General features: G+C 44.5%; 1 protein-coding gene across 1 annotated transcript; it reads right to left on the bottom strand.

The window, feature by feature from the left end:
* Positions 1–13722: 13722 nt before the first annotated feature.
* On the bottom strand, positions 13723–39360 carry SLC1A4 (solute carrier family 1 member 4). The gene is made up of 8 exons (XM_025867660.2): positions 38507–39360; positions 28892–28934; positions 26473–26535; positions 24959–25125; positions 21071–21304; positions 19699–19893; positions 19257–19391; positions 13723–17152 (listed from the first exon to the last, which is right to left on the bottom strand). Exons 1-8 carry the CDS (start codon positions 39031–39033, stop codon positions 16918–16920), a joined length of 1599 nt encoding a protein of 532 aa, XP_025723445.1. The 5' UTR covers positions 39034–39360; the 3' UTR covers positions 13723–16917.
* Positions 39361–72089: the final 32729 nt, after the last annotated feature.

Raw genomic sequence — 72089 nt, forward strand, 5'->3', positions numbered from 1 at the left:
TAGAGCCCGCGGAGTTCTGACAAGGATCAAATACATACTGGTTGCTACATTCTTAAGGGGTTTCATGACTGCCTGTACATCTTACTGATAGTTAATATCAAGCTGGTTCATAAGCACCAGAGAAATCTTGCGAAAGTAGTTTTATAAGTAGAAGTTCGAAGAACACATCTATGATCTAGTACTCGCTGCACATCCCATCCCCCTAGAGCACTAAGCATAGAACCACCAGCTTTATACAGCAAAGGTGCAGCTCTTTGTGCCCACGGGTCCGGTACCCGAGCTACGGAAATAAACTTACTCAGTTGCCCGGGACATCTCAAGGATTCTTTCTTGCCCGTCGTGCTCAACGATCCCATAACAGTTTGAGGCAAATTTTGTTTAAGATGTCTGCATGAGATTCCTCACAGTAGCCTTTATTTTGGTCTACTTTTCTTTTTTAAGAGACCTTGAGGTACGAAAAGGACGAGGGAAGAGGGGACGGTGATCCAGTTGCCCGGAGGGCAGTGGTGCAGTTCTCAAGTATGATCACAAGGTGGAGTCCGTTTTGTCCCAAAGAGTTGCACAGACCCTGGACTGACTGGGCACGACCGCAGTATTCGTAGGCAAAACAGCTGCAGAGCGTCTTCTCTGTGCTGGAGCTGCCTTCCCCAGAAGCTCCCTGACATGTACGGTGAGGGCTGCAGCTTGACGGGAGACAGGCAGTTTCTGTTTGCACCCTTGGCCTGATCAGGAAAGCTTTCCCTCCAGGATGGCCACTGCTGTGTTTGACCAGGTTCAGACTCAACTGCAAAACTTAGTTCCGTAAGAGCTAAGACTTTTTGTTTCTGAAAATGCACTTAGGAAAAAAGGGAACATTAAACAGAACTCAAGAGATTTCCTGGGGCTTTTTACTAAAGCTCATCCCCACTCCCCTTTTTTACCAAACACACACACACACACACACACACACACACACACAAAAACAAAAAACAAAAAACAAGGACAATGACACATTTGAACAGGGCAAATCTGACTGAAGGCAACATCTTTCCTGAGAGAGCGCTGGGGGACAACGAACCTCTGCTATCTGATAGAGAAAACAAGATGCCGTATTAATGGGAATTACACTGTTACCAGCATTATTCATCTAACTGTATGTCGAAAAAGTTGGAGGTATGACTTATAATCCCAACAGCAACTTCAGTTTTATTTATTTTATTATTTTTAAAATATTTTATTTATTTGAGAGAGAGAGAGGGAGCATGAACGGGGGGGCGGACAGAGGGAGAAGCCGACTCCCCGCTGAGCTTCACGTGAGTTCTCTTGACCTAGAAATGCAGCAGTTTCTTTGCTCCTCCAGACAGTCCCTAAAAATCTACTTCAACCTTCTCCTTTGCTCCTCCATTGTTCCTCTAGATGGGCCTTTTGGTGGTTGTGTAAGACAACCCCACTGGCTCATCTCTCTCGTTCAGCTACCATCATGTCCATGAAACATACTCTCGTGCTCCATGCCCTGAGAAACTGGGCAGGCAGGGCCATCCATCCTCCTTCCAAAGCAGCTCATCAGCCCACCTCTGGTCTGTAGATTTCCTGAGTCAGGGGGAGACACTCATCCACTTGCCTCCATAGCTGCAGGGGACACACACCCAGCCCTCCAAGAACTAAGTGATGCCCCTCTCACTTAGCCTGGGTGAGGGCAGGCGCCACCCCACCCCATTAGTCAGGGTCCAGTCAGGAGACAGAAACCACATCAATTAATTTAACTGAGAAAAGTTAACATAAGAGTTGTTAACTAGGCAGAACTGAAAGCCAAAAGAACAGTAAGGTTTTGTGGAGATAGCATCTATCTATCTTGAGGGCTGGGAGCACAAAGACAAGCAGTTGGAATTATTTAACGTGGAAGTTTGTCGAGGGGCCTGCTGAGTTAAAACTCAGACCTCTGAGGAGGGGGTGCCAGCCAGCTGGCGCTGGATGCCTAAGGGGGTGTGATGAGCTACATCAGAGAGAGGTGGGAAACTAAACTAAAGTCAGCTGACGCCACTGGCGTGAACTGTTGCTGCCAAGCTGAAGAAGCATTGCTAGGGTGGTGGAGACAGGAAGAGTACCCGGGCTGGCAGGAAAAAGCCCTTCTCCGGCCAGCCTTGTGATCTCCTCTGCTGCCCCCTACTGGCAGAGCCTAAAGACAGCCGCGGGCCAGGGAGAGACCCCACCTAGAATCGTGAAGCCTAGTGCAGAGGATGGGTTTGAAGCTGAGGGGCCACAGCTCAATGACTGCCAACCCCCTTCTTTATTACTCTAAAGAAATGCTCCAGAAATTCTTCTCTCCTCATTTCCAACCACCAGTACTCTTTGACAGTCTCAGTCCGGGCAATTTGTCTAATCTCAGCTCTCTGTTTTGAAAATCCAACAAATTAGTCTAACTCACGACTTACATTAGTATCCCAATCTATTTTATGTTGGTGTCTCCACTGAAACTTCTAAGGTAATATCCATTACAATAATAATAGCTAACACTGGGCATTTACTATGTATCAGGCAGCATAAGAAATTCACATATTAATAATTCTCATTTAATTTCACCAAGAGTTTTATTATCAAATACTATTAGTATTCATGTACTTTTTAAATCCCCATTTTATAGATGAGGAAACTGAGATACATAGAGTTAACTTCCTAAGGCCATACAACTAGTAGGTGATGGAGCTAAAAGTTGAACCCAAATAGTCTGGTTCTACAACTGGCATTCTTTTTTTCCATGTCTTCTTTTTGCCTCTTCATATCTTTCTATTCTTCTGCATGCTGTTCAGTGACCTTGGAGGCTAACCTGGATTACACTGGTGCACTCGCCTGCTCTCTGCCTTCCACTTGGGTTTGGCCAGTGTGGAGCACCAGGAGAGCTCACAGGATGGCTGGGGTATTTATTAAACTTCGGTCTCTTTTGGGGTTCCCAACAGATTGCTTTCAGCCCTCACCTGTGAGGTGACCCTCTCCATACAGCTCTTGCTGTCTCCGCATTCTGGTCAACAACCTCCCGGTTAGGTCTAGAGTGGTAATGGCCCCAAGATACTTCACTATTCTTGAGTTTTCCCTACACCTTGCACTATCTGTGGACAGTCCATATATATATTTATATATATTAATTGCTTCTCAAATTGCCCAATTTGGCAGCTGTTTCCGGTTGGGACCTTGATGGGCTTTCCCCTTGCACGGTAGCAAAATGGTTGGTAGCGGTCCCAAATCATACATCTTCACACCACACTGCTCAAGGGAAGGGACAAGTTCTCATTTAGTGGTTTGAAAGTTTTAAAGGGCAAGGGGGGGTAGGTGGTGTGGGGAACATATGCGCTAAGACATACCAATCAATTGCAGTGTGGACCTGAAACAGATCCTAATTCAAATAAACCTTTTAAAAGTTACAACTTGTTTGGGGAGGCACGTTAATGATCAGAGACTGAGTAGGACTTTGCCAGCAATTTACAGTTGACCCTTCAACACCACGGGGGCTAGGGGCACCAACCCCCCCATGCAGTCAAAAATTCACATATAACTTTGACTCCCCAAAACTCAACTACTAATAGCCTACTGTTGACTGGAAGCCTTCGCAATAACAGTCGATTAATATGTATTTTGTATGTTATATATATTACATACTGTATTCTTACAATAAGCTAAAGAAAATATTAAGGAAGAGAAAATATATTTACAGTACTGTACTGTAAAGAAAAAAATCTGCAGAGAAGTGGACCCATGCTGCTCAAACCCATGTTGTTCAAGGGTCAGCAGTGTTTAACACAGGTTCACTGTGGGAATTTTACAAGCCAATAGCATACAGAATAATGTTGCAAGTCAGTAAATAACACATTCCAAACCAATGATAGATTAATCACGTAATTGTTCCAGGCGAGGAAAGACGAAAGGAGTAAAGTCTAAATTTAATTGAAGTATATGATTATACTCAGTTGGTACTCAGGAGAGATGGTTTAACCAACCCAGAGCTGATGTCCTGCTGCCAGTGCAAAAGTGAAAATCCCCAGTTGCTAGGGCACGTTGCTGGGGACGCGGGCTCAAGGATCTCCTTTATGGTTGCTGCTCAGCTTTCACGACTGGAGGAAAGAGTCACCTTTACGGCAGCCTTTATCAAGACAGGAGCTAATTGCCCCAAGGTCTTCACAGAGCTACTTAGATCAGCAAAGTATAGTTGAGCCCAGACAGACACTCTCTGATAGTCCTCACAAACTCTCGGTATTTATAGCCTAACTTGCCGTAGTTGCTTCTTATGTCTTTATTGATAAGCCCCAGCAGGAGCCCCCTGCACTGAGCTCCTGAGCTCTTCTCAGTGAGAACAGATGATACCATCCTGACACAACTTACCTCATTCTTATAACAAAACAACTTTACTTCTAAGAGATTTTTTTTTTTTGGTCTTTGTCATAAGCAAGTGGATTAAAACAACTTCACTTAAGTCATAAACAAGTGGATTTGAAATCATATCAAACTAATACATATTGTAACTTTACAAAGCAAATGAAATTCGAACTGACCAGTTTGAATTTATTAAATAATTACTGTTTATTTTTTTTAGATATGATAATGGAATTTTGGGGATTTCTTTAAAGAGTCCTTACCTGGGGGCGGCTGGGTGGCTCAGTGGGTTAAGCATCCACCTTCCGCTCAGGTCATGATCCCAGGGTCCTGGGATCAAGCACCGCATTAGGCTGGGCTGAGCGCCCCTGATCAGTGGGGAGTGTGCTTTTCCCCGCCCCACCCCTGAGCACGCGCACTCTCTCTCTTGCTCTCAAAAATCTTAAAAAAAAAAAACTTAAGAAAAAAGAGTCCTTACCTGTTAGATATATACTGGAATATTCATGGAGAAAATTATATGATGTCTGGGATTTGCTTCAAAATAATATAGGAGGGGGATGTGAGTGGATATAGATGAAAGGAGATTAATCAATGGGTGATGAACATATGGAGGTTCTTTATGCTATTCTATTACTTTTGCGTGTATTTAAAAAAAAATTTTTACTGTGGGAAATTTTAAAGAAAGGAAAGAACCCAAGGTAACAAGTTAGCAATTATTCCCCAGTCCCAGTCCCCCTAGCCTGTAGCCCATTGATGTGAAAAGATCCAAATTAGCAGTCTATTTGGCCAATCAAGATTCAGTTTTCAAATTCTTTCTTAATAGAACTTTTCAGGTACATTTACAATACATTTACACTTAATTAACATCCTATTAATTCTAATGGAAATGAGATAGTCCAAATTTAATTAATCACTTATGACAACCGGAGAAGGCCCTTTAAGTTAAAATTACTTTGGTTAAACGTTTTCTAAAATGTCTGTATCATTTCCCAGTAAGAAATTAAGTTACCAACAATTTTTTTTTAAGATCTTATTTATTTATTTGACAGAGAGAGACACAGCGAGAGAGGGAACACAAGCAGGGGGAGTGGGAGAGGGAGAAGCAGGCTTCCCGCGGAGCAGGGAGCCTGATGCAGGGCTCGATCCCAGGACCCTGAGATCATGACCGGAGCCGAAGGCAGTTGCCTAACCAACTGAGCCACCCAGGCACCCCCAGTTGTTTTCCTTTTTTAATTTTATAACTCATTGTCGTTAGGAAAGCTCAGGCACTGAGCTTGCTGTAATTTAGCCTAGGTTAAATTAATTAATTAATTATCTGGTGTTATTAGTGCTGATTCAAAAGCTCTGAGACTTCTTTTGTAGGTGGTGGTTTTCGGTGTTCTCTCTCCTCCTTGTGTCAGCCAGCCGGTCTGCTCCCCCACCCCCATGTGATTGTAATCTGCTCTCTGCTGTCCCTTCTCCACTCCTCATGGCAGCCTAACAGGGTGCCCTGTTCACAGTAGGCACTCAATAATCACTTATTGAATTGGATTAAACTTGGGAAGAATGGAAGGTTGCCAGAGGAATTCAAATAATTAAGCTCATTAAACCATTACCCTTAATTTTAGACACATCACTTAAGCTGCTGAGTATAGTTTGGGAATTCATACCTGAGTTCCAGATTGTTGAGGTTGCCAGGTATCTGGCTGCTAAGTTAAATGGGGGAGGGTATGGCTCTATTAGATATTAAAATGTATGTCTGCAGGCATGCATAATTGCTGCTAATTTGTACCGCAGAACAAAAGTAGCAAATTGGTAAAGGAGTTCTATTTCTACTTCTAAAATGAAGAATAACCGTTGATTACCTTAAGTACAACCTCTACGTTCTTTGTAGATACCAGTGCATGAAAGTATGGTTTGTGAAATTCCACCAAGTTACTTACTGAAATTAAAACATTTTTATAAAAGATGAAATATATTGACTAAAACAAAGAATTAAGTAAATTATGTGGAAAGAAAAACACATAATCTTCATTTAATTGGTCTTGCCTACTAAAACATTTGATCTTTAGGCAATACATTTTAAGTATATCTTTAGTAGGCACTTAATTATTTCTCACTAAATATGTTTTGCTCAGGCACAATACCCTGGAGTCCACCTAGATTCCCTTCGGTCTCATCTCACATCCAATCCATCCGTAAATCCTACTGACTCTACTTTCAAAATCCATCTAGAACCAGCCATCAACATGTCTGCATTTCTAATAAGTTCCTAAGTGATGCTGATGATGCTGGGTTAGGCACATGCTTGGCCTAAATATTCTAACTTGGAAAGCCAATTGAACATTCTGAACAGAAACTTAACAAATGTTGTCCTGGTGTTCCTGTCTACTCTTTGGATGAAAATATTAATTGCAAGAAATGTAGGGGGAAATCTTGGACCTCGTTTTTTGACACTTAGCCACAGGGTGGCCCCCTAGCTCCAGTAATGACTCCATTGGTCCCCAACTAAGATGGTTTGGGTTATTTGGTGAAGTGCCAAACCATGTTTTTACAAAGAAAGAGAAGAAGGAAAAAAAGAAGAGAATTCAGTTGTAGGACCAGTAGTTTGCTGTTCACAAAAGAATGCCTCCGGAGCAGGCTGGTGGCTTCTTCAGGAACGAGCAGTTCTGGGCTCTGTTGGAAGACACCAGCATCCCTCAGGTGGAAATGACACAGGTGAAAGTATGTTTGTAAGTGGGAGAAGACATTAGTCAGAAGGTGAGATTTCATTGTAGCCAACAAGGAAGCAGCACACACAGGACAAATGTTGAGCTCTGTGTAGCCCATGGCGCCCTGCCCATGACAGGTACTGCATAGACTGATCAGCCCCTGACACCCCTTCAAACCCCTTGCTGCTGTGGTGAGGAGGGCACCTTCCCCTCAGCTGCCCTTCCCTCATGTCTTCACTTCACTCTCAGCCAGATAAGCGGCTTACCTAATGATACTTTGTCTGTCAGACATATTTTTCAATGATAGAGTTTTAGCGGGGGCGCCTGGCTGGCCCAGTCAGTAGAGTGTGTGACTGTTGATCTCAGGGTTGTGAGTTCAAGCCCCATGTTGGGTGTAGAGATTACTTAAAAAGAAAATCTTAAAATATATATATATATAGTGTTAAAAGTTAAAATGTGTTCTGTACATATGAATAGGCAACTGATCTTTTTTTCCTCAATAAGGGTCTCATTGAGGTTATAGGTTGACTGCTTTGGGTACTCCTGGTAATCTTTACTTCAGTTTTATTAAATTTATGAGACCTATGCTTAATAGCACAAACATCATCACTCTCAATTCTGTTTTTCTACTCATTTGAGAAGTGCAAATTCACGTAGCTGTAAAACGAATACTGCTGAACAAAGATGGTGACACCCCAGACGGAGATCCACTGGCTGGCGGGCAGCAGCACCACGAGGTTTGAAGTGTTCATTCACTCATATGAAAGTCTGCGTTGTCATAATAGGCATTTAGGGAACTCCTGACCTTGTCTGGAACAGGGGCACGGGTCCTGTAAGTGGGGGCTGTGGCGGACCCATTGGCTCAAGGCCCATGCTAACCTCCCTCAGGTGTAGCTTCCTGAATTGTGAGGTCTAAGAAGCTAGAGACCGCTTTCGTGGATTTCCTCAAAGCTCTGCCAAGCAGAGGCACCTGTGTGAAACTCAGAAGGTGAGCCTGGGAAGGTGGAAGTGAGGAATACAGGGTAGAGATACACTGGGAGGTTGCAGTAGCTGATGGGGGGGCGAGGTGGAGGGGTGCGTGTCTTTCCCATTAGGTGGTTCCTAATGTCCCAGGTGTGGGGTGGTGGGCAGTGGCAGTGACACAACTTCTGTTAGATTCTTCTAGAACTCCGAACTCTTAGCTGCATTTTTCCTGGCTACTAGCAACCTGCCTGTTTCCCTATCCTCAGAAATTCTGTACACTCCTCATTAATACTGTGTAGTCAATGCTTTTTTTGCTTTTCGTCACCACAGGGAATGCTGTTGCCTGCAACTTGGAATCCTTACTAGTAGAGGGCTCTATCCAAATCAAAGCTATTCAGCCTGGGCTCAAGGAGATGCATTGGGATATCATGCTCTTCAAATGCCCTGAAGTTGTGACACGTCTCCTGTTACCCTTTCTTCTAGTTACTGCTCACAGTTTCCATCTCTACCTCTCATGTGCTCTGATGTTTATTAGAGGGGTTCTAGCTGTCCATACCTGACTGCTGATTTTTGTCTTGTTTCTTCATCCGGTTCCTCGAAGGTGTTCATCTGGACATCCAGCTGGACTCTCTTCCTTGGTGCTTCTTTGGCACCTCCTGCCCTGTCACTTGGATGTCTTTTGAGAGCTATTGCCATGAGAACAAAAACACCATGGGGAAGTACACACTCTGACTTATATGACACAAAATGAACCCAAGTGCTCCTTGATCCAGAGCTTACAATAGAGCATGCCACGAGATTTCTCACTGGCTAGGGACACAGGATAATTCTCCAAATACTGGATAACGGCTATTATTTAAAAAAAGAAAATCTGTGTTAACTCTTCTTCAATACTGTATGTAATTCCTCATGTGAACGGCACTATCAGCTTTGCATGGAACAATACTAAATGTAGTATACTTACTGTACAAAAAGGCAGATGGCAGGAAGGTTGAATATAGGTACTAATAGCTGCCTAGAGAGGCTTTGTGTCAATAGCACTAACTAGATAGTGAAAGAAGGCACGTGTGCTAAGACACGAAGTGACTAACTCTGATTCTAAGACCAAATACCAGCATGTGTGTGTGTATGTGTGTGTGCAGCGGGGGGGTTCCCCACACCACCAAGCACTTCCCTGTGTTTACCAGCCTGAAAGCTGAAAGCTCTCAGCTCTCTGAATCTTGCCCTTCTGGGCTTTTATGCAGGCTTCATTACATAGGCATGACTAATTAAATCTCTGTCTATTGGCGATCAATTCAACCCCCAGCCTCTCCTTCCCAGATATCAGGGGATGGGACTGAAAGTTCCAACACTTGATTCATGATTGCTTCCCCTGGCAACCAGCCCCCATCCTTGGGCACTTTCCAAAAGTCACCTCGTCAACATGAACTCAATTGTGGTGGAAAAGGGCTTATTATGAATAACAAGATGCCCGTTTTACCTCTATGGCTCTGAAGTTATTTCAGGACCTGAGGACAAGAGACCAAATATTAAGATAAAAGATGCTCCCATTGCTCTTACTGCTCAGGAAATTCCAAGGTTGTGGGGAATTGTGAGCCAGGAACTGTGGACAAAGACCAAATATATATTTCTTATGAATCACCATGTTACACTAACCCAGTGGTTTGCAGGCTTGGCTGCACATTAGGATCATCTGGGACTTAAAAAAAAAAAGTAAACGATCCGGTCCAGGTCCAAACCTAGACCAAATGAATCAGAACCCCAGTGGGTGGAGCTGAGGCTTTTTTTAAGCTCAGGTGATTCTAATAAGCCCTCAAGGTTGAGAACCACTGGGTAGGGCTTGCTACTTTGCCACATTTATCCTTGTGAACGTGGCTTTTTCTCCTCTCTCGGCAGGTGTCTGAGGATTTTAAGATGAAGTAATCACATAGGTTTTTCTAATAAGTCATATTTTTGAGTAGGGGCCAGCTTCCTATTCAAAGACTGCCTATCTTACACAGATCAGGCCTGCTTGGTGTGGATGGGACCTAGACACTGGTGGAGGGAGCCACTCAAGCATGGTCTCCATGGTGCACAGTGCTGGTCTGCTGGAGCAGTGTCTGAGGGCTGAACAAAAACAAGCAGTGGGCTGGATTTAACCTGTGGGTCACGGTTAGCTGACCTTTGCTCTAGATGGCCAAGATGCAGTTGGCTGAGAGAACTTCCGATGGGCTCTAGGACACCTAAGAAAAGACATGATCATCCAAAGTGACTGGTGGCCACTGCAGTTAGGTCTCCTACCAGGTCCTGCCCCCCACCCCCATTTATTTTCCTAATGAAGTATGACTCACGTATAGAAACGTGCATGAAACCTATGTGTACAACTGAGTTATGGCAAAGCAGACACCCATCCAGTCAAGACACAGGATATTGTCAGCATTTCTAGAGGCCCCTCTTTCCCCTCTTCCAAACACCAACCCCTCTTTCCGCCTGCAGAAGGCTTCTAAACTGACTTCTAACTCTATACATTAGTTTTGTTGTTATAAATGTAGTAGTACCATATACACCATTTCACTCCTTGGTCTGTCCTTTTTCAGTACTGGCCACTGTTGCTCTTGTGTTTCTGGAAGGACTGAATGTAGTGGATCACCACTCAGGAGCTCGTGGGGTCACCCTTTTGTCATGAGATCGGTTCTCTTAGAGGGGTTTGGCTAGAAATAAGTGGGGAGCGGGGGGCTATGAATAATCCAGCCAGCCTGCCCAGGGTGCTCTGCAGACTAGAGAGACAAAAGGTACATTGATGCTACAAAATGCCTAGCAACAGACCCAGATGCCTTGTGACAGGCATGCTAGCAATTGGGAAAACCAGCCTGACTGGTAAAGTTGATGAAGCAGGTCCCTCTTGACCTATTGCCTCTGAGATTCATTAGCCTCCACTTATTAAAAATAATTTTTTAAGAGATTGATTTACTTATTTGAGAGAGAGAGCCTGATTGGGAGGGCACAGGGGGAAAGGTAACAAGCAGACTCTATGCAGAGAGCAGAGCCCGATGCAGGGCTTGAATCCACAACCCTGAGATCACCACCCGAGCCAAAACCAAGAATCGGATCCTTAGCCGACTGAGCCACCCAGGTGCCCCTAGAATTTTTTTTTTTTTTACAGGGCATTCAACATGCTTTAAGTGTGAGTCCAATCTTTTAACTGCAACTCACTTCCAGATTCGGGGCTGTCATGTAGAATTGTGAAGCATTGCCCAACTCCAGGGAGCATCAATTACATGGAATACAATGAAACCACACTGTACAATTAGCAGAACGTTAGTAGAATCCGTTGCCTGAATCCAGACCCCATTTTCATTTAGCCTGTGGTCTAGATGCTTAGGCCTTCATCAGGTATACATGTTTGGGAAGAGGTGCTTCAAAGTAATTAGGTGTTCCCATTAACCAGGAATCTTTTTTCTTTTTCTTCCTTTTTTTTTTTTTTGGCCCAACATGCTAAAATGAGTGAGTCTTATTTAATGATTAAGAAGATCTTACAGGGGGCACCTGGGTGGCTCTGTTGTTAAGCATCTGCCTTTGGCTCAGGTCATGATCCCAGGGTCCTGGGATCGAGCCCCGCATCAGGCTCCCTGCTCCGCGGGAAGCCTGCTTCTCCCTCTCCCACTCCCCCTGCTTGTGTTCCCTCTCTCGCTGTGTCTCTGTCGAATAAATAAAATCTTTCAAAAAAATAAAAGGAGCTCTTATAGGATCCCCTTTGGGTATGTGTGGGGAGAATGGAGTGTAGTGGGAATGTGGGCAGTGATTACATTTTGAACATCAATTTTCTTTATCTGGGGTGTATCTATGAAAGGAAACATCTCTACCTATAAATGCAAAATGTCTATAGAGTAGGCAAATCCATAGAGACAGAAAGCAAATTAGTGGATGCAAGAGGTCCTAGGTTTCTTTTTGGGGTAATGGAAGTGTTCTGGAATTAGAATGTGGTGATGGTTGCACAACTCTGTGAATATACTAAAAAACACTGAATTGTATACTTTAAAGGGTGAATTTTATGGTATGTGGACTACATTTCAATAAAACTATTATATTTTTTAAAAAGTGAAGAGATACTGCATCGTTACTGAGCTCAGGACACCCCTGAAACTAAATAAACTAAAGCTTCTGAGCTTTATGCATGATTTTTTCCCCCTAAAGGCAGAGCTTGGGGACAGTTGTGTCCTAGAACCTGGGGCAAGTTCACCTGTTACAAACCACCCAAGGGATCCCAAGGCTCTCATCTCAGTCTTGTGTCTTCCTCTAAATAATCCTACCTCTGCTAAAAAATTCAGCCGAATACTCTTTTATATATTGTTTCTAAGACACACAATTCAGGTTTGAGACTCTGATTTGAGAAATTGTAGGATACTCAGTGCCATTCTCTGAAACGATGAAAAGCCAGTGAGGACTCATGGCTGTCTTTCTTTGAGAGGGGGAGGTTTCCTTTCAAATGACTTAAGATTCTCCCTCTTGCTGTGTACTCACTTACTGGCAACCCCAAGTAAAGGGGACTGCAGGTCAAAGGCCCTGAGATTGGCAGGTAGGCCAGAACCCCCACACCTAAGCCTGCCTGCACCTTCCCTGAATGTGATGAGGAGGCGTTGAGCTCGACCAGGAAAGCAAATTTCCGTCTAGATGACAGGGTGTTGCCAGCATCCTGAGTGGCAACTTGTGAGGATACAGCTAAAGAGAGAAAGCATGAGTAGAGCACTTCTTCTGTGAATAAGAGACATTCGAGTGATGCCCCTGGTAAGATTATTGTCCCCATTTTAAAGATAAGGAGGCTGGGGAGCCTGGGTGGCTCAGTCAGTTAAGCGTCTATCTTCAGCTCAGGCCCTGATTCCAGGGTCCTGGGATTGAGTCCTCACTGGCTCCTTGCTGAGCAGGGGGTCTGCTTCTCCCTCTGCCTGCCGTTCTCCCTGCTTGCGCTGTCAAATAAATAAAATCTTATTTAAAAAAAAAAGAAAAAAGGTAAGGAGGCTGAGGCTCAGAGGGGTTGTTGCGCCTGGGGTCACAGAAAAAGCAAGCAACAGAGCTCAGATGGAGCCCAGACAGTGCACACTCCTTGCTATGTCACTCATGTCCCTCCTTGATACAGTGGGGATTGCCCCTCAGCAGGCTCAGGTGACCCCACAGAACAGCACACTTTCTGCTCACCCGGGAAGAGGCAGCTTATGGAATTGCTCCTCTTGATTTGGCTATATTAAAAAGCTGAAGCACTGAGCACCAATCTCAACCTTCAAACACTCTTCAAAACCGAGAAGCAAGACCCCTATCCTCCAAGACGGGAATCTGGTCTATAGTAACTGGACCCATCAGGCCCTTGGTCTGTGTAAACGGCCCTTTGGGGCCTGTCCAGAAATTAAAACTGGTGTCTGTATGATACGAAGAGCTGGAAATGTCCAGGTCAGAATAGGACCTGTTTCTTCAGAGGCCCCAGAGCCTGGAAACTAAGGCTTCCAGTGTGAACTTGTCGGATAATCTTTTATAAAAGGCTTCTAGGGCGCCTGGGTGGCTCAGTTGGTTAAGCAACTGCCTTCGGCTCAGGTCATGATCCTGGAGTCCCGGGATCGAGTCCCGCGTCGGGCTCCCTGCTCGGCGGGGAGTCTGCTTCTCCCTCTGACCCTCTTCCCTCTCGTGCTCTCTATCTCTCATTCTCTCTCTCTCAAATAAATAAATAAAATCTTTAAAAAAAAAAAAAAGGCTTCTAAATTCCCTAATTGTGCTGTAAAGTGGTGTCACTGAAAATGAGATTATATAAAAGAATGGGCTGGGTGTGGTGTGGATGATGGTGGAAGCCTGGGCAAGTGCCTCACGCAGGGACTTTCTCAGTAATTCTATGGACTAGGGCATTCTTCCAGCGTGGCTCTTGGTTTACAGATGCTCAGTTAAGGTCTATTGACCTAGTTGTTCTAACAAGACTTAATTTTATGGAGCTATGGAGCAAAACCACCACTTTTTCATGAGTCCTGCTAGTGTTGACTAGGAGGCATCCAGAAGCAGCTGGACACTCACTTTCAGCGAGCCCCATCAGTGACTGCCCTGCAGTAGCTTGGCCCACCTGAGTGGGCCTACCCTGCTTCAGGAGGTCAGGCTGGCTAAAAGCGGCGAGAACAAAATCCATTCAGTCACCCCCAGGTGATCCCCTAGAAGAGCTCCATCAGTAACTGCTACTTCACAACACAAGAAAGGAATAAAGGAATGTGCAGATCCTAGTAGAAATACTATATTCATTTTGAGGACTGCTATGTTTTAAGGCAAATGTCACGCACACAAAACAGAGCTGAACAGTATTTGAACAGTATTTATGACAACATGTTAGAAGAGCAGGGGAGACAGCTTCAGACAGTGAGAAAGTGGGATGTTCCCCAAGCCGGGTCCCTCCTGGTCTGATTGCTCCTACAGACTGAAAACCAGGGAGGCAAAGGGCACCTTCTTCCTCCCAGGGGAAAGGGAGCCGTAGTGGCGGATTCCATACAGAAGCACCTGACCCAGGCCCCGGCACTCTGCCTACCGCCTTGCCGGCTTCAGGACACAGGAGGCGCGCTCACTGGATGTGCCGCTCTAATTTTTATGTTTTGTGAAATTTACTTTTAGACACAGGAAAATCAGTCTGCAGAAGCCACAACACTGTGCTTAGTTCACCTCTATCCAAATTCAAACTTGCTTGGATTGGAGCTAAAACAATGTGGATACACACATACATACACGCATTTGTGTGCATATAGACACACACACACACACACACACACACACACACACACACGGAAGAAGGAAAGATAAGATCTACCAAAGGCGAAGGTGGAAAAATAGTGAATGTTCATTTGCAATTTGGGATCAAACAATGTCTTTCCCCTTTCAAAACAGAAGGGGATCAGCGAGGAGCCAGAGGGTCAAGGTTTCCAGGCAGCTCTCAGCTCAGTTCCCTGTCCCCCTTGGCCTCACAGGGGTGGGAGTGGCTTGGCTGGTTTAAAGAGATTTGGAGCGAGTTGGGCCTTCCCACTGGCCGGGCCAGCTCTGTGCCCATGGCTCTTCCCCACTCCTTCCACTCAGGCACACACCCCCAATTTTAAAACGGAGGAGCTTGACTGCCTCTGTCCCCGCCCGCCCATTCTCAACAGCGCGGACACACATCTTCAGGGCGTGTTCCCCTTCTGCAGGGTCTGGGTGACAGCCATGCCACAGCAACAGGGAAAACAAGAAAACACCCAAGGCCAAACATCCAAGAGCTGTTAATGGCCCATTGTGGGGTGGCCGAGCCGGTGCCTGGGGTCTGGGAGTCACAGGGAAGCCAGGGACCCAGAAGGTGATGCAAGATGGGGTGGTTCATTCAGGAACACCTGAACAACATCAGGAAGAGGTCATACTTGATGCTAGCAAATACCTACGAAGAGAACAGGTGGCATGATAGAGCTGCTAACGCACACAAGAGAACAAAGTTCTGCTCAGAGAAGCTGTCTTTACCAGGAGCATGAGGCCTCCGTGAAAAAAGGTATCATTTGGGTAAAACATAAGAAGAGCAAAGAGGTGTTAGCACTTGATATCCAAGAAGTGAAAGGGGTATTTTCATGGATTCACTCAGTTTGCCTCACCAAATCCCTCTGAGGTAGGTAAGAGGCAGGTGACAACAGCCCATTTTACAAATGGGGTAAAGTGAGGCCCAGGACTCGCTGCAGGTCACACCGTGGAGACACAGCGACAGCCACAGCAAAAGAGCATTCTTGTGCCTTTCGGTCTCCCTGTCCCTGGCAACACCGGTCTTCTTGAAAAAGCCCCCTCACCTAGATTCAGACCAAGTCAGCAGGTATTTGCAGGAATGGGAACATTTAGCTTACAGTTTTAAACTCTTGATCTACTGGCAGGAAAAGAAACCAAGCCCACAGCAATCAGCCAAAGCCAGGGGACCTGGGCACCTGGGAATGGGGGCAGCCCACCCCACCCCAATTAGTGAGTGGCTTTATGTGTTTTTTTGTTTGTTTGTTTTTGTTTTGCACAGTGCAGCATTTTAGGGGGCTAGCTGAATTCTAAGAATGGATTGATAAACCAGCAGGTACTGAATGTGATCATCATGGAGGAAGAGGCCCCTCTCTGGCCTGTTGCCAGATCAGAGTGGATGGGGATAAAGCTACAGTGTTGTCAGAGGCCAGGTCCTGGAAGCAGAAAACTTCCGTGCGGCTGGGATGAGACTGAGGACGCCTGTGTGTACCTCTGCGTGTGTGTCTGTCTGTCCTGATAGGGTGCTTTCCTTACCCTTGCCAGCTAAACCCCCCCTCCTTTCTCTGACCTCAGCATTTAAACTGTTTATTTCATGCCATTGACCAGAGACCCCCACAGTACTAACGCCATCTGGAGTATTTCTAACTGGACCACGTGCAGCGCCTCCAAGCCTACGAGCAACCAGTGAATCAGAAACAGCCACACCTCAAAGTTCGAAATCTCAATACCTCAAGTCCCAGCTCAGTGAATTCCAGCCAAGGGTAAGAATTTGGGAATTTTTCCAATTACTCTGGCTCACAAGGCAGCGTGACAGAGGACTGTAAACCCCCTACGTCTGCCCAGAAAGCCCCCGAGGGCAGAGTGAAGGGCACATGTACATTTTTCCAAGTGCTAACCCGCCCGGTCCCTGGGAGCCCATTCCGCCCCCAGCCTGCAGCTCCAGGACGGGTTTCCAAAGCACACGCAGCTGCACCTGGACATGGATCAAGCCATATGGCAGAGCGTCCTGGTCTCCGGTAACCAGTCCCACTGGGAAGCCCAATGCCAGCACGGAGACACAATCCTCGAACAGGTGACTGGGCCAAAGCATTGCTTAGGGCTAAAAGTCGCTGAGCACAGTGCCCATGCCCGCTGGCCGCCCTCCCACAGCGGGGCACCACCACCCAGGGGGGCCAGCCCGGAGCCAGCCCCCTCACAGAACGGACTCCTTGGATTCCAGTTCGGGGGCGCTGGCTGTGGGGCCAGCGGGGTTCTGGTGCGTCACCAGGGGCGACGTCTCCTCCTCCGATTTGCAGTTGGGGATGGCCTCCACCTTCACTTCGCTCAGCTCCTGCTCCCCTTTCTTCATGGTCTTCTGATTGAGGTGGTGGAGAATGCCCGCACCCAGCGCGTCCCCTTCCACGTTCACCACGGTGGTGGTGCGGTCCCTGAGGGGGGAGAAAAGGCAGGCCTTGCCGCAGGTGCCGCTGGGCCCTGCTGCCACAGCAGCCTGCGTGCACCCTTGTCGTGCTGCCCAGGGCACAGGCCTCACTTTACTCTAAACTGAGCTTCTTTCAGTATTTCTTATTCTCAGGAAAGTAATAGACCCTGACTGTGGAAAACCTGGAAAGAAGAGAAGTATAAAGAAGAAAACAAAGGTCACCCACCCACACTTCACAACTCCCAGTGAATCTAGTAACATCTTTCTAGGTATGTATTTTATGTTGAGTAGACACCATGGTATGAGAGTCCCACGTAGCTGGGACGGAGAGTGTAGACAGGGTTTCGGACCCAGCTTCTCTCCTGCTCAGCAGTACACCGTGAGAACGCCCCTTCTTTTTCTCGCCTCAACACCGTGTCTCTGCTCAATGTTCAACTTCGCATGTATTCCATGGCAGTTGGCAAACACCATCTCATAGCATTGTCCTTTCCAGGAGCTGGTCTTCCCACAGATTAGCCCAATCACCACCCCCTCCCTCCTGGGGCTCAGAGCAACCGTTTCGGGGCAAGAAGTGAACTCACCTGCACGCACCGGAGAAGCTGAGGGCTGTGCAAACAGAGGCCGCGGGGTGGTGGGTGGCTCATGTGACTTCAGGTCTCTCCTGGGCAGTCTGCCTGGTGCCCTGTCCCTGTTCCTGACTAACTGCCTCTTAAATGCATGCCTTCCTCATGCAGAGGCAGCTGGCTGAGGAAGCAGACGGGGCCTCTGACACTCTGCTCTGGTCCTGTCCAACTCACCAGCTCAGGGACTGAGTTCCCTCTGATGAGCTGTGTGGACAATGTGGGTCTCTGCTGCACATTTCACCCTCCTTGTTCTGAGGAACTGTAAGGATTCTGAGAAGTCCTTTCAAATTTCCAGGGCTTACACAAAAGGTTGGAAACCACCATTCCCAACCACAGTGGGCAGAGCCACGAGCCCAGTGCCAGACTCCAGTGTTTAGGTTATGCCATGCCTGGCTCTGGCTAGCCTGGCCGGCAGTGTCTTTCTTCACTAATGTTTACTGAACGCTTTACCACAAACCTGGAACTCTTCTATGCACTGTGGATATGCTAACTTAGTTCATCTCCAACACAGCTCTGGTGTAGCTTCTATTATTATTCCCATTTGACAGGTGAGCAGATCAAAGCACAGAACAGTTCCCTATCACACAACTAGTAAAGCTGGGATTTGAACCCAGGTACCTGGGCTCCAGGGCTCCAGGGTTTCATTTTCTTATCCATGTGCTCTACTGTCCAACATTAGTACCTCAGGTGACCTTCCCTATATAACAAGTATTGTTTACACCTAAAGAAGGTATCACACAACTCAAGGAATCCACACTCAGAATCAACACTCACTGTCCTATGCCCTTACAGGAGCCCTGGTGATGGTGGCCTGAATCACACCTCCTTCCTAACTCCTCTTCCCCAATCCACTCACATCAGCTGGGTTCATCTTCACTTCCCTCGCCAAAATCACTCCTTGCATGTTCCAGGCCAAGGACAATCATTCCCAAAGGCTCACTGCTCCAATGGCTATGACCCCTATGCAGCCAACCATCTCCATTAGACCCTTGTCCCGCCTGTGCCTGCCCTGGGGGCCCAGCCTGGGTCTTGGACCCCATTTTCCTGGATGCTCAAACCAAGTTCTCAGTAATGACATTTCATGGTCATTCATGGGCCTTTGACTCTTACACTGTTTAATTTTTCCTAGCTCTAAATTTTTTCTTGCCTGGGACACCTGGGTGGCTCAGTCAGTTAAGCGTCTGCCTTTGGCTCAGGTCATGATCCCAGGGTTCCTGGGATCGAGTCCTGCATCGGGCTCCCTGCTCAGCGGGGAGCCTGCTTCTCCCTCTGCCCGCCACTCCCCCTGTTTGTGCTCATGCTCTCTCTCTGACAAATAAATAAATAAAATCTCAAAAAAAAATTCTGTCTTGCCAGCTCAACTGTAGGCTCCTTCACAAGGCATGTCTGAAGTTTCTCCACATACCCCAGACCCAGCAGGGTGCCAAGCTCCTAGGAAAGTCGACACAGACTTTCTTTTTTTCAGTGCCCTTAGGACTTGCTACTTACACAATCCAGTCCACAGCCAGGATCAGGGAAAGGTCATGAGTGGGCAGCCCGATGGCCTCCAGGATAATGGCGATGGTGAGGACCCCTCCAGCCGGCACGCCGGCTGCACCGACACTGGATGCTGTGGCTGTCACTCTACGGGATGGCAAAGAAGACTAGCCATTGACACAGAACATGGTGTGAGCACAGAGAAATGCAATATGGCGGCTATGGTTTAGAAACCGAAAACCACACAACCCTAGATGCTGCTGGCTAAGCCCTTCAGAGAGGATCCACTCTCTTTAAGTAATGAATTCACGTTGTCATTTTCCAAATGGGAACCGCCCCCCACCAAGTCATGGTGAGATTGGTATTCATGAGGTATTTCAAAGGAAATCACACACATAACGAAAAACCTCTGAAGTTTTGACCCAGACCTGAAGATGAAGAATGATGAACTTACAGAATCGTGAAAATCTGTCCTGCTTTGAGCTCAATGTTGTTGAGCTGGGCAATGAACACCGCGGCCACACACTGGAAGATGGCTGCCCCGTCCATGTTCACAGTGGCCCCGATGGGGAGGATGAACCTGCTGACCCTCTTATCCACACCGTTGTTCTCCTCAACGCACTTCATCATGGAGGGGAGGGTCGCTGAGCTGGAAAGGGAGAAACGGCCAACCATGACAAGAGTCCTTCCCAGCCTGGCTAAGAGACTGCTCAGCTCAGACCCAGGAACAGAGCAATTAGCACCATCCCAGGATCTGGTTTTCTTCCCTTGAAGAAAGAGAAAAATTGGAATTGTTTCAAAGCTTCTGTCACAATGTGCGGTAATGTCAATTCCCAAAGTATTCAAAATCTGACTCCCTAGATTGACCTGTTATGTTATTTACCTGGATACACCTGTTCCAAATATTTCAAGAAACCCCACATTACCTCATGGTGCAAAATGGTCTCAAGACAGCAAAGAACTATTTACTCTACATGCGTATCTCCTCTCTTGAAATGTTCCCCCCAGAAGTCAAAGGCAAACTATGACTTTTTTTTTCCTATTAGGCCAAGAATAGCAAGGGCTGTGAGAGCCTGGAGAGGACTATGTTCCTGGATTACTGGAAGAACAAGCCCTGCTCTCTCCAGCTAGTCCCGCAGGTGGCTGCCACAGCTGAGAAGCAGATTTGTTTCTAAGCCAGAGAAACTTTCCTCCTTAATTCTTTTTACCATCACCACCTTATCATAGAAATAGCCATTCAGGATGGGAGGAAACATGCAGCAGAGAGGCAAAAACCAAACGTATGAATGCAATGTGCAGCCATCCTTTGAAAGTTTTCTTTAACATACTCGGAAAGCCCAATTCTTTGGAAGCATTTCCAATAATGACAAGGTGCATCTTTTGTACTAAATTAGATAATCCCACAATACTGTGGACTCCCAGAGAGCGAAGCACCCATTCCTCACCTTGGTCTTATTTTCTAATCCATGTATCCAGAGGGAGAATTGGGCAAGCATCATTCTAGAAACTTCCCTGCAATGCATTTTGAGATAAGTGGTTGCCTTCTTTTACTAATTAGGGTGAGGACCCACAATGAGGTTAAATAATGATCTGACCTCTAAGGAGCAAGAAGGAGAAGGGAATGAGACAATCCCTCATTCTGGCAATCCCAGAAACCCACTTCCATAAAAGTGTGGGGCTGGTAATTCAAAAAACCAGACAAGACCAATTTATAGTTTTCAATAAATCAAAATACACCAAACGCTGGTTGTGCATCTACGACTGGACTCAGCTGGTTCCACAGGACTATGGCTCAGAGCAGCCGAGGGCGCCTGAAACCGACTCACCTAGAACAGGTAGCAAACGCTGTTGCAAATGGCGTGACGAGGCCCAGGAGGAACCTGAATGGGTTTTTCCGCGTGAAAACAAAATAAATAAGTGGCAGAACAATTCCTCCATGAATAAAATGGCCCAATATAGATGTGAAGATATATTTTCCAAGGCTGGTCACCAGCACGATGATATCCTTCATTTCCAAAATCTTGCTTCCAACCAGGAACATGATGCCCACCGGTACATACCTAGGGCGTGAGCATAGGTCCCCGTCAGTAAGAGTGATGGGATGATGGGACCGGGAGATGCAGGCCCTTCTTGAATACACAACACAGGGACTTTCAACTAAGTGGTCTTCATTTCTCCCTAGGATGAGGCTAAGGGCACCTGGCTGGTTCAGTCAGTACAGCATGCAACTCCTGATCTCAGGGTGGTGAGTTCGAGCCCCAAATTGGGCATGAAGCCTACTTAAAAAAAAAAAAAAAAAGAAGAAGCTCTCCCTAGAATGATCCTGAGGAATTGAAAAGGATGGGCCCATTTTATAGGCTGTGAAACTGAGTAGAATTAACATGATAAATCACCATGAGTAATAGAGTCAGGACCAGAGTCCAGATTTCTTTCTCCTTGGATATATTATGTTCTTAACAGAGGGATGCTACCAACCACATGGGCTCCAAAATGAAAAGCCGAGGAACTCCTCAAGATCAAAGCCTCTGGGACTGAGAACTTGACTTTCAGCCTTGGTCAGACTTGTTCTGAGAACTTAGAAACACAAAAGACTAACACCTATTTTGCAGAATTGCTGTGATACAGAATTGAGCCAAAGCTGGGACTTTTGTTAAGTTTTAAATTCTTTGTGGTTTGGAAAACATGACTCCATGGGAAAAAGTCATTAACAATGACCCTTAGGGAACACTCCTCGAACATGAAGATTTTTTTAATGGCGAGACGGGAAGAAGAAAGGGAAGGAATGAACTATGGGAGCTACAAAACCCCAAAGTCAGCTGTTTTAAATGAAAATAAATTTAGGAAGAATTTTATAACCATTGACTTTATTTGTAAGTTTCAATTACATAGATAATAATATCACATAGTTCAAATTTGAAAGGGTTCAAAAGGGCGAATAAAGTCTCCCTTCCACATCTGACCCCCAAGTACTCAGTTTGTTTCCACCTTTACCTTACTCTTCTTAAATATTAGCCTCAAAACTGAAATACTGTAGATTATCTTGCCATTGTTCTGCTGACGGACCTCCAGACTATTCCCAGGTTTTCATCATTATAAACAATGCTGCAAGCAGCCTCTTTTGTGCGTACCTGCCTGTGTTCTCCAGGTAGAGACATCAAGAAGTAGAACTGCTGAATTACGGGGTGTGCATATTTTAAATTTTAGTAGATATCAACAAATCGTTCTTTAAAGTAGCTGTTCCAATTCATATTCCCACCAGCTGTCCAGGAGAATAATCTTTTCCCTGAACCACTGGTTCTGCCCCAGGGATGATTCTGCCCCAGGGATGATTCTGCCCCTGTGGGTCATTTGGCAATGTCTGGAGATATTTTTGGTTGTCATAGCTTTGGGGAGGGGTGGCACTGGCATCTAGAGGCCAGGGATGCTGCTAAACACCCCAACGTTTGCTCAAAACTATCCTCACTCTTATCAACGCCTAATAAAACCAAACTTCTCATTTTCCTAATCCTAGTAAGTTGGGCATCCCTTAAAATGTTTATTGGTCATTCAGGTTTCCTCTTCTATGAATTGTCTGCTCACATACTTTGTCTACTTTCTAATAGTATATTTAGTCTTTTTTCTTTTTCCCAACGACCAGAACTCTTTGCATTAGTGCTTCTCAAATGATCTTTGGTGTATTTCTATCCAGTTGGTCATGGACCATGTTCTTATAAAAGACAACAGAAATAAAATATTAGAAAAGTGATCATGTGCTTGGATGTTGCAGCAATATGAAATTGCTACAAAAGTTTCTAAACACTTATCCTCAATTTCCCTATAAATCTCATTGCAGACAGATAAATAGTTTGTGAATTGGTACCAGTCCTCTGGAAACTAATGCTTTGAGATGTGCGTGTGTGTGTGTTCATATATACATTATAGGTAAATATATATAAATTATTTTCAGTGTCTTCTTTTGTTCAAGGTATCTTTTGTATACAAACATTTTATATTTTGATCTAGTCAAATTTAGCAGCTTTTTATGGCTTTTTGCATTCCATTTAGGCAGAGTTTCCATACCCCTATGTTTTCTTCTAATACTTTTAGGGGACCCCCCTCCTCCTTTCTTCCTTCCTCCTTGGATGGTTTAATGCATGGGTTAGCACCCTGAATTTTATTGGAACAACCACATTCATTCATTTATAAATAGTTTACAGTTGCTTTCATCCTATAATGGCAGAGTTGGTAGTTGTGACAGAGACCATATGGTCTGCCAAGTTTGCTGAGGCTGTATTTAATCAACTGAGGCATTATTTCTGTGAATAGTGCAGGACAGGCAGGTGCTTTGACATTACAGTAAGTAATTAGCAAAGGAAAGATAGCAGAAAGAGCTGCTACTGGAGATCCCTTTCAAACCTGGTTGAGATCCTTTAACCAGGTAAGGCATTTTAAACCCGAATTTTGTGTGAGATGCACTTGCTGGGCAACAGATCTCCCACTGCAGTCAAACACACAGCAGGATCTGCCTTACTGAACACCCGCTTATATAACTAGAACATCGAATTGAAGGAATGACTATAAATTGGTTTTCAGATTGAAAACAAATGTCTTAACATCGCAACACCACTTTCTTGCATAATTTCCTTTAATCCAAACTTTGGGAGGATTTTAGACTAAAAAAAAATAAGGGAAAGGGAAAGAACCTGACATGTGATGAAAACACTTTTTCCTTTCTGAAAATATTTTTCTCCCCAGAACAACAACAGTCATATGAATAGTCGTGTTTGCAATGAAAGAGTCAGACTCTGGAGTTTTTGATTGAGGAAGATAAACACCACCAGTGGGAGCTCTGGACTTGGCCTCCCCTTCAATTCCAAACTTTACTACCAAATTCCAGTCTTCTCTCCTAAGATCTGCCACCCCCATGCCATCTGAGATAGAGAAGTTGTGGGATAGTTAAGGGTTGACGATAAGGAAAATGCTTCATGTATGAAAGGATAAACTATATTTCTGGACAACGTACGAGTAGAAGCTAAAACCCACGGAAGTTTGGCTCAAGTAAAACAGCAAGATAAAGCTAATGAGGGATAGGCAGTGGAATTGGTATGATTTCTGAGGAGTCACTTCGAGACCTCTGGTCAAATTTTTACCTGTAAGCCGGAAATCAATCCAATGGTTTTTATTAAACAACTGTGCTTTTATTGATGTTACATAAAGAAACATTTATGTGAAAAGAGACCATTCCAAGTTTATATATGCATGGGGTGAAAATGAATTTGTCTTCCATGCTGTGAAATATTATAGGAAGGGGCCCCTTTGAAGCTTGAAGTCTACGGTTTTAAGATAAATAAGCCTTATTTTATGCAGCAGGTAGCACACTTATGGAGTTCATTGCCCCACAAGATGATATAGGCATCCCATATGCTATGGATAATGGGGGAAACTCATAAATAAATCACAAGTGATAGAACCATAAAGGGTCCCTGTGGGTGTTGAAGAAGGGACTGGTAACTATGGCACATGCCTGATTCTCTGAGGTCCTGGACAAGAGGAGAAACTGTCTCCACCTCCACGACCCCCTGTATCACTGTATCAGGTTTGGCCTATGATGCATTAATCATAGGCGAAGCACTTAGCTGGGCGGCCCCACAGGGGTGACCTAGGACAGTAGACTTGGGTTCTTTTCTGGATGGCAAAAGAAATGAGAGGGAGAGTAGCAGGCGGGGCAAACTTACCACATAATCCACGACACCAGCACCATCGTCGCCTCATTGAAGGCATTAAAGAAACGGATGAGCTCTTCTCCTTCAGAGCCGAGTTTCCTTAGGGCCACTCCTAACACTAGGGCAAAGAGGACCAATCCTAAAATGTTCATCCCTTCGATCTCGGTGCCAATGGGAATCTGTGGGATCAGAGGGGACAGAGGGTCTAAGTTTACAACAGATGAGTGAGAATTCAAGTAGCGGTTGGACAATCACTTCAAAGGGTTGCTTTTATTTTATTTTATCAAGTAGCATTTTCAACGCAGGACTTGAACTCATGACCTTGAGATCAAGACCTGAGCTGAGATCAAGAGTTGGATGCTTCACCGACTGAGCCACCCAGACGCCCCCAAAAGGTTGCTTTTAAAAGAAGAGCTGGTTAATATGACACTGCATGTCAACTATACTGCAGTAATAAATATAAAGAAAAATTTTCTTAAAAAAACATAAAAGAAGAGCTGGTTGGTGAAAAGTTCCTTCAGATCGAGAGTCAATGATTGTAACTGTGCCTCCCAAATGTCAACAAATCTTTTGTTGCTAGACTGTTACTGTGGCCTCCTAGCTGACAAATTTCACAAAAGGTTTTCAGGATATTCTTTCCTGAGTCACTGACTTAAAATAAAATATATGGATATACTATATTCCTTATTTTTTTCCATAATGCTCAATCTCACTACTACAAGCATACATTGGACAAACATATTATTCCATCAAAACACACGAAATTCTGAATGGGAAATATCTATCAGCATGGTAAAAAGAGAAAGAACATTTTTACCATAGACCTGAGTTCTAGTCCCAGCTCTGGTATTAAATAACCTCTCTGACCTTCAAGTCTTTCATCTGCAAGAGGAAGTGATTTGGACTAACTAGTAGCTTTCGACTTTTTTTTTTTTTTCAGTACAACTTTTCCTCAAAGAAAGGCTGGTAGAGCTGAGAGCCCCTCGGCCCTGAGAAGCTGTTATGTGTGGGGATGGGGAAAGGGTGAAGTACCTCCTTCTTCCCATGACAGCTCTGTAGCAGCACCGAGTAATCCTCGATTACCTTGGCCCCTCTCCCTGTCCTTCCACCTCCATCATGAAGGCTGGGGCCTTACCCAGTGTCCAACCGATAATGGCTACTCAAAAAATACGTGTGAGTGAATGATGGCTATAGTGAGTTAAGCTCTGTGTGTCGAGATAGGTTAAATCAGCTATTATATTTCAGGATAGCAGAAGGGGTGTTACAAAATATTTTTTGAAGAAAGGGACATCAGTTCCAATTTGATGCAATGGATCTGCTAAAGATTGCAGTGCTGCAGAGGCTGGCCTTGGGCCATGTTGGTAAATAACCTAAGGAGCAAGCCTAATTATGTTCTTCAAATAGTTCCTTCAAACCCCAGAGTTTTCAGCCCTGCTGAGAGGATGCCTCTTGTATGCTCCTTCAGTTAAAAAGCATTATTTGCTTTATAAGTTATTAGCCACAAGTGATCTTAGAAAGAGCCTTACCTTCTCACGGGTTACATTTCCAGAGCTCGTGTTGTGGGTCACCTCTCTATAATCAGTTGCATACTGGGAACAAGAGAAAGAAGAAGATGCTGTCACTTCACAGGTGAAGGCCGACTAGAGACTCTAAGAGGACTGCTGGACCTCTTATTACTCTTCTTATTCACTCCGAGGGTTCTGGGAATTCCTCACTTGGTTGGCCTAATGAGGGCCTCTGAGAACCATACAAAAGTTACTGAAGACCAAGGCAGCATACATCCCAAGAGGCCTCTGAGTTATTTAGGGACCCACACCACTAGGGGCAATGATTTGGAGGAAAATGTCTACAAATTTCATGCTGATAGTTTGATATTTCAAACACCTGACACTTTGAACTTTGGTATTAATTTCATAATGTTGAAGTTCACTTTTTAATGTGTCATTTTATTTTCATTCATATGTTCCACTTTGTTCCAGAACTTATTTGAGCTTGACTGCTTTTCAGCATCTACTTTTTTTTTTAAGATTTTATTTATTTATTTGAGAGAGAGAGAGAGTGAGAGCATGAACCAGGTGTGGGGGAGGCGTTAGGAGCAGAGGGAAAGGGAGCAGACTCCCCGCTAAGCAGGGAGCCCAATGCGCGGCTATCCCAGGACCCCAAGATCATGACCTCAACCAAAAGCAGACACAACCTACTGAACCACCCCGCGCCCCTCAGCATCTACTTCTAATCGGCTTGGCCTCCGCTCTCCAAAGCAAAGGATGTGAGGCAAGACGGCATTTTTTGGCTAAGTCTTGTGGGAGACTCACTTATCAGAAGTGACATGACTCTCCAAATTTGGGTCCTACTGGCTTCACATACTTCTGCACAATGCATGCAGGTGTCTCCCTATGGCAAAATGCACGACTGGATGGAGTTTCTTATAAAATGCCTTTCCCGACCCCTTCTAAGGACACCTGGCTCTGAACTGTCAAGAGGAGCCCATTATGGGGTACTGCTTTGTGCCTGCCTTTGATGCGGCCTGGTCTCTCTCACCTTTGATTTATCAAGCTTTCAGACAAGCAGAGGTGTTCAGCTATCCTGTGATTACGGGTGATGGGAAAAAAACCCATCCCATGCCTTCTGTGATAGGCACTGAAAGCCCCATAAACCTTTTGTTTTTTTCCTACCCTCACATTATATATATAAGCCACAGCTGTACTTATATGCAGATTTTATTTATTTATTTGAGAAAGAGAGCGAGCGCATGAGCAGGGGGGAGGGGCAGAAGGAAAGGGAGAAGCAGGCTCCCCACTGAGCAGGGAGCCCAATGCCGACGCCGGGCTCGATCCCAGGACCCTGAGATCATGACCTGAGCCGAAGGAAGCCGCTTAACCAACTGAGCCACCCAGGCGCCCCACACATTTTTTTTTTTTTGAAAGACAGAGAGGGAGAGGCTGTAAATAGAAACAGAAAAGTCTTTGCTTAAAAGTCAATGAGATTAGTCATCTAATTTAGACCTTTATACTCCTTCTCCTCATATAGCATGGCTATAGGGACGTTACTTGCAGTCTTGCTAAAATTAGGAAAAACTAGAAACAATCTGAATGTCTATCAATAAGGGACTGACAGAATAAAATTATGATATGCTCACACATTGGAATAGGGCCATTAACATTATGCAGAAGGGTATTTACCAACATGAAAAAAAGTTTATAATATGCCGCCTTAAAAAAAGAGGTTAAAAACAGTATGTGTAGCATGTATACATACTAACAAAATGTGTAGTACAATTGTTTTTATTTTTATTTATTTATTTTTAAAGATTTTATTTATTTATTTCACAGAGAGAGAGGGAACACAAGCAGAGGGAGTAGGAGAGGGAGAAGCAGGCTTCCCCACGAGCAGGGAGCCCAATGTGGGGCTCGATCCCAGGACCCTGGGATCATGATCTGAGCCGAAGGCAGATGTACAATTGTTTTTATTTTTAAAACGTGTGTGGCACATGCAGAGAAAAAACATATCTGAAGGACGTATACCAAAATGTTAATGGGTATCTCTAGGTAGTGATTATGAGTGATTTTTAATTTCTTCCATATTTTTGCACTTTATTTTTTATTTTTTACATGAGCATATATTACCTTTATAATCAGAAAAAAGATAAAAGTATATTTTTTAAAAATTCTAAAATATTTAAGAGATCCTCAAAATGTTATTTAAGAGTACTTCTCAGGTGATATGAAAGGATGGTGGAACCAGTGGGATATTTTAGAAAACCTTTTTGTTTTTTGTCATTTCATTTTGTTTTTACTCTAGGGTCCCCTCTACAAAAATTTAGGCGAGGCTTACCAAGTTTTGTTAACAACACTACCCCTCTCTGACCCACCTTACCTAACTGCATAGCATCATTTATACACCACCCCCATAAACGTTTCTTATTTTTTGGAAAGCATCAAGCCTTACCGTACGGAAAGCGGCAACCACAAGATTTGAGGGAAACAGGTTTCTGTTGGAAAAGAAAGCACTTTGTCAGTGTTCTTAAAATTCAGCAAAGTGTCCACTTTCAGATGCCCATTCCTGACAGCCTAACACAGTGTTCCCTCTCTGTCCAGGAGTTACTGTGGTCGCTGCTTGATCCAAGCACCCAGCTAGGCCTCGGCTGCTGGGCCACAATAGATACTCAGGGCACACCGATTTTTATCCTTATCTCCATCGTGGCACTCCAGAAAAACTGCATCACTTCCCCTAGAAGTTAAACCCTGTTGCAGTGGTTTTCAACAGTAGTGGTATTGCCCACTGGTGAAATCCAAGGGAGTGTTTTCATTGTCAAAATAATTGGGGAGCATTCCTACCATTGCGGAGTGTGTATGGGGGGAGTGCCAGGTCCCAGCCATTCATTCTCCTGAGTGTGGCCCTCACACTTTCCAAATGTCCTATATGACATACCTATAGATGAAAGCCTTATTTATAATTACCTCAGCCTAAACTCCTTCCAAAACAAGGTATTTTTTTTTTTTGCACAATTTGGACATACACTGAATTTTCTAGGAATGCAATTACTGTGCAAAAGTGGAATAAGTTTTTATTTTGGTTTGTTCAGAAGGTTTCCAAAGATTATTCATCTTTCTGGAAAATCACATCACCAATGGCAAATTGTAGGTTATGGGTCCTTAACTGCACACACTAGTATCAAGTACCAGCCCGCATTTACAGCTGTCTCATAAATGGTGAATGTAAATTCAGAAGCAAACACCTAATTAGGATCTTTACATATTGAAACACATTATTTTTTATTATAAATTACTCCCCTTTTATCTTTCTGTTGAGTCATATTGATGCTTTGAAATTGAAATGAACTGAAATTCTATTTATGGATTTCATTTCAGGATGAAGGATTTTATAAAGTATTTGTTCTAAAAGGAGGGCAATAGGGCTGGTCAAGTTAAGCTAGATTTTGAAACCAAAATCTATTCATGTGAACAGTTTTTATTGAGGGCCTCCTTTGGGTCAGGCTCTACGCAGGACACTGGTCTTGATATGTAACAAAATCCCAGTGATGGTCCATTTGTAAAAGACTGAATCATCCTTTACAATTATGCCAAACTTATCCATTAATACTTACTTCCGTGGCTGAGTTGTTTACCTAGCACTAGAATCTCTAGGCAACCATTTGCAGCACTTTTTGTTTCAGAGGTAGGTAGGTCTGACTTCAACCCAGCTTGGCAAGCCATCTAAGACAGATTCCTGGTAGTTACACCTTGTACGATACCTTCCCCTTGAGTGTGGGTGGGGCCTATGACTTGCTTCTAGCCAACAGAATTCAGCAAAGGTGATGGATGTCATTTTCATGATTAGGTTACATAAAATTGGGGTTTCCTTCTCGCTATTAGACTTTCTTTATTGCAACTCATTCTTTATTAAAACTCATTGAACTGTACACCTAAAATGGGTGCATTTTATTGTATTTAAATATCTCAAAACTGCATAAAAGGCTAAAAAATAGGATATAGTACTAACTGCAAAGAATTTACAACCAAAAAAAATACACACGTTCAAAGGGATGACTGAATTTTCTATAGCTCTGCTCTCAGATATTAATCCCTGGGAAGGCACCACCTGGGGGCAGTGAGATATAGCTCATGCATCCACAAAATCATTCTCCTTTCCCTTGTTCCTCCTACCCGTACATACAATGGCAAGGAGCTGAGGCTGTGGGAGTAAAGTAAAAACACTTCTCTGCACCCTTCACAGATTGTGCCTTTGGTGTTGTATCTAAAAAGTCATTGTCATAATCAAGTCAAAAAATGGGCAGAAGACATGAACAGACACTTTCCTGAAGAAGACATACAAATGGCTAACAGACACATGAAAAAATGTTCATCATCATTAGCCATCAGGGAAATTCAAATCAAAACTACACTGAGATACCACCTTACACCAGTTAGAATGGCAAAAATTGACAAGGCAAGAAACAACAAATGTTGGAGAGGTTGTGGAGGAAGGGGAACCCTCTTACACTGTTGGTGGGAATGCAAGTTGGTATAGCCACTTTGGAAAACAGTGTGGAGGTTCCCCCCAAAATTAACAGAGCTACCTTATGACCCAGCAATTGCATTACTGGGTATTTACCCCAAAAACACAGATGAAGTGAAAAGAAGGGCCATCTGCACCCCAATGTTCATAGCAGCAATGTCTGCAATAGCCAAACTGTGGAAAGAGCCGAGATGCCCTTCAACAGAAGAATGGATAAAGAAGATGTGGTCCATATATACAATGGAATATTACTCAGCCATCAGAAAGGATGAATACCCAACTTTTACATCAACATGGATGGGACTGGAGGAGATTATGCTAAGTGAAATAAGTCGAGCAGAGAAAGTCAATTATCATATGGTTTCACTTATTTGTGGAACATAAGGAACAGCATGGAGGACATTAGGAGAAGGAAGGGAAAAATGAAGGGGGGATATCGGAGGGGGAGACAAACCATGAGAGACTATGGACTCTGAGAAACAAACTGAGGGTTCTAGAGGGGAGAGGGGTGGGGGGATGGGTTAGCCTGGTGATGGGTATTAAGGAGGGCACATACTGCATGGAGCCCTGGGTGTTATACAAAAACAATGAATTGTGGATCACTACATCAAAAACTAATGATGTATTGCATGGTGCCTTAGATAACAAAATAAAATTAAATTAAAAAAATAAAATAAAATAAAATAAAAGCAGCAAGAAAAAGAAGATAGCAGGAGGGGAAGAATGAAGGGGAATAAGTCAGAGGGGGAGACGAACCATGAGACACTATGGACTCTGAGAAACAAACTGAGGGTTCTAGAGGGGACAGGGGTGGGGGGATGGGTTAGCCTGGTGATGGGAGGGCACTTTCTGCATGGAGCACTGGGTGTTATACGAAAACAATGAATCATGGATCACTACATCAAAAGCTAATGATGTATTGTACGGTGACTAACATAATAAAATAAAATTAAAAAAAATAAAAAGTCATTGCCATATTAAAGGTCATTTAGGTTTTCTACGTTTTCTTCCAGGAGTTTTAGAGTTTTCCATTTATATTTAAGTCTGTGACCCATTTTGAGTCAATTCTTGTGAATGGTGCAAGGTCTGTGTCTAGGTGTCAGATGTCCAGCTGTTCCAGCACAATTTGTTGAAAAGATTATCTTTGTGCCATTGTATCACCTCTACTTCTTTGTCAAAGATCAGTTGACTACATTTACACAGACTCTCTATTCCATTCCATTGGTCTATTTGACTATTCCTTCGCCAACACCACGCTGTCTCGACTACTGTTGTTTTATGGTAAGTCTTACATAGTCGGGTAGTGTCAGCCCTCTGACTTTGATCTCCTCTCTGCAAGCTTCTTACCCCTCTCCCTTTGGCTTTTAAACACAGACGCTGCTTCCTTACTCCTGAGCTCTCCTGCGTTCAGGGATCAGCTGTTTGTCCTGTAAGCAGGTTTGCCTGCCCTCAGAGCTCTGTCTTCAGGCACTTTTCCTAACTCCTCACATTCACACAATAACTCCGTGTGCTTTCAAAATAAGAAACATTTGAGCTGGAAGAGATTTTAGAGGTGGTCAAGATCAACACCCTCATTTAGCACATGGGGACACCAGAGATATTAAGCTGGTACATCTCCCATTCATGCTCCACCTAGACTAACACTGTCCAATACGGTAGTCATGTGGTTGTTGGATACTTGAAATATGACTGGTGCTACGGAGGATCTGAATTATTTTATTTACATTGAAATGACTTAAATGTAAACACTTGTGGCTAGTGTCTATCATACTGGACATTGCAGATCTTTAGTTTTGAGATCCAGAGTCTGGGAGGGAGTAAGAAGGACCAAATGGTCTTTCCATGCTTTACCTCTACACAGTACCTAATTTCACTGGGTATTAGGGGGCTTCTAACCACTGAGCTCTTCATCTTATTCAAACTCTCAAATATTTCATTTTTCTTTTATTTGATCCTTAGAAATTTACCTAAATTACATAATACTAGATCTATATTGGACCAGAGTTTCTCTAACATTAGTAGGCCATGAAAGCAATTTATTAGTTATAGCCAACATTTCATAAAATATGTAATACATTAGACAGAATTGAAAATACCAGCATGTATCACATTTAAAATGCTGTTTGGGCACTTGTTTCATGTTGTGTATGTGGGGGGGGGCTATATGTGGACTGAAGCCATAATTTAAAATGTATTTCTTAGAGTAGGTCTAAGTCAAAAACATCTGCAAAAATGTCAAGTCCCTACTAAATTCAGAGACCCACGTCAGACCAAATTAGGAAAGAATGAATGGACAAGGCTTTCCAATGCTAGAGGAACCTTTGGGTACATTACTTAAACAGAAAACTTGGTATGAGAGGAGGCTGAACTTCTGTTAGTGGTGGTATACACGCATGCAGCTCACACAATGAAAAACTTCAAAAATGTTCCTTCTTTATACATCTGGTACTGTTTGCTCTTCTGATCCTATTTAAATGTCAAGGGTGGTATGCATTTCCCTGTCCTATATGAGAAGAATGGAAAACAATTTACTTTTGCTTAGGTATATTTTTTTGTTCCAGAAATATTTCCTTTTATTTAAGTTCAAAAATTCTTTACTGAATTTATGAAAATTTCAAAGACTGCTCAGAACAGGATATGGCACGGTATGTACACCTGCTAAATATTTATTATCCTTAGTGTTTATTGTTATAGAGTTGGTTAACAGGGACATGCCCCTTCAGATCTTGGTACCCCCCACAAGGCTGGGAGCAGAGGAAGGGCTGGGGGTAGTGGGCTTATACTCTGGTGACAGTGGGGGGCAGGGGTGACAGTGGGGGGGCAGGGGAGTAATCTACCCTCTTTTTAGGCCCATATCCAGTTTTAGTTTTAGATTCCAACTGGAAAGGTTAATGCCAGGCCCCTGGGGTGGGGGATTTTTGGGGAAATAAGATTAAAAACAGCACCAATCCTCTGTAACAAGTGGCCTGAGGGCTATCCCTGAGGGGCTGGGACACTTGAGAATATTAGCAAGACACTCCAATATTAACTCATTTAATCCTCATAACAAATGTAGGTAGTAGACACTATTATTAGTCTCATTTTACAGATAAGAAAACCGAGGCATAGAAAGGCTTAAAGACTTGTCCATACAGCTAGTAAGTGGTAGAGCAGGATTCGAACTCAGGTAGTTGACCCCAGTGTCTGCTTTTAATCACCCCCCATGCCGCCTCACTGGGTGTATGCTCTTTTCAGTCTCTGTGAACTATTCAGATAGTCTCCTGGGTGGCAGAAGGAAAGGTGTCAAGGTAAAAGCTTTCATTATTTTTTTAAATAACAAGCTGCCACTTTTTCCCTTTAGTGACTAATTAGACCGAGAAACCTCCGTTAATGGATCCTTGTTAGATTTGCTAAGAGTCTTCGTCTTGCCTATAGAAGAGAGACTTAGGCATATGACAAACAGCCTGCCATGGCCAACATCTAAAAGAAATTATTCACTATTCACTCCCTTGACTACGATCTAGGGGCTAATATTAGAGCTCGGCCTCTGATAGGTTTCTTTGAAGCTATTCAAGAAATGTGTTCTTTGCAAGTTGAGAGGCATCATAATCACACCAGTCCTTGACCAGGAAAGTCAGTCCCTCATGCCTCCCTCTGTGAAGGGAAAGTCTCAAAGCACTGTCCGCTGTTGAGAAAATGAGCACAAGAAAAAAATAAAAAGTCTAGAAAACTGGGCAACAGGCAGAATCTCATTTGTGTCTCCCAGGCAGGCACAGGGCTGCACCCTGCTAAGCTTTTGCAAAAGACAGTGGCCTGGGGCCAGACGGAGCCCTGGGCCCCACCCAGGAGCTGTCCCTACCTGCCACCTTTGCAGATAAGCCTCTGGTTTTTCCATTTGAAAACTACAAATTTTAACACCCAAGGGAATGTTAGAAGCCAGTGGTCTCAATCCCTTCCACTTAGGTCGACTGGTCAACTTTGGAGACCACAAACATGTAATACGGGGGGCAGGAATGTGGAAACTGGAATGTCAGAGAGGGTATGTGAGGATTTCTGCTCCCTTTTAGAATGGAAGGCTCTTCTGTGTTCAGTTTTGACTTTTCTACATTTTCCAAAATTCCCACGTGTTGGTTTTTTTTTAAAGATTTTTATTTATTTATTTGAGAGAGAGAGAGCATAAAGGAAGTTAGAGATAGAAGAAGACTCCCTGCTGAGCAGGGAGCCCGACGTGGGATTCGATCCCAGGACCCTGAGATCATGACCTGAGCCGAAGGCAGATGCTTAACCGAATGAGTCACCCAGGCACCCTCCCCCTTTTTTCCCCACAGGGTTAATTCTATTAGTCCAAAACATAACTGTTCACTTCTTTTTCTCTAAGTTCCATATAGTTCCCAACACACCTAAAAACATTAGCTTCAAGTCATCCTGAGCTCCCCCAAACATTCCCCCCCAAATTTAGTCTCTTTTCTTTTAGACTATGAAAAGAGGGCCATCCCCATAAGTTCATGTGAAACAAGCACAACTTCCTGATAGCTCTGTAATACTGCTCCATTTATAACCAGAGTAAGCATAGAGTGTGCCAGCCCTGGTCAAACAGCTTTACAGACATAACTCATGTAATCCTCAGAACAATCTTCCGAGGTAAGTACTTTCATGACGCCCGTTACAGAGATGAGGAAGCTGAGACACAGAAATTAGGGACATGCTCTAGGACTCACAATCAGTAAGCCTTGTTAGGGACCAAGAAGTTCCATAATGACTGAGTTCCTCATAACCTGTTTCAGTCTCTTTGGTGCCGAAACCATTTCATTTTAGATGAACAGTCACAGCTCAATCACTTGGGTCATACCCAGTTCTGAGAGTCCTGTACTGTTCTGGGTCTCCAGGCATAAAGCTCTGGGCTGCTCAGTAGGAGACTGGAACTTTCCCACCTGCTAGCCGCTCTCCATCACCCCTTCTCAGCTCTCGAAGGGCCTGCTTCTAGCACCTGTGCCTCACATACACTCCCTGGCCTTTGTTATTTCTAAACCATTGTGTGTTGGGAAATCAAACCACTCAGCAACGGCCTTCTGAAAATTTTCTAAAAGTTATACTGAGTATCTGTTAGCTTCATTTCTTTCTGACTTGTAGTTCCATCTTGAGAAAAATTAGAAACCGTAGCAGAGAGACCCTGAGGCACTCCACCACCAGCAAAGCTCCAGCAGCAGCTACACTATATTATCAGAGACTTCTCCCACTCCTTTTGGGTGTTTGGTTCTGGGCAGTTACCTGGCGAGGGCCTGTTGGATAACTGAGGTGTTTGCCGTGTTCTCACTTCATTCAGTGACCACAGGCAGAAAGGACTGCGCCCTGCCTTTGCCAAGGAACGTGCCCAGAGTCCCATAAAATCAGCATCTGCGGGGTTTCTTTGAAAGAAGCAAATTTAAAACTTTGACCCAGGGACTCAGGAAGCACTTAGATAGACATGGCTCAGAACTCAGTTCCCTCTCACAAGCTGCTCAATGTGAAGGCAAATCAGAGCAGCAGTACACAGGCTTTCCTTCCCTGACGGGGCTCAGGTCCTCTGTTTAGAGGAAGTGGGCATCTGCCCTGACCCAAATCATATTCTTACCTGATTCCCTTTTGGCCCAGAGCAAACATTTCTGAGACGGTCGCACTGGACCAGCAGCATGGCACCATTACTATGGCATATTGACTTGGGGGAGGGAAGAGTGGGAGAAGCAGAACCCCAAACTGTGGGGCACAAGACCCATAGTTTCGCGAATCCTTCTTTCAATAAACCATTCTGTGACCTTGAGCAAATCACTTAATCGCTCTCTGTCTGGGTTTCCTCAGTCGTAAAACAGGATCATAGCACCTGCCCTACCTTTATCCTTGAGAAGCTGGAGGCTGGCTGTGGAAGCATTATGAAATGCTGCCTATTCCCAACAAGCCACGACAAAGGTTCTCTTAGTCCTTTCCTGCATCTGCAGCCCAAGTCACTGAAAAGTCTGCACCCAGACAGACCACTAAGCCATGATGCTGGGTCACCATTCGCTTCAGAAGCAGTGGCTGTAGGGGCTTGGATTTAAGACTAGAAAACCACGATCAGGAAATAAGATGCCCCTTCTGAGACAGGTGGTAATAAAGTAACCCCTCACCTTACCTTGTGCCATTTGGGGGCTACTGTCCCTCTTTTGGAGATAAAAGAATGCTACTGAGCCTCCCTCTGGGGTACCACCAGCAGGTCAGAGCTGGGCATCCATAGTCCCTTCCCTGGGCCACTGATCCCTGCAAAAAATCCTTTAACCCCATAACTACCTTCCCTCCTGGGGAAAGCTGACTGATAACACTGAATGTAATAAGCCAAAAGCACTCTCAACCTCTGCAGACTTTGTTTTCAGCACCCACCTAAAAGTCCTAAAACTTTAAGGATCTCAGAAGACCAAATATCAAGTTGCCAGATACCAAAGGCTGTGATCACATCAAAGTCCTCTTAGGCCATCCCCATCTGCCTTTTGGTCCCCCTCATCGGAGGTTTTGGGTTGTTTTTTGTTTTTTTTCCAATACAAAAGCCTTGGACTTTTTATTGTTGTTGTAGTTTCAAACGAACACACTCTCAGGTGGCAGACAGTCATCACATTTTCCAGAGGGAGAAAAGGAAATAGCAGGAAGTCAAGTCACTTTGCCCAGGGTTTGCTGTTTTTTGCAGCCTCAGCCATGAGGAGCTTTGCCTCAGTGACTCAAGACAAAACATACCTCCAAGGCTCCGAATCCAGAATTTTCAGAAACCTGGAGGAGCCAGCTGAGCTCCTCACTCAGTTGAACCTGGCCAGGACCTTAAATGCCTCCAGGCTGCAGTTCTCCTATCTGTGAACTCTGGGCTAATGGAGAAACCAAGAGAGGCTGAGGCTTTGGATAATCCAGAAATAACTTTGCATCTCAAGGGATAAAATGCAACTTCTAAGAGTCACAAAGAGCAAGCAAAACTCCTTCCCCTCTAGAACTCACCCTTCCAGAAATAAAGCTCCTTGAAACCCAACAATACTCTACAGTGATCCTGACTATGGGGTGGACAGCAACCTGTCCCAAACCCCCCGGGGAGAGCCATGTTTCTGGGCAATGGGCCTCATACAACTAACCCCAGCCCTGTTATCCTTGGGCCCCCTGACAAGTCTTCAAAAATTGCCACCTTCCTCTCAGCCAAAGGGCTGAAACAGGGAAGGCCAGAGATTACAGGTGAGGATGATACAGGCAAAATTTAACTAATGCTCCCAACAGCTTTCGGGGACCGCGCCGAGAAAACAGGGTGAAGATAATGGGGTGTGTTTGGAACGTTTTTACTGGTAAGGGCGGCCAGATGGTATAAGGAGTACGGTACAGGTGAGACAGCTGCTCTTCCCTAACACTCCCACCTAATGGGAGGGTTGGTTCATCACCAGCAGCCAATTAAGAATGAACTCTTAGCAGTTTATGAGTGTGGTGTGTCTGTGTGTATGTGGTGGGGGGGGCGCATGCACTGGAGTGCATTAGAGAGCTTGTGTCCCTCACTGTGCACTTGGCGAGGTTGGGGGGGAGGGGCGTTACCTGGCCAGGTCGAGGAAAGAGTCCACTGTCTCTTTGGGGACCGGAGGGGACCCCGACTCCTCCAGCCCCAGGTCGCTGGACCGAAGGGTCTGCGCGCCAGACCCAGGCTTGATGATGAACGCCAAAGCGACAGCGAGCGCCGAGGCGCCAAGCGTGGTGAGGCCGAAGTAGGCGATGGCGATGCCGCCCAGGCGCCCGAGAGAGCTGGCGTCGAGGGAGGCGGCGCCCGACACCAGGCTGCAGACTACCAGCGGCAGGATGATCATGCGCAGCATGCGGAGCAGCATCTCCCCGGGGAAGGACAGGTAGGCGACCTGCGTGCGGGTGAGGCCAAGCCCGCGCAGCGCCGCGCCCAGGCCCGCGCCCGCCACCACTCCCGACACGGTGAACAGCACCAGCGCGTGCCGCCGTAGGAAGCCCGCGCAGCGCCGCGCGTGTCCCGCCGCGGATCCGGGCGCGCCAGGCCCTGCTGCAGGCCCCGTCTGGGCGCCGTCCAGGTAGCCGTTGGTTTCGCTACTCTTCTCCATGGCGCTGCTCGCGGCCCCGAGCTGGAGGAGGCGGGAGACTTGGCTCTGGGATAAGCCGGGCTCTCAATGAACGGATCAGGCAGAGCTGGCGACGTCTGCCGGCTGTGTTCCGCGGGCTCTGAGAGCCGGCCCGCGGGGAGCTCCCGGCGTGGGTGCAGAAGCAGGTGTGGAAAGGGCCAGGAGAGGTGCGGGAGAGCAGGCTGGAGCCCCGGCCTGAGTGGATCGCGCCGCGCCCAACCTTCCCACAGCGGCCACGGGCTGGATATGATGCAACGCGGGAGCCGCGAGAGAGGGCGCAGATGGGAAGAAGGGAGAGAGCCGTGAGCAGCCCAAGCCCGCCCCCTTCACACCCGCCGCCCCGCCCCCCGCGGCTTCGGCCAATCAGCGCCCGGGAGCCGCCGCCGCGCGCCCCTCGCCCTGGGGGCCGGCGCGGGGGGAGGGGCGGCAGGGCTGGGGGCGCTGCCAGGGACGCTGCCAGGGGCGCTGCCGGGGCCGCTGGGGCGCCGGCAGAGCCGGCCAATCCGGGCGCCCGCAGCCGCGTCCGGCCCCGCTAACTGGGGCGGGCTCCGGGTGACCGCGGCGGGGCGCGGCCTGAGGCACGGCCCGGGCTCGTTGGCACCTGCCTGGGCCGCTCGGGCCAGCCGGGGTCTGGGCCCTCGGGGTTAGAGGGCCCGGGAGAATGTGGAACCCAGCCGCGTTCCCTGGCCTGGGGATTAGGGGAGGGGTTCCCTCCAGGTTGGTGCCTTCGCCCCCGCGGTCTGTCCGAGAACGCGCCCGCCTCTCTTGCAAAAGGGCTGAGCGCAGTGAGGCACCCCCACCCCCACCCCCACCCCGGAAGGTCCTCCGGCCACGTCGTCCTCCTGCCTAAATCCCCTACTCCAGGAGTCCTGTAGGATAAAGCACGCCGGGGTGCCCACCGCAGGCCTGGCCCTGAGACGGAAGATGGATGATGGGTGGATGAATTAGAAAAGTCTTATCCCACGTTCGATAAGGGCTCTGACAAAGCTTCACCTGTAAGTGAAACCCGGGTGGCACCAAACCCAGCGCCCGGGCTCGCCACTGCGCGTGCTAGCCCTCTCCAGGGCAGGGGCTTAAAGCCTTCCGGATAGGCCCTCGGTTGCCCGACAGTTGTCTGCGGGCTGTATGTAGCCTGAAGACGCAAAACTCTTCTAGAATCAACAGCTCTCTCGCCACCACTTGCAGTTGCATTTCTACGACGTAGTACACAAACCACTGGATTTTAACCTCTTCCATCTCTCGGCCCCCAGCCGTCGCAGGAAAACTGTATATACAGTGGTTTAGCCAGCCTGCCAAGATGGTTTCTTAATGTTAACATTCGATTCAGTTCCTTTTTTTTTTTTAAAGATTTTATTTATTTATTTGAGAGAGCGAGAATGAGAGAGAGAGAGAGCACATGAGAGGAGGGAGGGCGAGAGGGAGAAGCAGACTCCCCGCTGAGCAGGGAGCCCGATGCGGCACTCGATCCCGGATCATGACCTGAGCCGAAGGCAGTCGCTTAACCAACTGAGCCACCCAGGCGCCCTCAATTCTTTTTTATTTCAACTTTTATGTAATATCTGCTCTGGTCATGGCGGATATATGAGAGACCTCTGCAGAGGCGTTTTACTCTGTCACATGTATTAGTTTTTTCATATTTTCTCATTCTGCTTTTGAAAGGAATTGGTCTTTTAAGACTTCTGGGAAAAGGGAGTCTTCTTACATGTGGCTAACCTGAGTTAAGGAGGAAGGCAATTATTCTAGATCTCTTGCTGAAAAGGAGGCATCTTCAAACGTGTCATGACAGATATTTGTACAAATCGAAATGCCTTCCTAAGGAACATTAGGGAGCTGTCCAAATTTTGAGACCTGGGAGGATTTCCTTGCTTGAAGCCAGCCAGTCAGCCAGCCATTGGCTGGAGTTTGTAGGCTTTTTTTGATGGAAGGAGGGGAGCATGCTAACATATTTTTATGTTTTCAGAACACAGTTTATTTCTCTGTGTGCACTGAAGAAAGGATTTTCTACAGACACACTCTATTTTGCCAACCAGCCCCTCCCTTTGTTTTGATGACCACTTTTACCCAAAGGACTCTGAAATCATGCTCCAGAAATGAATTTTCAATTACCTGCTTTATATCTCCACCTGAATATCCTGCAAGCATACCCACAGCACCTCCAAAATCAAACTCATGGTGGCATTTCTCAAGGCTTCTGGACCCCCTATATCTGCTAACATTACTAACATGAACATATTGACCACCTAGTCAATAATGTTAAATAATAAATAATAAAGCCTCAGGTGACCTAACATTATTGACCACCTGGTTGTCTCTGTATGAAGCCTCAGGTGACCTTTGGTTCTTCCTTCTCTAGTGTCTCTTCTCATCTGATCAATTGCCAAGTCCCACAGACACTCCTTTGGCAATATTTATCACATCCACCCCTCCCATCCATTCCCACTGCTACCATTCTGGCTCAGGTCTTATTTCCTCACTTCTTATCTTGGCTACCAAAATGTTCTCCTAATTAGTCTTCCTATCTCCAATGCTCTTCTTGTTCCAGCCATCCTATATTTTGCCTTGCCCTAGGCCAATCTTCCTAATGCATAATATACATGTTAGGATTAGGTTCCACTTTTCCAGTAGGAAAAAAATGAAGGAGCAATGTCCTCTCCCTTTAAGAATATTTCCTAAAAGTTGTTCACGCTATGTGCTTTATATTTCATTAAACAGAATTTACAACATGACCTTACCTAGCTGCAAGAGAAGTTAGGAAATGTAATCTTTATTTTTCACAGGCATATCCCCAGTTAAAAATCGGTGCTTCTGATGAATAAGTTGTGGGAATGAAAGGGAGAGCATAGGGAATATAGTCAATGATATTGTAATAGTGTATGGTGACAGATGGCAGCTACCCTTGGGGTGAGCGCAGCTTGACATATAGACTTGCTGAATCACTATGTTGTACACTTGAAACTAATGTAACACTGTGTGTCTGCTATACTTCAATAAATAATTAAATTAATTTTTTAACAAAAGATTGGTGCTCTGTTACTAAAGAAGCAGGAAAGAATTGTATTCTAGGACAACTCCTTCATACTACTTCTTGCTCAAAAGCTTTCAGTGGCTCCCACTGAATTAAGAATATGCTTTTCATCCTGGTATTCAACACCTACCAGGATCTGGCGTCCGTTCCCTCTCCAAGCTTGTACCCTCTAGGCATGCTACAAACATGGGGCTGTGTGCTGCTTCCACATTTTCTCACCTCTCCATGCAGTCCCAGTTCACTTCTCTTGCAAAGCCTTTCTGAAGCCCCCTTGCTTCCACCGCGCTTGCTTCCCACAGCTTTGTGCAGCCCAGAGCTGTGTTAATAGTTAACCCTCCGCTGGGAGTGACGAACAACCTGCCCTGCTGGTGCTTTCCCTGGACATAAGTGTGGTGCCGAGTGGGAGAGCCGTGTTGTGGGCGCCTTATGCTGCGCCTAATGTTTGAACTGGAAACACCTGTCTTTAAATAGGAGCTGGTGTCTGGGGGCTTCTTTCAGGGACTGGCTGCCCTGGAGCTGCTCTCCCTGCAGGTGAGGCAAACCAAGAGGCAGGTTATCTGCTCCTGGCCTCCGCAACAGTTGCTGAAGGGTTTAAATTTCTGCTTTCTTTTTCTCTCCTTTTTTTTTTCTTAATTCCTCTCCTTCTGCACTTCCATTACATTTCTTTTGTCTTTTCATAATTTTACACGCCTCCTCCTTGTTGGTATTTAGTACAAAAAATCATTGATTCCTGTATTTAGACACCTCCCCCTACAACACTTACATGTGTTTTCTCTGGATTTTAGATGTATAAGTACCAAATTACAAAATACCTTACAAGTGGTCCAGTCTGATACCACTTGCCATCACCACCACCACCATCGTTTGATGCTTGAAACTCTCAGTAGGTTGGAGTAAGTACTGTTCAGTAAGTATTTCCTCTCTTGTTTCTCCCAGTTGGATTGGAGTATATTTACTCACCTTTTTGATTTTGAGCTTGACCATATGACGTACTTGGCCAATGAAATAAGTGGATGTGAAGCAAGCAGAGGCATCGAAATGTTTTGCAGAGTTTTACTTGGACTCCTGCATACATGTGAGTCAGCATGCCCCAGGTAGATGCTGTCCCTTTAGCTTGGCAGCAGAACAAAGGTGAGAAACGTGTCTGAATCCAGCCTGCCCCTGCAAAGCCAACTGCCTTGCTGCCTGAAGAAGACATCCCAGGCAGCCCACAGGCCCCTAAGTGAGAAAAATAAAATGCTATTGTTGAACCTACTGAGATTTGGAGTCATGTGTTATGCTGTATCATTGTGGCAATAGCTGAGTCATATAAACCCTCTTTTCAACATCTGTTCCAGTTATCTATTTTTATAGAACAAACTACTCCAAAACATAGCAGCATAAAAGTACAGCCATTTTCTTATGCTCATGATTCTGTAGGCCAGAAATTCAGGCTAGAGCCTTAGCTGGGATGGCTTCATGACTGGACATGGCTGCACTCAACCAAAGCCACATGCCTGGCCATCTGCTGGGATCCTCGGTTCTTTTCCACATTGTGTTTACTGAGGCTGGAATGTCCAAGATGGCTCTTTCATTCGTACCGCAGGTGCCTGGGCTATTGTAGCTGGAATAGCTGGGGCTGGCTGAGCATCTCTCTCTCTTCTGTCTGTCTGTCTCTCAGTGTGGCTAGCGTGGACTTCCTCACCACAGAGTGATCTCAGTGTAGTCAAATTTCTTATAGTGGTTGACTTCCTTCAGAGGGAATGTTCTAAGAAATCTAGGTAGAAGCTGCAAGACTTCTGACCTCGCCTCAGAGTGTCCCTTCTTGCACACGCTGGTGGTCAAGCAAGTCACTAAGACCAGCCCTGATTCAACAGAGGAGAATTAGACTCCACCTCTAAAAAAGGGAGTAGCAAAGAATTTGCTGCCATCTTTGACCCACAGTAACATCCTTAAAGCTTACATGTGCGTGCATTCTAGATCTGCACACATACGTCATTGCTCCCACAAGTGCCCTCGCTCTGAGGTCCCTTTGGACGACTCTGTTAGAAAGTTCCTTTGGGATCATTTAGTCATGTTCTTAAAGCCATGACTGCATCATCTATCATGAAGAAGAATTCATTTCCCTCACTAAAGCAATGCTATGGACTTTTTTAAGAAGTCGTAAGAATGGTGTTTTTCCTATATTGTCAACAATGACTGTCTATCACTCCTAATGTGCTTATGTATTGGTGGAATACTTTGTATAGTACATGCTTGCAGACTTCTGCTAGTAAAGAGATATTCTCAGTTCTGATTTCACATCTGATGCCAGTTCAGGATTTTCCGTATTATTTCACTAGAATGATAATGGTGTCACTAGAATCACATAGCAGGAATTATTTTCTGCCATGAATGGACTAAAAAAGGAAAACCATATCCCACAAAGGCCAATTTGGATTCTAGAGTACTTCTTTACCTTTACTGAGAGATACCAGATAGTTTAATAATTATAATTAACAATTATACTTAAAAAGTTAAACTTTAGCCTCATTCTTTCCATGTCAGCAAAACACAGCTTTGTAGAAAATGCAATGTGATTTTTAAAAAAGAATATTTTGCCTTTCAAATAGATCAGATTACTTAGCAAACAAAGCAAGTGAGGTGAAAATCCAAAATAATAAATAAGTTATTTTCCTTGCATGGTGAACAAACTTCGTGTGCAGGGGCATTGTGGCATCAAAGCACTGGTGACTTCGTGATCTGTGATCCTTTCTCAGGCATCATCTCTACCCACCAAAAAGAAGGAAAAGAAAAAAGGGGGCCATAAAGATGCCCCTAGAACCAAAAGGTCAGGTGCACAGTGAGATAAACACTGTGAGTCAACACTAAAAGGGAATTTGGTCAGAGTGGGAGTAAAAGGCAGAATGAAACAGAAATAAGTCTGTTTCTATGGTTTTAGAGACGAGCTAAAGCTATGTTAGCTGCCGTGTGCTTCTTAGAACAGTGAACTGGTAGCATCAGAAGAGATGAGTACAAGATGGGAATATAAGTTAGTTTGGTGTCTGTGTTTTGTGGGCAAGGGTTCTGTGGGTAGGAATTTAATTCATTGACACAACCAGATGTTTACTGAGTTGCTGAGTGAACGTAAATCATTCTGCAAGGTCCATTGAGTGAAATACAAAGAAAGGAGTATGGATTACTTGGGGAGCTGATCAAAGTGCATATTCCTGAGCCTGGTGGATGGCCTAGGAACCTGCATTTCAACAAGCCAACCCTCCTCTCCTGCATTACCCCAGCCCACGATTCAATCAAAGAATATTTATAAGGACATGGAGTTAACAGAGTTTGAACTAAAGAGAAATCCAAGAAAAGGTCTAGGGCTAGGACTTCGAAGCCTATCAATCAAATCCTTCTTCCTGAGGAGGGATCTTCCTCCACTTAAAGGGTTAACGTCCCAAAATTGAAAATATTGTAAGTTGAAAATACATTTAATATACCTAAACTATGGCCCAACATAGCTTAGCTTAGCCTACCTTGAGCGTACTCAGAACATTTGCATTAACCTACAGCTGGGCAAAATCCCCTACCATAAAGGCTATTTTATAATAAAGTGTTGAGTGTCCATGTCATTTATTGAGTACTGTACTGAAGGTGAAAAAAAAAATGGACTGATTCTATGGGTGTAGACTGGTTGTAAGTGTATCAGTTGTTGACCCTGTTGATTGTGTGGCTGACTGGGAGCCGGAGCTGCCGCTGCCCAGCATCGTGAGAGAGGATCTTAGTGCATATCACTAGCCTGGGAAAAATATCCAAATTTAAAATTCAAAGTACTGTTACTACTGAATGCACATCAATTTCATACCATGGTAAAGTCAAAAAATCGTAAGCCATACCACCTGTACAGTGCTAAGAAGAGAAGCAGGAGGAATTAAAGGAGAGGGAGGTTGGATAGGGTAGAAAAGAAATGGACATCAATTAGAATGGGTTATGGTTCCCCCGAGAATTTAGTTTAATTTAATTTAAGCCTGGCCCTAGAATTCTCTGAGGTCTGTTTGGGAAACAGTGGTGGCCTTCTGAAAAGATAACTAACCTTACAAGTAGAACTCAGTGGTCCCCAAACTTGACTCTCATCAGAGTCATCTAGAAAGAGTTTAGAAAGAATAGATTCCAGGGCTCCAACCCTGGAAATTTTATTTTTGTAGCTCTGGGATGGGACCCAGTCATCAATATATTTTTTATTCTTCCAGTTAACAGATTAGTCAGATCTAACAACCAAATCCAATGGGATCTGAATTAAAAGAAAAGCAAAGTATAATTTTGAGACCACTGGGGAAATTTCATGTGTGTTAAACCTAATGTTGAGTTTCTTAGATGTGGCAACAGTGTTCTGGGTAATAGGACAATGGCCTAGCGTCAAGATGTCTGCACACCATTCTTGGATGGCTTGGCAAAGGGGAAATGTGTGTACATACACAGAGACTAACGTAGTGAGGGAGGCAAGATGCTACTGGCTGACAAAAGTAGGTGAGGGGTATATGGATGTTAACTGTTTTGTTCTTGAGCCTGTTCTTCAGGCTAAAAAATTTTCAAAATTATAAAACATTAATTATTTTTACGAGAGAATAAATGAGGGGGAGGATGGTGCATGGGGTTGGAAGGCTCCATTCTTGATTTTGTTGCAGAAGAGATTTGAGGAACATTACCAGAAGGTGTGGGTTATAGAAGCTTGAAGCAGTGAGAGAGAGGTCACTGTGGCCTACAGTTGAGGTTCTCCACTCATTTTCTTCTAGGACACACATGACAAATGATGCCTATACTCAGTGCCCACAGCTACGGTGAACCTAGGCTTAGATGTAATTCCTGGCTACTGACCTGAACCACAACAGATTTTTCTCCTACTTAAGAAAGAACATTGCCTGCAAGTAAGTGATGTTATCATATGGATCACTTCGAATTCATTCAAATTTATTTTAAAAATAATCATGCCCAAACTTCTCTATTTTTGTGTGGAAGGGGTTTGAAAATTCAACCAATCACTATAACGCACAAAGAAAATGTAGATTATTTGCTATCTGTAGCTGATCTAATCTTTGTCCTGGGCAGTCACAGCACAAAGGACAAATATTGTATGATTCTACTAAGACCAGTTACCTAGAGTAGGCATATTCACAGAGACAGGAAGTAGAATGGTGGCTGCCATTGGCTGGGGAGAGGGAGATTGTGAGTTATTGTTCCATGGGTACAGAGATTCAGTTTTGCATCATGAAAAGAGTTCTGGAGATCAGCACTGGGTCATCGAGGTGGGGGGCGGGGGCGGGGAGAAAATGGGCCTTAACTTGGTAATGAATGTCATAGAAGTTTTTCTCCAGTTTAAATAGCTTCATGTGGATAACTCAGAGTCTCCTGGTAAATACTTAGCATTTCAGACTTCTCTATCAAGTTACTCTACATTGATGTGGCTATAGAAAATTTTAAGAGAGGTTACAATTTTTTTTTTTAAGATTTTATTTATTTATTTGAGAGACAGAGAGAATGAGAGAGAAAGCACATGAGACGGGGGGAGGGTCAGAGGGAGAAGCAGACTCCCTGGTGAGCAGGGAGCCCGATGCGGGACTCGATCCCGGGACTCCAGGATCATGACCTGAGCCGAAGGCAGTCGCTTAACCAACTGAGCCACTCAGGCGCCCAAGAGGTTACAATTTTTTTATAAACTGGGAAATAGCAGCGCTTCACCAATAGGGAAAATGCACAGACATTGTAGTAGATTCTGAAAATAGCCCCATTCTTCACCTTTCCCTGTATCCTGATCTTTTGTTATGTTACTTTTCAGGGTCCTCCAACTCAATCTGGACTCAACCATATGACTTTCTTCAGCCAATGGGTATAGCTGACCCAAGGCAAGCAGAGGTTTGAAATACGCTTACACGTTAGGCTTTTCTCTTGTGCCATTGCCATCAGAACATGCCTGCAGGGAGACAGAGACACGTGGAGCACAGCTGAGTCCCCCGTCATCATAGCAGAGGTCATCCTGGATCAACTATTGGCCTGACTACCCCAAATACGGAAGCGGACCCAGCCAATCAGCAGAGCTGTCTAGTTTCCCGCCCCCCACCGCTCTGAGAAATGTGAGCAATAAACACCATTGCTGTGTGCCATGGAGGTTTTGTGGTTCTTTGTTACAGTGTTAGTCCAAATCCACCAAGAAGCAGATGCCGAGATGGAATAAAACATACAAGGATTCTATGCAGGGAATATCAATGCGAGAGAAAAAAGGGAGGAGGGAACTGAGCGCCAGGACACCTGTCAGAAGGCAATTCGAGTCTGACCCAAATGAAGGAAGGAGGGAAGGAAAGTTGGGTAGACATGTCTGCCATGCAGTCTAAGGAAAGTTCAGCCTCAGCTGTCAGAGGAGTCTCGAGCCTCCTAGGAACAGGTCTGCCTTAGTATGCCCACAATACTCAGCCATTGGCTGGGAGAAACCTGGGGGAAGCATGGCCTTGGCACAAAATGGGCAGTGGGTTTCAGAGCACACTAATTGGCCAGTTAGACTAATAAGTCTGCGAGGTTTTTTTCTCGTGACTGCCAAAATTACACAGCATTCTTGTGGGAAGACTTAACAGATAGAGGCATGGAGACTTTACTTACTTGCAGAAGAGCAGTTCCTAACGTGGGTGGTACTGCATCCTAGGGGGAGTTCTGAAAGTGAATGGGGGCATTTCCTGGCTGTCATCATGATTGAGGGGGTGCTACTGGCAATTAGCGGGCATGGGCCAAAGATGCTTGATATCCCGTAAATCCCTGGACCTTCCTGCACAACCAATCATCCTGTGTCCTTCACAAAGTTTCGGTGTCCTATATGATATCCACAAGGGGAAGAAGCTGTTGAAAATGATCTGAGCCAAGAACCCAATACTGTTTTAGACAGAAACATCAAATATTTTTTGCTCACTACAGATATGCACTGTGTTTCTGTGATTACAATTACTGTGGATTATGAAGAAAGATTGCTCTGTTTCAAACCTAAGTGTTGGTGACCCATATTAGGAAATCATGCCACCAAGCAACATTACTTGTGGTATTTGAGTCACCAATACAATGCTCCTGAGACAGGCTACATTTATGGCTGCGACCACCATGTGCAACATGCAAACATTTGATTATTTCATTACATTCTCTGTGTGATCATTCCCAGGTATTTACTCACAATAAAATATATATTATTTCATTATAATGATTTTCCGGAAACTATGTGGTAGGTGAACTTTATTTTTTTATTTTTAGAATGAGAGAGAGAAGGGGGGAGGAGCAGAGGGAGGAGAGAGAGAATCTTAAGCAGGTTCCACGCCCAGTGCAGAGCCCCACATGGGCCTCGATCTCACGACCCTGAGATCATGACCTGAGCTGAAATCGAGTCAGATGCTTAGCCAACTGAGCCACCCAGGCATCCCTATTTTCAAACTTCACTTTTGGATGAAAGAAAGTGCCAGGTCTGACATGGTTAAGACCCACTCCTGTAGAATGAGGATCAAAAAGCTATATAATAATTATCAAAGAGAAAGGAAATATACCCATGTTCATAGCAGCATTATTCACAATAGCCAAAAAGGTAGAAGCAACCCAAGTATCTATTGACACATGAATGGATAAATAAAATGTGGTGTATATACGCATATACATAACAGAATATTATAAAGGCGTTAAGGGGTGCCTGGATGGCTCAGTCGGAAGAACATGTGACTCTTGATCTTTGGATTGTGAGTTCAAACCCCACTTTGGGTGCAGGGATTACTTAAAAGTAAAATCTTAAAAAAAAAAAAAGAGAGAGAGAGAGAAGGAAATTCTGACATAGGCTAGAACAGAGATGAACCTTGAAGATATTATGCTAAGTGAAATAAGCCAGTCACAAAAGGACAAATATTGTATGATTCTACTAAAACCAGTCACCTAGAGTAGGCATATTCATAGAGACAGGAAGTAGAATGGTGGCTGCCATTGGTTGGGGAGAGGGAGATTGTGAGTTATTGTTCCATGGGTACAGAGATTCAGTTTTGCATCATGAAAAGAGTTCTGGAGATCAGTTGCACAACAGTATGAATATACTTAACACTACTAAACTTAAAGATGGTAAATTTTATATTACATATATTTTACCACAATAAAAGAAAAAGAAAGAAAGGGAGTGTAATTCCAGTCCCCAGGTCAGACCCTGAGTAAACTATAAATGGATACTAGCCTGTGATAGTGTCCATTAATGTTATACTGATATTTAAATACATAGTTTCATGTAAATGTGTATACATATATATTCGATGGCATATCAAAATTGATAAGAAATATGACACGTGGAGAACTGGTAACTCAGGAAATATTTTATACCAGAACAAGATTTTTTTAAAAATTACTGAAAGAAGTTGGAATTGAACTGGAAAGTCCTGGTGACCTCATGACCTTTGTGCTATTTGTCCAGCTATTGTTGCCCACATCAGGCCCACCCTTCTCCGCTGCTGGGGGTGTCAGGGCTGAGCCACATTTTCCACATTTCCCACATTCCCTTGCCAGACCGCTCCCTATGGTTCTGGGAGGCAGTGGTGGGAAATGGAAGGGCAGAAGAAAGAGGGGTTCTCCTGCTCCTCCCTCCCATTGGGAGATGACTGGCAGCAGCAGACAGCTCTAGCTCCAGCTTCTAGCTTCTCTCCATGGTCCCCACCACAGTCCCCAGGCTTGCACAGCCCCTCACAGGTTCTCAGCAACTGGAGCTCCCTCGGAGCTGCACCCCCTCAGGGAGGATGGAGCATGCACCTGCAGAGAGAGCTCTGGCCGTCAGCCCTGCTGAGCCCTCCTCGGAAGGCTTGGTTTCTAGAAATACCACCTCTTCCCATTTGCTCCCCCGCCTAGCAGTAGCGGCTAGGTTATTAATCTCTGGTTTACCTCAGCATCCCTTTTTGCTTTCACTACCACGCCCCTTATCTAACACCTTTGTAATCAACTGCCTGTATTATCTTTCATCCAGTAGGAATTCCTACTGTGATTGCTGTTTTACTGCCTGGATCCTGACTGATGAAATCTTTGAAAGATGTACCACGTCTGTCAGTGAAGTGATCTGTTAGTGATGCTGTGTTCCTAGGGAACAGTCTGCTAGGGATCCCTAGAGCAGCAAGATTTTCAAATACTCTAATACTATTTTCAAAGTTGTTTGTTTCTTTGTTTGTTTGTTTTGAGAGAGAGAGAGAGAACGAGTGAGAGTGGGGAGGGGCAGAGGGAGAGGGAGAGAGAATCCTAACCAGGCTCCACACTCAGGGCAGGGCCTGACATGGGGCTCGATCTCACTACGCTGAGATCACGACCTGAGCTGAAACCAGGAGTGGGGCGCTTAACCGACTGAGCCTCCCAGACGCCCCTCTAATATTATTTTCTACTAAAAGGAATCGGGGCTCCTTGGAGAGTGACTGACTTTATGACTGTTTGGAGCAGAAAGTAGAAATGGGTTGGAAAATCTCATTGTTGTGAAAAAGCAAAAATGCTTGCAGAGATTTCAGGGACTTCCATTGGCCAGACTATAACAACTTGAGCCTTGAAAAGAAAAAAAAAATTCTGTGCAAAACAAAAGTACATAATGATACTCAAAAAGACACAACTAAGGGGCGTCTGGGTGGCTCAGTTGGTTAAGCAGCTTCCTTCAGCTCAGGTCATGATCCCTGCTTCGAGCCCTGCTTTGGGCCCCCTGCTTGGTGGGGACGCCTGCTTCTCCCTCTCCCACTCCCCCGCTTGTGTTCCCTCTTTTGCTTTCTCTCTCTCTCTCTCAAATAAATAAATAAAATCTTAGAAAAAAGAAACAACTAAAATATAATATATTCAAGGAAAAGGCAATTCTGAGTCTCAAATAGTATTTGTAGAAAATGCTCTTTATGCTAATGCAAACCATATACACAGTAGCATCAGATTTAGTTAGCCACTAAGCACCATCGGGAAGATCCAGGAAGTAGCAATTCAGCTTAGCCCCCAAAAATACTTGCTTGGGACAAGATCACCCTGGAAAGAGAACTTTGATCCTGTGTTTCAGTCCCAAATCGTTAATTCAGGTATTTGGTAATTCAACCAATTATTTCAGCAAATATTTATTGGGTGGCTATTATTCTAAGCACTATTCTAGGCAGCTGGGATGCAACAGTGAAGAAAAAAACAACACAAAAACATCTGTCCTCATGAAGCTTACATTGTAGCTAACAGAGGTCAGTGTGCAATAAGCCTAATAAAGCAGTAGACTCACGGTAGGTTAGAGTGCGGTGAACGCTGTGGAACAGGGTGAAAAGGGTGCAGAGGTGGGCAATTTGCAGTATGAAGCTGGAAGCCCTCGCTGTGAACATGAGATCTGAGCAAAAACCGGAGGAGATGAGGAAGTTAACCAAGTGGGTATCTGGAGAGAACATTCCAGGCATGGAGAATGGCCGCAGCATTCCCTAACTTGGGAAAGCACCTGGCGTGTTCAAGGAACAGCAAGGAGGCCAGTGCGGCTGGAGTAAAATGAATAAGGGAAAGTGACAGGAGCTGTGGTCAGAGAGGTGTCGAGAGAGCTGCCCGGGCAGGGCCTCGCGGGGCATGACCATGACTTTGGCTTTTATTGGGAGATGGAGAGCGGCTGCAGAGCTTTGGGGGCATGATTCAGCTGGTTTAAAATGACCTGCTGTGTTAAGAATAAGACCGTCAGGGGACCGAGAATAGAAGCAGCGAGGCTTGCTGGGAGGCTGTTGTAATTACCCAAGCATGAGGTGATGGTGGCTTAGTTCAGGGCAGTGGTACAGGAGGGGGTGAGAAATGGTTCAAATCTGAATGTATTTTTGAAGGTAGCGCCAAAGGCATTTGCTAATGGATTAGACACAGGATGTGAGAGAAAGGGAAAAGACAGGGACGACTCTTGAGTTTCTGGCCTAAGCAATTAGAAAGATGGGACTGACATCCACCTGAGCTGGGGAAGGTTGAGAGCAGCAGGATTTTTAGGGAGGAAGATAAGAAAATCAGTTGTGGACCTGTTAGGTTTGAAATATCTATCTGGATATCCAGTGGAGCTGCTGAGTCAGTATCTAAAGTTCAGGAGAGAGGGGTGAGCTGATGAATACTAGTCAGGATGGGCAAAGCTAGGCTGCAGTAACAAACAGTTGCAAACTCTCACTAGATGAACACAACAAAAGTGGATTTCTTGCACTGAAGGGCTCTGCTCCATGTCCTTTTCACCCTGGAATCCAGACTAATAGAGGCCTCACTACTGGGGCTGTTGCTGTGGCCAGAGGGAAAAAAGAGCTGGAGAGCCTCACACTAGCAATGAAATGCTTCCACCTTGAAGTGGTCCCTACCTCCCACTCACATTTCCTTGGCCAGTGTAAGTCCTGTAGCCACAGTTCACCTGAAAGGGGTGAGGAAGTGCAGTTCTCTTGTGTTCCTGGAAAAAGAAGACCCGGAAGTATGGGTGAGCAGCATTAATGCCAACCAGAGCTGAAGGTACACAATAGGGAGTCATTGGCACAAACTTGGCATTTAAAGCCAGAGGACTGGATGAGACAGCCAGGAAGTGATCACAGATAGAGAAAATGAGAAGTCCAAGGGCTGAGCCCTGAGGACCACCAATACCCAGATCCCATTGACTTCAGCCAATATAACAAGCCTTATATGGCAATTTTCCTTGGTTACAGGAGTAATTTGTTACTATAGGATGAAGTAATGAATCAACAACATTGATACCTTAGTGTAAATTGAGCTTAAATAGTACAACACCAAGTTTTTAAATTATTGTGCGGCTCATGTATGGTTTGTTGGTTTTGATGCTTTAAAGTGATCAGAGTTAATCTGATTTCTTTATGAAATTTGTAAATCTGCTTCAATTTATGAGTCACTTGAGTAATTAGGAAGATTTTACTTTTTAGATTTATCAGTCTGCTGTTTAGGGTTTGAAGTTCTTGAGAGAATCAGGCATGTTATATTTGTGACTGTGGTTTGACATCTCTAAAGTAATTTAAGGACTCAAGTTTGTAAATGTGTTCAATGTTTAGGGAAAAATTAATCGTTCACATGTATAAACTCATTGAGAATAAATCAAAGAGAAAGTGAAAGTGAGTGTTTTTTCATTTTAACACAAAAGGTACGGAATTTATAAATAAAAAAATCTGTATGTTGGGCTTAGAGTCTTTAGGAAAAAAATAGGTTTATAGGTTTACAAGCTAACACAATATTAATGAAAACACAAGTAACATCCAGTGTTCTTTTTTTTAAGATTTTATTTTTATTCATTTGAGAGCGAACGAGCGAGAAAGAGAGTGCGCATGCGTGGGCTCGTGCATGGGTTGGGGAGGGGCAGAAGGAGAAGCCGACTCCCCACTGAGCAGGGAGCCCAACTCTGGGACCATGACTGGGCTTGATCCTGGGACTCTGGGACCACGACCAGAACTGAAGGCAGCTGCTTAACTGACTGAGCCATCCAGGCGCCCCATAGTGTTCTTTTTGACAGAAAAAAGCCGTGGATGCTGAAAACCCAAGCAACCCTCTTCCTCCTTCGGTGGTCCTCGTGATGGCTGGAGGGAACCTAGTGATCCTGTGGTGATAAAGGGGCCTCTTGGGCATGCACTGCTCCATCTCTGAGGGTTGTCTCAGGGCTAATGTCCAGTCCCTCCTACCTGTTCATAGCTTCCACTGTTTTGATTGGCCTATCCTCTATCTTGATGGGTGTATGTCTTTTCTAACGGGTTGGGACTGACTAGTCAACGTTTTGAATATTGTTAGTTATTTTTGATCATGGTCAAATTCCATGGCCATTTCCTTTGGTCTCAAAGTCACCGCAGCCTGAAGTTCTTTATCCTGACCTGAGGTCTCTTTTGGACAGCCGACTCTCCCAGCACCTCTGAATCTGTTCATAAGCATGTGGGGACTTCTGGATCCCTTGCACTTCTGGGAAAGAGTGAAGCAACAGTGAGATCTTTTTGGCCAGGACTGTGTTTTATTTATCCACCTTTTCCCAGCACCTTGCAGGTTGCTGAGAGCATTATTGATACTACGATACAGTATGGGGACTTGTTGAGCTGTGCAGCAGCATGGAGCAGTGGTATGGTGGCTTGCTGAACTATGTTCAAGTACGGAGTTCTGGTTGGTTAAATGGTATAGCATATGGAATGAGAAGTCAGACTGTGTTTCTGTCTTTCCTGGCTATTTATTAGCTATGTGATCTTGGGCAAGTTACTTAACTTTCCTGTGCCACATATAATCATCTAGAAAATAGAGCTAACAACCACAATGTGTTGCTGAGAATTGCATGAGCTACATACATAAAATAATTAGCATAGCTCCTGGTACATTGTAAAATGCTTAATAAATGTTGCCTAAAGTAATAATTATACAACATATCTTTATTACTATTTTGTGTGGTCTAGTGCAATTACTTGAACTAGTTAATGTATCAGAATAAAGAGAAAAGGAAAAACAACACTCAAAATCCTAATTCCATCCAAGGAAAATGCATTTGAATTCTTGTCTGATTATTGCAAGGAAGAATCCAGCAAAGCCTTGCAGTGTAACAGAAAGGCAGGCAGACATCTTCTGGTGAACTTGGCAAATGTAAATCCTTTGCTTTTTTCTTATTGCCTCTGAGAGTGCTGGGGGGTGTAACTCACCACCCTCAGGAAGGCACTTGCAAAAGAGAGGGGGTTGAAAATCCAAACTGTACCATGAAAGGTCATCTCCAGTGAACGGGAAGAAGACTGGGCACTTGGCCGTGCTTGGCAGCTGACCTTGGCCCTTGGCAAGCCTCCCCCATGGGTTTGGCATGCTGTAGAAGTGGGCAGGTCATCCTGACTCCTCTCAACCCTGTACCTCCTCCCACGCCCAGGGCCGGTGTGAAGGTCACACATCTCACACATCTCTCTTTTGAATCATCTCCGTGTTTAGGTTGCCCAAGTCCAAGCTAACTGGGAACACTGACTGTTCTAAACTGGAACCAGACGTTCATTTTGATGTGAGAGACAGAAGTTTCCATTTAGTAGTATATGAGGAATGTAAATTTATACAGGAGTCAAGGTCAACATCAACAGTGGTAAGTCATATTGATAATATATACCTTTTTAAAAAGATTTTATTTATTTGAGAGACAGAGATAGTGAGAGAGAGCATGAGCAGGGAGGAGAGGGAGAAGCAGACCCCAGCTGAGCAGCAAGCCCCTGCGGGGCTTGATCCCAGGACCCTGAGATCAGGACCTGAGACCCAAGGCAGATGCTTAACCGACTGAGCCATCCAGGTGCTCCAATAATATATACATTTAATGCACTTTACTTCTATGGTTTTCCTTCCTGAAATCCATAACCCCTGTCTAATCATGTGAAGAAGATCAGACAAATCCCAAAAGAGGGGCATCCTACAAAATACATAACCGGTACTCAAAACTGCCAGGGTCATCAAAAACAATGACAGTCTGAGAAATTATCACAGCCAAAGAGGAGCTTAAAGAGACATGAGGACTAAATGTAGTGTGGTGTCCTGGATGGGATCCTGAGCAGAAAATGACATTAGGTAAAAACTAAGGAAATTTGAATACAGTGTCAATATTGGTTCGTTAATTGTAACAAATGTACCATTCTAAAGTAAGATGGTAAAAATAGGGGAAAGCAGGTGTGGGTATATGGGAACTCTGTATTACCGTCACAGTCTTTTCTGTAAATCTAAGACCACTCTAAAATTAAAAGTTCATTTTAAAAATCCTGCCAAGGAGAGGTCTGCAAAGCAACACCTTAGCTCGTTGACTGTGGAAAGGGGGTGCTGCCACTTTGAAGCCCTACTATGTGCAGGGTTAGGGATTGGAGTAGATAAAACAGGTGTCCTGCCCTAGCAGAGTGTTCAGTCTGGCAGGGAAGGGCTTTGTATACTTTGGCATTGCTGGAATTTTTCTCAATGAACATGACCCACTTTCATAATCTGATTTTTTGTGAATAAAAAAATGTAATAGGAAGCCGAATAAAAGTGACAACTAGCAGGTTCTCCTTATGAATATTAACCTGGATTTTCTGGGCCACACTGACTCTTATTCTTGGACTATGTTTTTTCTTTTTTTTTTTTTAAAGATTTTATTTATTTATTAGAGAGAGAGAGAGAATGAGAGATAGAAAGCAGGAGAGGGAAGACGGTCAGAGGGAGAAGCAGACTTCCTGCTGAGCAGGGAGCCCGATGTGGGACTCGATCCCGGGACTCCAGGATCATGATCTGAGCCGAAGGCAGTCGCTTAACCGACTGAGCCACCCAGGTGCCCCTGTTTTTTCTTTTTTAAGTTTATTTATTTTTCCTAGTAATCTCTACACCCAATGTGGGGTTTGAACCCATGATCTGAGATCAAGAGTCGCACACTCTTCTGACTGAACCAGCCAGGTGCCCCTTGGACATTGATTTTTATACATTTTTTTTTATGTTAGACTAGAAATCTTATCAGTTTAGGATAGAGTTTCCCAAACTTCCTTAACCTTGACCGCGGAATACACTGAAAAGGATAATGTATTGCCAGAATAGCAGCAGACGTGGATTCTCTGTAATACAAGCTGATACTACAGAAAGCAGGGGGAAAGGGTCTCGCAGAGGAATTTCCTTAAGGAAAAACCTTCAAGCAAAATGGCTTTCTATTTTTCATGTTCTTGTAAAACTTGTAAAATAATTTTATTATATGTTGTGTCCTTTCTGTGTTTTAATTTTTTGTATATTTTGTGTCTTTTATATTGTGTTTTAAGTATTGTATGTCTTTTAAAAATCACCTCTCGGGTGCCTGGGTGGCTCAGTTGGTTAAGCGACTGCCTTCGGCTCAGGTCATGATCCTGGAGTCCCGGGATCGAGTCCCACATCGGGCTCCCTGCTCAGCAGGGAGTCTGCTTCTCCCTCTGACCCTCTTCCCTCTTGTGCTTTCTATCTCTCATTCTCTCTCTGAAATAAATAAATAAAATCTTTAAAAAAAATAAAATAAAATAAAAATCACCCCTCTTTCTATTGGGAACAGCCTTGCTGTGGTGGAGAGGTCTACCAGGTGCAACCCCCGGCCTCTGGTTTCAGCGCAGCGTGCTGTGAAAAGCCCCACCTTGGCCAAATACTTTGGAGCAAAGGCAGAAAGGATGTCAGCTATATGTTGTGTGATATTTGTGTCCTCTTAAATTAGGCTACTCCAGATCATGTTCCTTGTTTCAGCTTGGGCAACACACACCTAAATTTTTTTTTTCTTTTAGGAAGTTCAAGCTCAGTTTGTTTATCTTCACTTTAAAGTATTCTCAATTTGTGTTAGGTTCAGATACCATTTAGAACCCCAAGGCCCTTCTTTGCATTTAAAGCTCTCTTATTCTGGCCATAGATTAAAGTTAAACATGTTAGTACTGTATAATTGTTTGCTATTGAATAAGCAGTGCTTAATAACATGAATATATGCTGAAATTATGTGACCAGGGATGTGACATTTATGGTAATCAATCAATAAATGATGTACATGGGCATACAGTAGGATTGCGTTTGCCTGCATTTAACAAGAATCTGACAATGGTTTAACTAAATCGTTTTTTCCCCCATACCAAGAAATCTGGAGGTGAGCGGACCAGAACTGGTACAGTGACTCTATGATGTCATGAAGGACCGAAACTGTGTCTCATTCCTTGGGTCACTATCCTTAGCATGTGACTTTTGTCCTCATAGTCACAAGGTGGCTGCTGCAGCTCCAGATGTGAAGTCTGGATCTCAGGCAGGAGAAAGGGCAAGGACAAAAGGCAAAGGTTGCAAAGCAGCTGAGTCTTTCCCTTTCATCAGGAAAACATCTTTCCAGAAGCCCATTTAGTAGATACATTCTTACATTTCACTGCATCCGCGAAACTCTTTTACGTGGCTGCTACTAACTGTGAAGGAGCTCAGAAAAATTGAGTCTTATAGCCTGAGGCAACAACACGAGGGTTCTACTGGTAAGGAAGGCATTTAGAGTGCGTGTTGTGGAGGCAGTTTCTGGGCATGCGAGCATGAGCTTACATGTCAGTGGGAAAATGCTGCCCCTCCCTCAAAGCAAAGAGCAAATATCCTCCAGGGATGGCTCCAGCGGGGTGTGCTAAAGGCAGATCGTTAAATAATGATATTTGTTTAGTTGATTTTTTACGTATATGTTTTTCTAGAATAAATTTTGGTAGAAAAATAGCATCAATATAAATTATTTTCATGGAACATCATTAAATTTCTTCAGAGCACGGTTCAGGAAAATTCTGGACTAAGTCGTAGAAATAACTTATTCTGTATGACAGATACAGTTTACATTAAAAAAACTGAAAACTTACCTCAAGATTTCTTTAAAGTATATCCTCTCTTAGATTAAAATTTTAACCTAGTTTAAAATTTAAAAATTGATTTCTATTTCTCCGCACCAAACCTATTATATCCTCCCTAGGACTACAGATTTTCATTTCCAAATTCCCAATGGATAAATAGTAACACATTGCTCACTTCCTGGGTAACTCTTTTAAAAACAGTAATGTGTGCTTGATAATCTGGATCTTTTTTAGTCTCTGCTTCATGGTTTTGACATTGTCCTGGCTAAAGTCACAAGTCTTCTTTTACTCTTTCCACTGACACTAGTCCCTGTCCTGAGTGAAACTGATCCTCCTTTCTTACACTCAATTCTGACTGACTTCATTTTTAAGATAGAAATAATCATGTTATGAAAATAATACATGCTCATTGTAAAAAAACAACACACGTTTATGTCTTAGCTAGCACAAGCTCCCTCTCATAGATAACTGTTAACTCTCTTCCCACCCACCCCCCCTTTAATCTTCATCTCAGAAGTAGTATCTGGTAGGTGGCTCTAAGATCTGGGCACACTGGCCCCAGCCCCTTCCTCTTTTGCAATAGACCTGTGTTCTGACATCTCTGCTGTGCAGAATAAAGCCTTCACCCAACTGGGCCCCAGACTGGGGAGTGTGTCTAATTCAGAGGTTAAGCCTTCCTAAACCCACTGGCCACAGACTTTAGTCGTGTTATCTTAACAGCTCTACAGACAATAAGAGTGATATTTTCATTTCCACCAGCCAGACTCCTGTGTCTGCATCTCAAATCGTTCAAAACTCAGGAGGGAGGGGGGAAAAAAGGATATTATATTTTTGACCTCCTAAAACCCTAATAATTTTTATCTATGTGTCAGAATATTCCCCGTCCCTGGGCCCAGACCAAATGCCATCCCTAGTACCCCTCCTCCTGAAAGCGGACACAATCTGTCCTTGCTCTAGACTCTTCAATGTCCTTGCCTCACTTGTGGTCACTTGCCAAATTTGACTTGAGAGTGAGCTGTGTGCTTATACCTCACTGCTACGTAGCATAGGTTGTTCTCAGCTTCAATGGTTGGGCTTTAAGGCAACCTAAATTTCCTTTTTACATTCTAATGGACACTCCTAAATGGAGGGCTATACACCAAATTCAGACTCTCATGCATCAGCTGAGAAAAATGAACATTTCCAGCTATCACGCAGTAGAGTTGCTTGCTAGCCAACTGCTCTGTTCTCTAGCTTTATCGTTTTTGTCAATGTGACAGTTTGGGGATCATTATTTAAATATTATATTTGCAGTGGTTCTTTTATAAAACAAATGTAAAGTGGAAAATGAGAATGCTCATCCTGGTGATCAAAAATAAAGAGCTTAGACTTGATTCAGCTAAGGCAACGATGGAAATCATTAGGCGTGCTGAATGCCAGGAATAGTTAACCTCAATTTGGATATTTGTTTTGCTTATGGTAGTTGACTTTTGTATTTAACTGTGAAGGAAAGGAGCAAAATGGAAAAAACGTGTATAACATGGTGTATTAGTCCAGGTCCTCCAGAGAAACTGGCCATGTTTGTATCACCCCTTAATGTAGGATTGAATGGACCAGGGAGGTCACCTGACCCAGGGTGGGCCAATCAGCTTCCCTTTCTTCCAAAGAGGGAGCCGGGAGTGAGAGACTGCAAGTTTCTCAACGTGGGAGTATAGTATGGTGAGTGAACTTGGGAGCCACAGAGAGAGGAAGGCAATGAGCATATTCCATTTTGTGAGCCCAAGAGACAGAGAAACCAAGCTGTACTGAGAATGAGGATGAAACAGAATCACAGAGAAATGCAGAGACAAAGAAGAGTCCCAGTGGCTCTCCAGTTCCTGATCCCACTCCTCCCTGAGATCTCTCAGCATTCCTGCCCTTGGGTTCTGAGATATACCCCTGAATCCTTATAATGTTCCTTGTTTGCAATCACAGAGTCTTACTCCCCAAGAGTCTTAACTAAACACCTATAATAATACATACAAAACCAAGAAAGTCAATGACTCACCATATTCTTTTTTTATTGTGGTAAAATATACAGACATAAAATTTACCATTTTAGCCATTTTTTAAGGGTACAGTTCTGTGGCATTCTCACTGTTCTACAACTACCATCCATCTCCAGTTCTTCTTGCCATTTTCTTAATCAGGATCCTTCATGATGTAAGATCCTTCATTGTAGTTTATGAGCATGAACTAAGGTGGTGCCATATTCCAGCACTTTGAGATGGCTTTGGGGCTCATTCATCTTAGTTATATTCCTAATTTGAATTTATTGTCAGGGAACTTGCTTCTTCCTCATAATTTTAGAGTTTAGAAAAATATGGTTCCCGAAGGGTTCCAGTTAACTATGCTCATTATAAAAATTTGCGCTGTTTGATAAAATTCAAGTGGACACTTGCTTTGATTTCATCTTTTTGCTAAACATCACAAATAGCTTTACACCTAGACCTGCATTCATATGATCCCCATTTTACATCACACCTTCCCTCAAGAAGTTTATAGGCAGTCCCTTTATATAATATAATATAAATAAATAATGAAAGTATTTGTTAAAGATCCAAAATTAATGCATAGAAGGCACAGAAATACATTACACACGGTAGATGGGATATGTGCATGGCTACATTTGTGCCTCTCATGTGTTCACCTCTTGCAATATACTTTATCACTTCCCAACTTTTCTTCTTCTTATTCTTTTTTTTTTTAAGATTTTATTTATTTATTTGACAGAGAGAGACACCGCAAGAGAGGGAACACAAGCAGGGGGAGTGGGAAGAGGGAGAAGCAGGCTTCCCGCCGAGCAGGGAGCCCGATGTGGGGCTTGATCCCAGGACCTGGAATCATGACCTGAGCCGGAGGCAGACGCTTAACGACTGAGCCACCCAGGCGCCCCCCAACTTTTCTTCTTCTAAGTTATGGGATTTTTAGGCCTCTTAGGCTAACTACTTAATTTACAGGCTTCTCAACTTTTTACAAGATAGGTTCACAATATGTATGAATGTATAGGCAGAGAGGTGCTTCTACTGCTAGGAGAGCAGAGATGGGTCTATGGCACAGCCTCTGCCGAGAATCACCAAAACCTCAACATTGTTGTTGAAGCAACAGCAATTCTCTAATGGAGTGACTTTTGATTCACATAGTGAATTTTTAGTAAAGATGTTGCCAAGTTGTTATAGCAAACATTTGGAGAGTGAGCGTTCGTATGGTGCTGGGGACATAATGATGAAGAGGAACAATGGTTTCCCTCTTTGAGCAAAGCTTCTCCATTGGATAGATAGCTGCTGGCCTCCATTCTGGACCTGCCACGTACAGTGGGCTCTTTTCAGGGGCTAACTCTTACTCCCTGGAAGGATTATGGATACTCCCAACCCCTTCGCTCACAGAGTTTGGCCAGTCACGCCACAGTGGTCTCATTTCAGATGCAGACATCCCAAATGCTTTCACCCACAGGTCCACAGAGAATTGTCCACAAGGGCTTTATCTTTTATCTTCACTTGGGCACTTCCATGAAGAACCAGCAACAGAAAGGAGTTAATTCACTAAATCATTACAGAGGCTAGTAGTATCTGAGTGTGGGAAAACAGAAATGATTAAGACTAGGGACACTGACCTCTGAGGGCTTGCAGTTTAGAGGAGTCGTAAGAGAAATTCTGAAGACTCAAGCCTTTTGTCTCCTGGGAAGGCTGTACTCACCACATAATACCTCTCATTCATTATGTGTTAAATAATAACTATGATTTAATGCATAATCACTATAAATAATCATTATAAAGAATGCATTGCATTCTTTGTAAAAACAAAATGGAAACTCTTGGGCTCACTGTTTCCCATAAGAAGCTGCATAGTTAAGGGAGTAGTACCTTGGTACTGCTGCTTCGGGTGGCCTCGGGGGGTAGGGGGCTGTGTGTGTGTGTGCTTGGGGAGGGTGGCAGGATCTTCCCATTCCAAGTCTGTAGTCTGTGATCTGGATGGATAACTTCCTCTCCTTTCTGGAGTGGGAAAACTGTGAGGTACTGTGCAAATGGGTGGCTTTGGCAGCTTCTCCTGGTGAAGAAATCAATGGTGTCTGTTTTTTAAGGCTCACTGAGGAATAAATTGTATCCACGTTTCTGCGGGCCTCCCCACTCCCATGCTATGTCCTGGAACTAGCAACTTCTCTTGCCTCATGGGGCAATTAATAGGCCTTTGCTTTGTAAAGCTCAAGCATGTAAAACTCCTAGAATAAAACATATACAGTAAGCTCCTTGACATTGGTCTTGGCCATGATTTTCTGGATCTGACTCCAAATGCAAGGGAAACAAAAGCAAAAATAAACAAGTGGGATTACATCAAATTAAGAAGCTTCTGCACAATGAAGAAATAGTCAACAAAACAAAAAGGCAACCTACTGAATGAAGAAGATTTGCAAATGATACATCTGATAAGGGCTTAATATCCAAAATATATAAAGAGTTCATACAATTCAATAACAAAAAAACAAAAAATCTGATTAAAAAATGGGCAGAGGATCTGAATAGACATTTTTACAAAGAACATATACAGATAGCCAACAGGCATATGAAAAGTCACTCAACATCCCTAATCACCAGGGAAATGCAAGTAAAAATCATAATGAGATATCCCCTTACACCTGTCAGAATGGCTACTATCAATAAGACAAGAAATAAGTATTGGTGAGAATGTGGAATAAAAGGAACCCTCATGCACTCTTGATGAGAATGTAAATTGGTGCAGCCATTATGGAAAACTATATGGAGTTTCCTCAAAAAATTAAAAATAGAAATACCGTATGATCCAGTAGGTCCATTACTGGGTATCTCCCCAAAGAAAATGAAAACACTAATTCAAAAAGATATATGCACCCCTATGTTCACTGTGGCATTATTTACAACAGCCAAGATATGGAAACAACATAAACAACCTAGGTGCCCTTCGATGGAAGAATGAGTAAAGAAGATGTGGTATATATACACACACACTGGAATATTATTCAGCCGCAAAAACAAATGAAATTTTGTCGGTTGTGACAATATGGATGAATCTTGAGGGTATTAGGATAACTGAAATAAGTCCAACAAAGAATAACAGTACCACATAATTTCACTTAAGTATGAAATCTAAAAAACAAAACAAACAAAACAAAACCCAGATACATATATACAGAGAACAGATTAGTGATTGTCAGAGGGGAGGGGCGTTGGGGGCAAAATGGGTGAAAGAAGTGCAAATTTCCAGGCATGAAATAAATAAGTCGTGGGGATGGAACATACAGAACATGGAATATAGTCAGTAACATTGTATCAGCTTTGTAAGGTGCAGGTGGTAACTAAACTGATTGCCGTGACTATTTGCAATGTTTATGAATGTTGAATTACGATGTTGTACCCCTGAACATAGTAGTTTAATTATACCACAATACAAAAATAAAAATAAAATAAATAAAATTTTAAAAACAAAAATACCCCCAAAGCCACCCATAAGGAATTCTTTAAGTGTTAAATAATTAGGTAATTGTTAAATGCTTTCTATGAGTGGTTCTAGACCTCAGCTTGCATCTAAACCTCTTGGGGGGTTTTGCTAAAACTCAGAATTGCCGGACGCTATTCCAGAGTTTCTGACTTAGTAGGTTTAGTTTGGGGTCTGAATATTTACATTTTTAAGTTCTCACGTGATGCTGATCCTTGCTGGTCTGAACCACACTTTTAGGAACCACTGATTCATATTATTTAGAGCTCCATGTAGGTTGTTTATAAGTGTTTGAGTGTTTTTAGTGATTGAGAGGATGTTGGTTGAGGTTTTTTGTTTGCTTGGGAATGCATTATTATTTTCCCCATCTTATAACTAATGCAGTGTAGACATTTGATATCCTAAAATCTCCAGCATATTTTTAGGAACAGGTTAGATTCAGATAATCTGTTATTCCTGTGCTGCCAACTTGAGACCACCTGGGGAGTTTGTTGGGAGCCACCTTCTGGCCCAGCAGGCCCACATTCAGGACTGGATACCTTCTGATGGGTGAGCTGTGCTGGGAGAGAAGAGCAGCCTGAAAGGGATTTCACAGCCCTGTGAGGAAAAGAGACAAAAGCCCCCCGCATTCTGCTGCAAGGCTAAAAAGCCCTTTCATTGCTAATGAACACAGTTTGGAGAACTGGGCTGGGAGCCTGGAGCTGGGGGAGCAGAGCCATGGGTAAGTTATTAAGTGCCTTGCGAAAGTCCCACTGGGCAAGTTAGGGAGCCCAGGCTTGTTATTGGATGGTGTCAATGGAAGGGACCGGATGTCCACCAGGCCCTCGGTGGGACCCGAGGAGGTGTCAGTATCCCATCCTGGAGAGGGGCATCAGGTCAGTGTTGTTTGGGATGCCAGATAGGGATTTCAACATTTTGGAGAAATGGAGCAGGCTAGGGAATGTTTATTTGCCCAAGGAGTCAGGAAGCCTCACCTGTCTTACCCCAGTAACATTTTCCCAAATTTGCCACATGCTTCTTCAGTCAGGTCTGGAAACTCAGCTTTCTTCTTGGTACTAAATCAGGAGATCCGTACATTCAAGTTTTTTCCCAGCTCATGAGAGGAGCTTGATAGAGTTTCCAGGAAGTGAGATCTGGACCTTTCCAGCTCTGTGTGTGTTTCCTTCAAGTCTGCAACGTTCATGCTGATGCTTCTCTCTCATATTTATTAGTTCTTGGTCTGCCCAATGGGGAGATGTGACCAGGAATACCTGTATCTAATTGGCATAAGGGTGTTGTGGAAATCATTTCATTTGAAAGATGAATGAATGAATTATTGGAATTTTGATAAAGAGTAGAAGTCTTTGTGTTTTGAGATTGTTTGTAAGAAGTTCTGAATTCCACAAGGGTGAGAGTTTGTCTGATTTTTCACTGATATCCCCAGCTCTTAGCACAATGACTGACACATCATAGACACTCAAAAAAATTGTTGAATGAATGAGTGGGAAAAAGAAAAAACATAGAATCATAGAATTTAACAACGGGAGGGGTCCTAGGGTCAAGCTCAGATCCCGATTTGTAAGCGCTAGCAAGGTTCATATTTCTCCTCACACCGCAGTAGGCTCAGGAGTCCGGCACAGGCAGGCCTCCTCCATGGAGCAACTCAGGTCTCCCGTTCATGTTCTCTCATTGCTTTGCATTTTGAAGACAAATAAATTAAGCTCTAGTTGGCTCTTTTTAGGCAAGAAAAAAAAAAACAAAAACATTCCAGTCCAGCTCTAAGCGTGATGTGTCTGATCCTATTCACTTGTAAAAAGTAAAACAAAACAAAACAAAAACCCCAAACTTGGAAACTTTCTTGGCATTCTGTGTTCTCATTCCAGGTTCCTGAATGGGTCGGAAAACATATCATCTGTGAGCCCTTTCTCGGTCACAGCTACAGCCAGCTTGGCCTCCCAAAGCTTCTCCAACATCTCGGGCCCACTGGCAGGTCAGCTTCCGGCTAAGACAATCTGGGAGACAGTCATCAATGGGAAAGGACTGGAGAGGCCTTGTGGTCTCTTCACTCTAGAGGTTACATGGCTTGCTATGGTCACCCAGCTGTCCAGAGGCAGACCCTGTTCATGTCCCAGCCCAGGGGCACTTTATAGAAAAGACACCGTTCATCAACTGACCTGGATAGCCTTCAGACGGCAGGGCCGGTGGGCAGAGGGCTATGGGTGGCGAAACCCGCCGGCTGTGGCCTAACGGCTGGCAGGGAAGTTGCACACAAACCGCCCCCCCCCGCACACACACAGCCTCTGACTGCCCTTCCTCTTCCAGCTGTGGTACCAGAGAGGCAACATCTGTTCATGTGGCCACCCCTCCCTGCTCCAGCCTGCCCAGAACCTTCCCTGGCTCTTCCCTCAGCATCGGAGCCCTTCTGTGTGTTTGCGCGGGCAGTGGAAAGGCGCAGAAATCCTTGTGTCACCTGTTAACAGTGGTTGCCTTGAGTGGTGGGTTGGGAGGGGGCAGATGGAGACGATTAACTTGTCCTGTACCCACCTCTGTGTTGCTGGACTTGTTACAACCTGCATCCACAACACATGCCATTTTAAAAAAATGCAATAAAATTAAAAAGCCAGTTGTAAAAGGTTGCATACGGTATGATATCATGTATATAAAATCCAAAACTACAAAAAACAATACTGTGCATTGTGTATGGGGCTCTACCTACATAGTAAAAGCTCCAAACCTGCCCAAACACTACATACTAGCTGCGGAGGGCTGTCATGGAAGGGGGTGCGGTGGGATTGAAGGAGGCAACTTTGAGCCATGACATTTCGTTTCTTTAAAAAAAAAAAAAAACCAAAACCTCAAAGCAAATATGGTAAAAGGTGAATGTTCATTAGAGTGGGTGATGGGTAGCGGGGTGACTGTTAACATTATTCTCCCCAATTTTCCATATGTTTGAAACACTTCATAAGCTAAAAGATTAGCTGCAATAAAGGGAGAAAAGGACTGAGTTTACCTTATTTGTTTTTTTTTAAAGATCTATTTATTTATTTTGAGAGATTGAGAATGAGAGAGAGAGAGACAGAGACAGAGAGAGCACATGGGGGCAGGGAGGGCCAGAGGGAGAAGCAGGTTCCTCACCGAGCAGGGAGCCCGATGTGGGACTCGATCCCGGGACTCCAGGATCATGACTTGAGCCGAAGGCAGTTGCTTAACCAACTGAGCCACCCAGGCGCCCCTGAGTTTACCTTATTTGTAACTTATCATCTTAGCAACTCCCTGCCCGTCGTCAGGAAAGAAGAAATCAGGGAAGGAAACAGAAAGAGTGGCAGGAAGGATCGCAGTGAGTTTGGAGAGCTAGTCTGCTTTTCAGATTTTCCTTGTCCTTTGTCTCAGTCACTTCAGGCTACTATAACCAAATACTATAGAGTGGGTGGCTTAAACAACAAATATTTCTTCCTCGGGGGTCTAGAGGCTGGCAAGTTAAAAATCAAAATCTTCAGGTGCCAGAAGAATCCAGAAAAATCCATGTGTGACGAGGGTCCTCCTCCTGCTTTGCAGACAGCCACCATCCTATTGCATCCTCTTCTTAAGATTTTATTTTTATTTATTTTAGAGAGAGAGAGAGTAAGAGTGTGAGCAAGAAGCAGGGAGGAGTAGAGGGAAAGGGAGAAAGAATCTGAAGCAGACTCCGCACTCAGCACAGAGCCCAACGGGGGCTGAGCCCAAACCAAGAGTTAGACGCTTAACCAACTGAGGAAGCCAGGCAGGCGCCTGGCATCCTCTCTTCTTTTTTTAAGATTTTATTTATTTATTTGACAGAAAGAGACACAGAAAGAGGGAACACAAGCAGGGGGAGTGGGAGAAGGAGAAAAGCCAGCTTCCTGCTGATCAGGGAGCCCAACGCGGGGCTTGATCCCAGGACCCTGGGATCATGACCTGAGCCAAAGGCAGACACTTAACGACTGAGCCACCCAGGCGCCCCCCTGTGTCCTCTTCTTATAAGAGCACTAATCCCACCATCAGGATTCTACCTTCATGAGGCCATCTAAGTGTAATCACCTCCCAAAGGCCTTACCTCCAAACACCATCACATTGGGGATTGGGGCTTCAACTATGACTTTTGGGGAACACAAGCATTCAGTCTATAGTATTCTTCTACAATGTCTTATTTGGTAATAAACAAGAGAGAGGCAGAATTAATGTACTCTGGATAAATGGATGGATGCAAGGATGGATGGACGGATGGGTGAGTAGACATCCTAATGAACCGACGGCTTCCAGGTTCTCAGGGCAGGTTGGAATCTGCCTTCAGCATGAAGCTCACAGAGGCCATCCCCTGCAGCTATGGCACTGCTTGCTGCTCACTTCCGAATGTGGTAAAAGGCATTCATGAAACTAGTGCTTTTGCCTGTCAAACCACAAGTACCTACATGTGGTACTAAGCAGTTAGAACACAGAGTACCTACTGCCAATTATTCCCCTTGTGCCAGGTGAAATATCCCTGGTGAAATACCCCTGGTGAAATATCCCTATCTACTTGGACTAGGGAGCAGGAAAGAGTGAACAGTAAGTTGGCTTCAAAATCACTCTGGCCATCTAGCTCAATCTCCTTGTAGGCAAGTTCTGGTGTGGATCTCCTAGAGGTCCCCCTGACCTTGACTTACTGGCAGAGAACCCTGCCTTGGAGACCCCACACCGAGCCGGGGTGCTCCCTGCCTTGGAGCTGAGCCCCTGCTATGTTTTTCAGGCCCTGCCTTGTGTTAGAAATGGAAGAGGTTCTTGAGTGCTGTGGCTAAGTCCTTGGCCTGGTGGGGTTCAAAGCCTGACCCCTTTCTATACACTTTTTATTCACTCTCAGTTTCCTAGTGCCTGCGGAGAAAGCGTGGTGGGCCCCACTGTGGCCCTATACAGTGGGGATGATAATGCTACCTAATTTGCTTTTAGGCATATTGAGAAAAGACCCATTAAACATTTAACACAGAGCCAGGCACACTGTAAGCGCTCAATTAACTGATGGCTATTACCATAATTAAGCATTTGCCGTCAGTACTGAGTGCCCACCCTGCGCCAGGCTTGGGGCATACAGTGCTTACCTATGAGCCTGGCAAGCAGGGTCCCTGTCCTCAGACTTACTGTGTGGACGGGAGGCAGGCAAGTTAACCATAACACATTAACTAGTACACACTCACTCCACTAGGGACGCAGGAGGTGGGGTAGGAGCACATACCAGGGACACCTTCCCCAGAGCTGGGGTTTCCAGCCCCAGCAGCCTCCCTCTTGTGGTCTGGAGTGTTCTCTCCTCGCCCGGAAATATCTTCCCCCCGACATCTGCATGACCCACTCCCTTGTATCATATAAGACTCTGATCAAATATCACCTCCTCCCAAGGAGCCTTCCCTGATCTTTCTGTCTGAAATAACTCCCCCCCCATGCCACCCCCTTTGTTATTATAATTTCTTTTTTTTTTTAAAGATTTTGTTTATTTATTTGTCAGAGAGAGAGAGAGAGAGCACAAACAGGGGGAAGGGCAGACAGAGGGAGAAGCAGACTCCCCACTGAGCAGGGAGCCTGATGCCGGGCTCGATCCCAGGACCCTGGGATCATGACCTAGCCGAAGGCAGACGCTCAATCGATGGCAGTTGCTCAACCGACCGAGCCACCCAGGCATCCTGATTTATCTTCTATACAGTGAGCTTGATGAGGCGGGGACTGACCATTCTTTAGCCCTTACGTATCCCTGGTGCACAGAACAATGCCTGGATCACAGGGAGCCATGGATAAATGTCTCTGATGAATGAAGTGACCTCTAGGCTGGATCCTGAAGGACGGGTAGGGGTTGGTCAAGGAAAGGATCAGGGAGGGAAGAGAAGATCTTCCAGATGGAGGGAACAGCATGGCAAAGCCTGGTGGAAGGGGAGCAGAACATTACAGAAAGTAATTCAATATGGCAAGTGTGTGTTAGCCTGGGTCTGCTGAGAAGCAGAAGCCAAGAAGAGATTCGATAGGCAATGGGTCTGATCCAGAGCCCTGGTGTGCTTGACCCCTGACTGGGAGTAGCTCAAGGGACGTGTGGCCTTGGTGTGAACGCACTGAAGCGTCCAGAAGGATGGAAGCTGAGGCCATCAGTCCACTCTGCCCCCTGCAGCAGCAGATCTCAGCAGCACAGTTCCATGACCGCCCAACGAACAGAGAGGGTGAGGGAGGAAGTGGGGACACATGAGTCTGGAGAGCCGAGCAGGGGCTAGATCATGAAGATCGAAGATGGACAGAGTTGGGCTTTATCCTGGAGGCAGCCAGTGCCACGGTATGGTTTCGTGCAGGGGGAGTAATTGTACTCACTTGCATGTCAAAAGGATTACTTGGCCACAGTGTAGAAAATGAAAACCAAAACCTATTAGAAGTCTAGAGGCTGCTGAGGTTTAGCGGTCATGCAGCGTTTTCAGACTGGCTTCTTTCAATTAGTAATATGCCTCTAAGGTTCCTCCATGGCTTTTGAGGGCTTGATGGCTCAATTCTCTTTAGAACCGAAAAATAGTCCAATGTCTGAATGTACTATGGTTTATCCATTCATCTACTGAAAGACATCTTGGTTGCTTCCAAGTTTTGGCAATTCTGAATAAAACTGCTATAAATATGCGTGTGCCGTTTTTGTGTAGATGTATGTTTTTAACTCATTTGGGTAAATATTAATGAGGTGATCTCTGGATCATATGGTAAGCGTATTCTTAGCTTTGTAAGAAACCTCCAAACTGTCTTCCAAGGTAGCTGTTACATTTTGCATTCCTACCAGCAAAGAATGAGAGTTTCTATTGCTCCCCATCCTCGCCAGCAATTGGTATCGTTGGTATTTTGGGTTTTAGCCATTCTAATAGGTATGTAGTGGTATCTCGCTGTTGTTTTTTTTTTTTTTTAAGATTTTATTTATTGGGGCGCCTAGGTGGCTCAGTAGTTAAGCGTCTGCCTTCGGCTCAGGTCATGGTCCCAGGGCCCTGGGATCGAGCCCCACATTGGGCTCCCTGCTCCGTGGGAAGCCTGCTTCTCCCTCTCCCACTCCCCCTGCTTGTATTCCCTCTCTCGCTGTGTCTCCCTCTGTCAAATAAATAAAATCTTAAAAAATAAATAAATAAAGATTTTATTTATTTGACAGAGAGATAGAGTCAGAGAGCACAAGCAGGGGGAATGGCAGAGAGAGAGGGAAAGGCAGGCTCTGCACTGAGCAGGGAGCCTAATGCGGGGCTCGATTCCAGGCCCCTGAGATCATGACCTGAGCCGAAAGCAGATGCTTA

This window comes from Callorhinus ursinus, unplaced genomic scaffold (assembly GCF_003265705.2).
Source record: "Callorhinus ursinus isolate GAN/ISIS: 27379988/994484 unplaced genomic scaffold, GSC_fseal_2.0 scaffold10, whole genome shotgun sequence".
Taxonomy (NCBI): Eukaryota; Metazoa; Chordata; class Mammalia; order Carnivora; family Otariidae; genus Callorhinus; species Callorhinus ursinus.

Excerpts from the sequence above, each read along its gene's own strand:
- SLC1A4 (XM_025867660.2), bottom strand. The coding sequence starts at position 39,033 with ATGGAGAAGAGTAGCGAAACCAACGGCTACCTGGACGGCGCCCAGACG. Across the intron at positions 19,894-21,070 it reads GCGTTTGCTACCTGTTCTAG|CTCAGCGACCCTCCCCTCCA; the intron begins GTGAGTCGGTTT and ends CTCCCTTTCCAG. Across the intron at positions 19,392-19,698 it reads GGACAGATTTTCACGATTCT|AGTGACAGCCACAGCATCCA; the intron begins GTAAGTTCATCA and ends GCCATCCCGTAG.